The sequence below is a fragment of the Microchirus variegatus genome (genome assembly GCF_963457635.1).
Source record: "Microchirus variegatus genome assembly, chromosome: 12".
Taxonomy (NCBI): domain Eukaryota; kingdom Metazoa; phylum Chordata; class Actinopteri; order Pleuronectiformes; family Soleidae; genus Microchirus; species Microchirus variegatus.
The window spans coordinates 7,368,150-7,440,238 of NC_139813.1; the positions used below are offsets into that span (position 1 = coordinate 7,368,150).

General features: G+C 39.8%; 5 protein-coding genes across 8 annotated transcripts; 2 read left to right on the forward strand and 3 right to left on the reverse strand.

Annotated features, from left to right (window-relative positions):
- Window positions 1-335: 335 nt before the first annotated feature.
- On the forward strand, window positions 336-7,313 carry pnocb (prepronociceptin b; the record flags this gene model as incomplete). Its single annotated transcript, XM_083898925.1, has 2 exons — window positions 336-482; window positions 6,660-7,313. 2 exons carry the CDS (start codon window positions 336-338, stop codon window positions 7,311-7,313), a joined length of 801 nt encoding a protein of 266 aa, XP_083755051.1.
- A 2,182-nt stretch (window positions 7,314-9,495) lies between these two features.
- Window positions 9,496-24,259, reverse strand: znf395b (zinc finger protein 395b). Of its 4 annotated transcripts, none has more exons than XM_083899167.1 (10): window positions 23,960-24,259; window positions 21,352-21,505; window positions 20,579-20,760; window positions 20,391-20,503; window positions 19,245-19,444; window positions 19,019-19,119; window positions 16,665-16,959; window positions 13,002-13,094; window positions 12,761-12,867; window positions 9,496-10,349 (listed from the first exon to the last, which is right to left on the reverse strand). In XM_083899167.1, the coding sequence occupies exons 2-10, from the start codon at window positions 21,460-21,462 to the stop codon at window positions 10,238-10,240; spliced, it is 1,314 nt and encodes a 437-aa protein (XP_083755293.1). In that variant the 5' UTR covers window positions 21,463-21,505; window positions 23,960-24,259; the 3' UTR covers window positions 9,496-10,237. The 4 variants fall into 4 exon arrangements, with proteins under 4 accessions (XP_083755293.1, XP_083755292.1, XP_083755291.1 ...); XM_083899166.1 differs by having other exon boundaries at window positions 9,496-10,352; XM_083899165.1 differs by having other exon boundaries at window positions 16,665-16,962.
- Window positions 24,260-43,258: 18,999 nt separating this feature from the next.
- On the reverse strand, window positions 43,259-44,326 carry paqr8 (progestin and adipoQ receptor family member VIII; the record flags this gene model as incomplete). The annotated part of the gene is made up of 1 exon (XM_083898501.1): window positions 43,259-44,326. The coding sequence occupies one exon, from the start codon at window positions 44,324-44,326 to the stop codon at window positions 43,259-43,261; it is 1,068 nt and encodes a 355-aa protein (XP_083754627.1).
- Window positions 44,327-48,871: 4,545 nt separating this feature from the next.
- On the forward strand, window positions 48,872-56,945 carry mcm3 (minichromosome maintenance complex component 3; the record flags this gene model as incomplete). Its single annotated transcript, XM_083898237.1, has 17 exons — window positions 48,872-48,946; window positions 49,189-49,301; window positions 50,432-50,640; window positions 52,036-52,166; window positions 52,249-52,487; window positions 52,577-52,685; window positions 52,773-52,926; window positions 53,018-53,149; window positions 53,753-53,961; window positions 54,048-54,222; window positions 54,311-54,437; window positions 54,525-54,675; window positions 55,386-55,526; window positions 55,619-55,737; window positions 55,854-55,927; window positions 56,468-56,564; window positions 56,747-56,945. The coding sequence occupies 17 exons, from the start codon at window positions 48,872-48,874 to the stop codon at window positions 56,943-56,945; spliced, it is 2,454 nt and encodes an 817-aa protein (XP_083754363.1).
- Window positions 56,946-65,843: 8,898 nt separating this feature from the next.
- On the reverse strand, window positions 65,844-69,188 carry stmn4 (stathmin-like 4; the record flags this gene model as incomplete). The annotated part of the gene is made up of 4 exons (XM_083899115.1): window positions 69,107-69,188; window positions 68,333-68,538; window positions 66,382-66,573; window positions 65,844-65,903 (listed from the first exon to the last, which is right to left on the reverse strand). Exons 2-4 carry the CDS (start codon window positions 68,510-68,512, stop codon window positions 65,844-65,846), a joined length of 432 nt encoding a protein of 143 aa, XP_083755241.1. The 5' UTR covers window positions 68,513-68,538; window positions 69,107-69,188.
- Between the last annotated feature and the right edge of the window lie 2,901 nt (window positions 69,189-72,089).

A 72,089-nucleotide genomic window follows, 5' to 3' on the forward strand; every position in this document is an offset into this window, starting at 1 on the left:
TACAGTGGCTGCTTCCTGCCCACTGGAAAATACCCATTTTCTCATTTATCGCCTCAGGTTGTGCTCTCGCTCCATCATCCCACCTACACTGACCATGTCCCAGTGTTGGCTGAACACTCTCCCACCACCAACGCTTTAACTGACCAGCTAACTCCAACTAATGATCCTTGTGTAATGGAATTGACGCAATATTCCTGTCACTCTCTTCTCTCTCTGTAGACTGGAGCCACATCCCGAAGGCATAAGTTCCCAGATTGTCCCACCGTTGAACTCTGACTCCTGTTTTCTTCCTGCTGGGCTCCTGTTTATCCCTGCCTGTCTGGGTGTGCCGAGCCATGAAGTTCCCTCTGTGGTGCCTGGTGGTGCTGCTGGCATGTCTCTTCACCCCTGGACGCAGTGACTGCCAGGGGCAATGTGCGGCCTGCGGTCTGCTCCTGCAGCAGCAGCAGAAGCAACAGCTGCTGCAAGCCTTTAACACCATGGTGAGTGTGTGTGTTTGTGTGTGTTCAAGGTATTATTCATGTTGTGAGGACCTAAATTTGTTTACATAGTCACATTATGGGGACAAAAAGCAAGTCACCGTAATTTAAACTATTGCATTTTAAGGTGAAGACAGTTGGGGTGAAGTTAGGGTTAAGCCAGTATTAGTTATGGTTAAGCATATGAGTAAGTCTCCAGGAAATTAATGTAAGTCAATTGTCCTGTGTGACTCTGTGTGTGTGTCACTATTGATTCAGCACCTTTACAAAGCTGTGTTTTTAATTGAAAAAGTCAGACAAAAAGCTAAAATAAAAAGGTGCTATTTGTGCCTAGACCTAATCACGTGGGTTAACATTAGCCTCATTTAAGAAAGTGCCACAAGTGGTTAAATCATGTTGGTCTGCATGATTGTAGACATGTGAATAAGTCATATCATTTATTTCAGAGATGTTACCGTGCATGTTTTTGCTTTGCAAAGTAATTGTACAACATATAATTCTGGCAACTGCGTGAGATGTAAAAAAAAATGTTTTGCCCTAATTTTTTGAGCTTCTTTAGCAAAGTGGCATTTTATTATGTTATTTGGTCAAAACCTGAAGGACAAATTCAAGCAAAGATTATTTCATGGTGCTGAGAGCAGCATGAAGGTCCATTTAAGAAGAATCAAGACATTTTACATCCAACAAATATTAGGAGAAAAGTCAAGGGGTCATTCTTCACTCCTTGTTTTGTTTTTTCACCCTTAAGCTTTTTCTGAATTCCTCAACAGTTGTCATTTTGGAGATAAATAGCTTCAAATTCTTAATGGGCCTATTCATTCTGTCTCATATTGAAGGAGTAATATAAGAGTCTTCAGGACATGACCAAACATGTGATCCAACCTGCATGGGAGCTTAGCTCGAGTAATTCAAAATGAATCTGCAGCACAGCACACAATCTCATTTCAAGACTACAGTCCAAGACACATCAGTGGGTAAAAAATAGTCTGTCGTCCTCCATGAATAACGGTGGGATGGCTAATTTAGCTGATAATGATGCAGAGAAAGACAGCTGGGACCTTTTTGGGAGTTGTAATAGAACTACGTAATTGACTGCTGCTCAGTATCATCAGCCCGGGCTTACATTGGTGACTGACACATTTTTATCAGCCCTTCATTGTGTTAGCCGCCTTCCCATTGAGCCACAGATGGAATCCTCTGAGCAATTCCATTGTTGCCACTCCAGACGGAAAGTGTGTGCATGTGTGTGAAATCACTGATGTTTGTTATTATGGCTGGACCCATTGATTTATTCATGCAGGGCTTCAGACTACAGATGCACACATGCATAAAGCAGACCATCCTCTGGATGAATTGACTACATAATTATTTTATTAATAGTCAATTACCTTTGTTTGCATTTGTGCTAATTATCTGTGCTGTTGTGGTCATTATTTACACATTTCTGTGATTCTCAACCATTTGGCCTGGTGTGTTGATTGTCAAGTTAATTTGCATTGTATATTACCAGAACAAGCAGAAGAAGCAGTTTAATGTGGTTTCCCCTAGGACATTTTTCTTAAGGAGCAGGTCTACACTGTCATTTTCATAGTAGTGGAGATGCCACATCTTCCTTTGTTTTTTTTGCAAATCCAATTGTGAAAATTCCCACTTGATACTACATTTTACACATCAACATGAATGTTTGAAATATTATTGTATTTTTACACCACATAAACGATGACACAACAGTAGTGTGTAAAATTCAGTGGTGGTGATTTGACTTCACCTCACAACAAGCTTCCTATCACTTTGTAAACTGTTCCCTCTCCCTGCATCAAAGCTCATAGAGAAAAATCAGTGATTTACCATCACAGCTCAGAGGAGTTGCTGATACAGGGTCTCTGCAGGTTTCAACAATTCAAATTTAAGACTTTTTAAGACTTTTTTTTAAGACCATAATGAATAAAATGTAAGACCCATTTCAAATCCATACTGGCAAAAAAGTAAAAAAAGACATGAAGGAAAATTGGAGCCATAAATCATTCGGCTTAGCTGTGGGCTTTCATTAAGTTTTCTCCGCTGCTATGCTAAGCTGTAACACACCTTGGCGCGTGCACAGCACACTAGCTAGTGGTGCTCGATAAATTCTCAGCGGTCAGCACAGGTGGCCTACTTTAGTTCCGTGTTGTAGTTATGTTATCGCAATCTCAAAAATAAAACATTTCAACGCTAGACTGAAGTTTATGCATGGTTTAAATAAAGGTAGGGTTAATAGATTTTTAAGACCTTTCAAAGTTGTATTTAAGACCTTTTATGAAATTTTAGAGAATTTTAGACATTTTAAGGCCTTAAATTGAAATGATTGGATTTAAGACGTTTTAAGACCCCGCGGATACCCTGTGATACTTTGCTGCCTCCATTACTAAGTTCCAGTGTGTTGTTTTATGACTTAGATCAGTGTTTTTCAACCAGTGTGCCGTGAGAGATCGTCAGGTGTGCCGTGGAAATTATCCAATTTCACCTAATTGGTCTAAAAACATTTTTTGAAAACAAATAATTAATTATCTGCAAATAATATGGATATAATTATTCAAGACACTTTGATAAGAATGACTAAATTGTTAATATAGGCTACAGAGTATCATTTTTAACATTTTTGTTTGGTGATGTGCCTCGTGATTTTTTTAAATGAAAAAAATTGTACCTTGGCTCAAAAAAGGTTGAAAAACACTGACTTAGATGTAGGTTTGAAGTCCTTTATCACTTAAGTGACTCAAACTTGCCAAACAAGGCAGTTGTAGACCAGCAACTCCTGTATCCCCACAAGTTTTACCAAACTTCAGTTGGTTATCAGAAAAGGCTGTCTCACACCAAGATAAAGTGGCAAACATGTTCTGAAATTTAAGGTTGTGTAGATTTTATTGAGTCTTTTGTTAAAAGGCTAAAATAAGTTTTACTTGTGTCCCTACTGCCAGCTTGTCTTTCGGTCTTTATGATGGTTCTCAGTGAAGAAGAGCACACAGCACAGTCAGCATATTATGTGTCATTACCTCACAGAACACAGACCTCTTTATTGTTATATTTAAAGGTCAACCCTGACTGACCTCACTCTAGAGGGTTTTGACAGTTTCCACAACCTTTTTCACCCTGTGGTCTTCACTAGTATATTACATGACTTTGTGCCCACACACACACACACACTCACTCATGAACTCCTTTAGATTGCACCATTGATCTAACGTGGTGAATTCCCCAATGTTCTCATTTCATTTACGATGGATAATTAATTTCCTTTGATAAATTTGCAGCAGAACCCCCTCTCCCCTCATTCCTTTGATGTGAGCAGGTTTTCCTGATAAAAACAGAAATTTATCTCGTTTGAGTGCATTTGACGCGTAAATGGGATTCGCTTTTTCCTCAAACTGAAATTCAGCTTAGAGGGCTCTGGAGTTCAAGCAAGGGGAGATGCCGATGCATAAATTTCTATAATGGGGCAGGTGTAGCCTAGTTTCAGACATATTTACTCTGTCAGGGGAAAAATAGAATGCTAGATGTTCTTCTGCAATTGATGGTATAAACTTTCCATATATTCCCCTATACTTTGTCGGGAGAAAATGAAGCCAAGCCCAGCTGATACTGAGTGAGAGGCATTTAACACACTGGGCAGGTTACCTGCCTTCCACAGAGCTAACACACAGAGACAAACGGCTATTCACATATTATCAGTTAAAATAAGATAATAAGACCCACACACACACACAGGGAGAGCATACCAACTCAACACATAAAACCTTTCATTTATTCTTAATTCTATCTGGTCACCGTAAAAATTATCTTCAGATAACTAAAATTATCCGTAATGAAAGAGGTTGGAAAATGTTGCAACAATAATAATGAACAATTGAAATGTTCTTATGTGTTTTCCTCCATAATCATAAAGTTGTGGTTCCATCATGAGTTCCATGATCGTTCATTTGCAAAGCCAAACTGTCTAGTGTGTGATGAGACGGGAAGCTCATGAGAGCGTCACAGCAAGTCAGTGATTCACCACAAAATTCATTCTATATGAAAATTTCAGTTCCAAAACACTAAATATATATATCAATCAATCAATGATATTAAAAAGTAAAAGCGTCATGAAGAATCAATCATGGAGAAAAATGTTAACATAATGTTGGCAAATGACATCATTTACCCACGAGTCCTCAAAATGACTTGCAATTTCTTCCAATTTGGTGCTGTCAGTCATCTGGCAGAAGTAGATGACACATTTATCAAATGATGGACGTCTCATATTGGCATGTTAACTTTCTAAATATGCTGAACACAGCACGAACAAGCTCCCATTAACTCCCATGACACACATGCCATTCAGGTTAAATTGACTTGGACTGGTTGTGCAGCATGGTAGTGGCGCTTGTTGGTATAAAAAAAGAAGTGCCATAAATTATGTCCTGACCATGAGTAATGTATACAATACATTTTGATATTAAGACATTGTGATTTATTAATAACTCAATTTAAATAAGTATGTACACCTGGAAGTAGTGTGTGACTTGTTTTGGACTGGAAACTAAAGTCAACAAAGTTACCTCGCGAATATGAGAGCTGCTAATCTACTCTTGCCTCTTTCTATAAGTTTGTGCCACTTTGATAAATTCAAATGAAGGATTTTAGCCAACAAAGTCACAAAATAACACATTTTAACCTAATGATGAAGGCAACAATGCAGTGACACCTCCTGTGTGCCCTTCAAGTGGCCCATATTCAATAGTGATGTTACCTGGCTGCTACCATACAACTGTTAGTCAACAGTCAATAAAATCAATATTTTGACTTCCATCATCTATCCAAGCATTCAACTAACCAATCATCACTTGAGACCATTTCTTTCTTGGCATCACATTGAGATTTTATCCATGCTTTTATCACGACTTGTTTAGACTACTGTAATGCACTATATTTTGGGCTTAGCCAAGCTTCACTTGCTCAGCTACAGTTGATTTAAAACACTGTTGCTTGGCTATTAACTGGTTCTTAAAAATGAGAGCACATTACTCCAGTTTTAGCATCCAAGCACTTTGGCCAACTGTGTTGTTTAAGTGCTTTATTAATAAAGATGAAATTAATTGGATCCATTCTTTCATCCATCTACAAATAAAAGTGCTAAGTAGAACCATATAAGGTTATTCGGCTTGTCCTCATAGGAGAACCCTTTTTGGCTCCAGGTAGAACCTTTTTATAAAGGTTCTACCTGGAACCCTTTTGGAGGCTTCCACCAAGAACCCTTTTAAAACCCTTTATTCAGGAAAGGGATTTTAAAGGGTTCCCTGGATCAAAATGGTTCTTACTGGAACCATTAGTGTTATTAACAGCCCTTGCAAAGCCCTTTCTTCGGGAAAGAGTTTTTCAGAAGCAAATGGTTCTAGGTAGAACCTCAGCCCTTGTAGAAGAACCCTTTTGGTACCCTTATTTCTAAGAGTATCCAAACATTTATCCCAAGTATTCAACCATCATCTATCCATCTATCCAAGCCATCCAACCAAGTATTCATTCATCCATCTGTCCAAGCATCCATCCAACCAGGAATTCATCTATCCACCAATTGAATCAAGTATTCTACCATCCATCTAAGCATTTCAACCAACCATCCATTTATCCAAGTAATTATCCAAGTAAGTATCCAATCATTCATCAATCCTTCCATGCATCCATCCAATCATGCATCCATCCATCAATCTGTCCAGGCATCGATCCATCCAGGAATTAATCTATCCAAACATTCAACCCACAACCATCCATCTATTCAAGCATCCAAATAATTATGATTCCTTTTAAATATTCAACCATCCACCTATCCAAGTATCCATCCATCCATTGATCCAAGCATTCATCTTTCCAGCCATCCATCTATCCAAGCATCCAAGTAATTATCCATCCATTCAAGTATTCAAACATCCATTCATCCATCTATTAAACCATCCATCTATCCAAACATTCATCCATTCAAGTATTCAGTCCGTCCATCTATACGTCCAAGCATCCATCTATTTTCGATCAGTTATCATCAGTTATCTGACAGTGTCATGTGTAGAACAACATCATCGCAAACAAACTATTAGACCTTGACCCAGAGTTAGAATTTTTGACGATCCTTATATGAACTGCATTAACTCGTCATTCTTTCTCCATCTACAGGTGTGTTTGTTGGAGTGTGAGGGTCACATCTCTAACTCACTCACATGGGAGGTGTGTAAAAGTGCTATCACTCTGTCCCAGCATCCTTTCATTGCTGAGGGGGGAGCTCTGTTCAAGAGAAAGGCAGAGGAGCTTGAGTTGACCTCTCTTGACCTGAACTCTGACAGCAGACTGCTGCAGTCGGCAGCCGCAGAGCGTTTCCAGGAGGGGGATCAGGATGAGATACCAGTGGAGCAGCGCAGTGTCCACTATGACTCATCACTGCTGGACTCCTCTGAGGAAGGGGAGGACCTGCAGGGTTTAGATCTCAGTCTGGTGGATGAAGAGATGAAGCTGAGGGGGGAGAGGAACGCGGAGAGCGACAACCACATAGAAGAGGATGAGGATGACAGCTCAGAGGCCGTCATCCTGTCCAAGCGGTTCGGTGGCTTTCAGAGAGGTCGTCATGGGTACCGGAAGCTGATCAGCTCACCCATTAGGCCCCTTCAGAAGCGCTACGGTGGGTTCATAGGCGTCCGCAAATCTGCCCGCAAATGGAACAGTCAGAAACGTGTGAACCAGCTGCTCAGACAGTATCTGGGCATGAGGAGCAGCCGCAGTGGCAGGTTCAACAACGTCCCTGTAACTCGTGTCTGGAGGCAAAACAAACTGTGATGTATTTCCACTGCTCTCCCCATTACCTCAACCAATCATCACGTTTTCAGCAGCTCACTCCAGTTTGAACTGTGACATCATCATCACCATCATCACCCTCATCATCAGACTCACTCACAGAACACACTTCGCCGTCTTGCTGCCTCTCTCCGTGTCTCTAAGTAACAAGGAATGTTTTGACCGTTCTGTCCTTCTTATCCAGCATATTAACATGCCATTCTGTGAAATAAAAGAATTAGAGAAGTGCAATTGAATATATTTTTGTGTGTTGGTATAATAAAAGGGCCCAAATGAAATTTGGAAAACTGGTTCACTGCAAGGTTTTTCAGACCTGAAGGTAGGATGTTTGAAATCCTGTTGAATGCACTTTCATGTATGTGTGGATGTGACTGTGGATGTGATTTTTTTTTTACACTCTGTAAAAGAGATATAACCGATGACCAGCTCTCATTAAAAGGATGTCAGTATAAGCATAATATATATATACGTGGAATAAATAATTTTTCCAGGTCCATAACTGCTAAACTTCCCACATGCTGCAAATTGTTGAGTAGAAGTGGAAGCAGCACTTTTAAGGTTCAGTCAGATGTGACTGGTTGCGCTGTGGGATTGCTGAAGCACAAGCTGTTAATTACTGGTAGGAGAATCCAATTTTCTGCTTAAGGAACTAAATTGGACAGTGGAACGTCTGTCTGAACTCTCAAACTCACTTAAATGCTGCATTTCCTTTGAGTGTTGACTCAAAAAGTGTCCCTCTTTTATGTGATAAAGTTTCTCTTGAGATGAGTAGGTCTTCAGGCTTGACTGGACTTCATCAGTGTAACAACACTGCCCTCTAGTGTATGAGGAGCAAACATATTGATTTGTGTCAAGTCCTTGGTGATAATTGATAAATGTTTCTGCTTTTAGGATCAAATAAAATTATAACAAAAGTACAACTAAGGAAATAAATGCAAGATATTTTCCTGTCAATCATATTTAAGCTAATTATCAGAATTTTTTGGACCATTTCAACAGTTGTGCAGAAATGATTCAGGTGATCCTTAAGTTTAACTTAAATTAAGAAATAGAAACTGGTAAAACTAATTTGACTATTTTGATGGTAGTGGCTAGTGCTGTTGTCTCTCAGCAAGTAAGTCATCGGTTTGAATCCTGGCTTGAACTGACTTTGCCTACAACCTATACAGGCAGTGTACATTATTAAGGGAATTTCAATGCTATTATTTTTGATATGATGGCAAAAAATTGGTGAGAAAATATATTTTCTTTAAATCTTCTGAACAGGAGTGACAGAACTGGACACAGACAATATCCAAATGCTAAGATTAGAATTAAAAGATGAGAATATAGAGGAAAGGATAAATTAACAATTTCATGACAAAAATAATAGTAACCCTCGTTAAATTGTTCTTCCACTTACAATCATTTCCCCAGTTCTTGACTATGGACATGAGGGGAGCAATAGTTAGAGGTGTTGTTCAAGCAACATGTTGGTATACATATATTAAAAAAAAAAAAAAGAACACACACACACCATACCACTTTGAATTAAACATGACTCAACCTGGGTTTTTCTTTTGAGGAGCAGCTCATGTCACTTTATGCTTTGGAAACTTCAAGGGCCATTAGCTGTTACAGCAAATGATCTAATTGACAAACCACCATCTTAATGTACCATTTACCAACAAAGGAATGAAGGATGAAGTGTGCATGTCAAATATGCTCATCATTATACAGTGTAGGATGTTTCTGCTTGGGTTTAAAAATAAGTTCAGTAATTAGTTCTGACATCGAGATATTTTCCCACACAAGCAGGTCACATCCATACTTTTGCATCTTAATAGTGTTTACGAGTGTTTGATAAGGAGATGTAATAAAGTGTGCATATGTGTTTGTGTGTGTTAGTGAGAGTGTGTATGAGCGTGTGTGTGTGTATGTGCACGTGCATGTGTGTCTGGAGGGGTTTTTCTCTCCAACAGTGAATACAGTGTATATTTCCGATCACATTATACCATTGTTCTGAGTCTTCATACAAAATGTGTATAGAGAAAAGTATAATAAAATAGTTTGCTATTTATTTTGTGGACTGTCATGCAAAACAAAAACTAAAAAAAACAAAAACCATCTCAAATTCTCAGTGCTTTTTAATGTGTTTGACAATATATTTCCTGTTGGTTTTTTTTTGTTTGTTTTGTTATGTTTTTTTATTGCTATTACAAAGGCATTCTCCTAATGCTAATCCCATAAACTCCATAGCTTCACAGGTAAAACATTACAACACTGGTCATGGGCCAACAACATGGGCAGGAAGGAAATCTGTTTCATGATTTCATGGAAGGAACTTGGTTAAGTCGAACCAAATGTAGCTTATTCCTGTGAGTTTGTATACTGACAAAGTGCCAAAAGACATGAAAATTAAAAAAAAGAAACATCATCTGCCCCAGTACATGGACTGAACATGACAATTAAAAAAAAGAAAAGAAAAAAAAAAGGTATAAAATACTCATATGTAACTCAGAGCATACATACAATATCATGGACATCATAACCACTGTGTAACCACTGGAAGAAAGGGTTGGAATAAAGAGAACAGCCAAGCTGCAGTCTAATAATGTGGAGCTACAGGTGCAGTAATACCACATTTGGATAAAGTATTGTACGCTTAGCACACGTCACATATTCAAAGTCAGTCAACAGTTGGCACCATCGCAGACTTCAGTTTTCGGGATCAAGTTACAAAGATACAGAAAAGTCAATTTGCATTCTTTAAGATAGAAACAAAACAGGCTCAAAGTAAAAATAAAAGAAGAAGAAAAGGACATCAACAGTTGTTTTTCTTGACGGCTCTTGGGCCCTGATTTATATCCTCTTTTTTGATAAAAGTCTCTCTGTCACTCATCCGTCTCTTCCACACATGGGTATTTTCAGTCGAGGAAGCGCTGGCAGGCTTTTTTCCAGCGACAGGCTGTGCACCACTGATCCTTGCGCTCCACTCCGTAAACCTTGCGGCACTTTTTGGCCTCGCCGCGACTTTTCCTGCTAATGGAGAGACGTGAAATTGTGAGGCTGAGCTGTGCATCGTATTCGCTTAATACGACGAGGAGAACAAAGTAGAACTGAACAACTTGGAGGAAATATATATTTGTATATACATCCATTCATACATTTTCTAACACAATATCTCCCGACATGAGGGTCGCGGGGCTGCTGGTTCCAATCCCAACTGACAAGGGTGAAAGGCGGGGTTTGTTCACACACCTACAGGCAAGTGCTCAATTAATCTCTGCATGTTTTGGAGGAAACTGGAGAACTTGGAGCTTTTTAAGTCAAGAAACATCAGTATGTACAGTACGTTTTGAAAATACTGAATTAAATCACTTTTAAATCTTTTATAGGCTGAATATCTCCAAAATGCTGTGTCAGTACTGGAGTGCAGCCTTTAACCAATCACAGCTCAGGATGCAGCAACAGTGTCCTGCAAAATATTGTTTAAATGGAACATTTGTGAGGAGCCCTGTCATTAAAAAGGCTAATTCCCCTAATAAAACCTCACAAAACAGGCAAGACGATTGATGAGTTGATTTGAGGTTTTTAGCTCTGAGGTTGTTGTTGCTCTGAGTGTATTCCACAGCAAAGAGGAGAGATTTTGAAATAGTTGTAATTAAATTTTTATAAGTCGCTTTGGACAAAAGCGTCTGCCAAATGCCCTAAATGTAAATGTAAATGTAAATGTAGTTCATGTGTTAGAAGTGTAAGGAGAGGAGAGGAGAAAACTGCCTAATGGCAGGAATTTCACATCCAGTCCACATTTAGGGAGTGGGACTAATAATGCATGAATGAGTATATTAAATTCTAATGATGCAAAGCTGCGCTATATGATCATTAGCTTTTAACTCGCAATGATGGATTTCCATCATCATCATCATCAGAACTCGAGTTGCTTCCTAAATCGCTGAACGAAGAAGAAAAGTGAAGCACAAATGTATTGGTTTGTTGAGATTGTTGAAGGTGCAGATGGGGTCACCATTTCCAAGATGAAATAAATATGTATACACATGTGAACAATGATGTTATAATGTTGATCATATATCACAATAAAAGTCAATGAATGAGATGATTATAGTGAGAGGTCATGGTCGATATAATTGTAAATTGGGAAAATATTTAATATTTCATGTGAGCTCAACAACATACAGTCCTAGCTGTTTATTTTGAGGTGCCACTCGGGGGGGGGGGGGGGGGGGGGTCAATAGCGCAGTATTTACTTCATTAACCAGTGCATTTGATGCGTTGACATAGGCAGGTTAACAATCGACTTGTTACACATAGTAATGATGATCTGCCATGCTATTAATTCACAAATATACCAATGATAATATGACTAAGTTGACTACTTCTTACCTAAATGTTTGATAAACGCATTTCAGTTTGTTTTAGCGCAATTTAAAGAGCTCAAATTACATATATTTCTTCCCACATGGGTTATACTTACAAACATAGTGCCATTGTCGGGTCAACAAGTGTGTGGAACCTCTATCGCACCCTGTTGATTTCTGAGTAAATACCAACACAGTCTCTCTGCACACCTACTTTTATCTCCCATGCCTTCTGATGTTGTTCATATGGTTCTTCAGTAAGTTATGTGTCTTTTTAACGTGACATTACAGACCACGTCCAGGAAACTGGAGCTGTGTGGTGAAAGAAACAGCAGCAGCTGTGATTGAACAGGCAGGCACGTAGTCAGGCAGCTGTTCAGGGAGCACTTGATCGCAAGAAGCCAAAAATCGGTATTAAAATACAACTGTGACGTTCTGCTGAATGTCTAGGGTTATCTTTAGCAGTAGAAACCACTTTAGGTTGCTTCTTGATTTTTTCAGCCATCGTGCTTTACTGTAAGTAACTGTAGGTAATTTGTATTCACTTTAATGCTGATGATAATGACTGAGACTAATTGTAAATAATAAAGTAACCTTTCTTGTTTTCCTTTTATGTGTTGTTTAATCAATCCTGATTTTGAAACATTAATGTATTATATTTGATCAATTTAACCTCGTGTAACACTGAATTTTGCTTGAACAATTTTAGAACCATGACACTCATCATCTAAACCTTTGTGAGCTATAAACATCCAGAGAGAATTAAACTGAAAGTTAAAAGTACAATGTTTGTGTGTTTCCTGTGGCTCCAGTCAACCGTGTGTGCAGAGCAGGAGTGTCGCCACAGACATGAAAACAAAAAAAACTGCTCTGCTTCTCTCCGTGAACTCATTTGACAATAGTTTGAATGTAACAGACATTCCTTCATAATTGAAAGCTATGCAGTACATCTGTAACATCTTATTTTTACGAGCACATGCCTACAGAATGGTATAATGACAGCCCTGTCACCCTCGTGTACTTTGTGTTTACTGTTCTAACAAACAAACAGAACTCTGTGTGTTGTCCCACCTGAAGGAGCCGTGACTGCGGGACGGCGACGCGCTCATGGGCTGCAACCTGTTCTGTTGCAGCCACTGTTCTCCAACACTGACCGACCGGCAGCGGGGTTTCACCATCTGAGCACAGCAGAGAAGAAACGGTGAGCGTGAGCCTCATTTACTGTATGTCAGTGACATCAAATTAAAGACTAAAGGCAGATTCATGTCAGTGATAAGCAGCTGTTACACAGGGAGACAGGAAGTGGACATACTGGAGTGTTGCTGGGACCGGAGGCTGAGGTGGTGGTGGTGGTGGTGGTGGGCGTCCAGCTGGGGGCCACAGGTACCTGGACGGGGCTACAGGCCTGAGAGAAGCACAGAACAGGAGACAACACATCAGTGAGTGAATCTGCAGCTCTTTAAACCAGTTGTTTATTTCATGCAAACATTACATAGGTTTTAATTTTGGTCCTGAATTTAAACCAGATTTATTGGCAGAAAAAAAACTAAATTCATTCTCCATTACCAGTTTCTTCAGCTGCTAAATGCTTTAACTATGTTCCCCAGCTGGTTGTTAAAGGTACAGCAGGCAGGATTACTGATTTATAATTCAATAATAACCTCAGCGAAATGTAGATGAAGTGATTTTGGAAAGGGAGTGACACTTCACCTTTGTTGTGCTCTGTTTACTGTCTTTGCTCATTCTGTCCTGACCAATCACAGGGCAGTGCAGAGGAAGAGGGCACTCCTATTGGGTGTTTTTACTACAGCTACTCTCTGCATACAGGTCACTTTGTTGGAATGGTTGCTACTCCATCAAAGTGTTGTGCTGCAAAGAACCGCTAAGAGTCTCAATATGCAATAAAACACATGTTTTTGAGATCAAGTCACGTGTGAGAGACCTATGATCTCAAAATCTTAGTATTTAAATCACCCGCAGACGAAACAATCAACCACTTTTTGTAAGGAATTTGCTGACTACAGCTTTATCTGTGCCTGAGCAGGAAGTGAAACACAATACAGAAAATATATGTAAATAAAGGCAAAACGATGAACTAAAAGATGATGGAGTGAAGGTTAAAGCTCATATTGCCTGTTCTGCAGGATTAACGTATATGAAAATTAGCTAATTTACCAGAATAAAATATTTTTAGGAGGATAAAATGTACAGAATATTTTCAATGGACGCTAAATGCAGCTCAAAACTACAGGACTGTTGTTTATCCATCACAAGCACCAAGTGCTATAAGATTATGCTGCTTACACTGACCATCTGTTACTCCCCACAGAAAAAGTCCTGAACATAAATTTCATCACGTCAGCCCACAGGCAGCAGTTCCACACGATCCATTCATTTTTTTTGGGTTTGTGAGCCCAACATTTTGCCTTAAGAAATATGAGGCATAAAAACGCCTCACATATTTCATGGTTTTCCTGTTCCCTCTGCCCTATTTCTTCTCCCAGCGCAATGCTGCTCCGTCTGCACACATCACCAAAGTGCACATGCCCACATTCCTCACACCCCGCCCCACTGCGTCCACAGAAAGACAGACAGAAGTGTAGTGTAATATCCACAAAACAGCACAGGATGAGTTTTAAGAATGTAACCCTAAGTTTTAACCCTAACCCATGTAACAAGCCCGAGTCTAAAAACTGCCAGAGAGAAAAATTATATGCCTAAATTATAAAAGCAAACATTTTAAACCAAGATTTGCATCAAGCAGATGTGACGCACACACAAAAGAAACACTGCTCAACCTGAAACACTGACCCACACTAGATTTCTGCATCCACAAGGAAATGACAGACCAATGTGGGACAAAAAGAGACATTTTCCAACATGTGCATCATTAGGGAAAAATATAAATAACAATACATAATAATATTATTGTCTTTTAGTATGTGTATTGAATACATTAGCCCACATTTAGACAGCATTCATACAGGTGCTTGAAATCCTTGAAAGTGTCTGAATTTCAATGTTGTGTTTTCAAATGTTAACCAATTCAATATAGAGACATTCATTTACACAGTAATGTGAACAGTTTCCTACAGTGATCTCAGTGATCTCAGTGATCAACCTATCCTTGTGAGTGTAGACACAGGCAAGGAAAGTCAAAATTAATGGGCAGCCCATGGCCAAGTGGAAGGGAATTGGGCTTGTAACTGCAGGGTCACCGATTCAAATCCTGGACAGGTCAAGGACTGGGGTGCTCCTGAGCAAGTTACCCAACCCCCATTGCTCCCAAATTCACGACTGAATTAGTACATTTTACTGAAAAACCTAGAAAATGGACATTAAAAGCGCTTATGTTTGACTTTAGAAAATGTGTATGTCCCTGGTGACACGGACACATGTACATTGTGTCCCAGCTGCTGTAAACGACACTGGCAGAGTCCATGTTAGTGTTTCTCTGCCTTTCACAGCCTGCTTTGAGTCTGCTCTCCTTGGGGGAGCGAGTGAGCCGCCGCATCGTCTCCTACTGTCACAAAGTATCCTTTTACACACTCAGTTTTACAAGGTAAATGCAGGTCACCAGTAAAATGTACTGCTTTGTGATGCATAAACAAAGTTGTAGGTCTTTGGCGTATTCAAGTGGCATCTGCATGGGTAACCATGGCCATGTTGAAACATGAAACTCCTGCATAGAAACACCATTAAAATGGAAATAAAATCCCTTTTTGTCTAGTTTTTTCTGTTTTGTTTTTGTTTTCAATTGCGCCCTGGTTGCATGGAAAATATGATTAAATTGGGGAGATGTGAAACAGTGATGTTTGGAGGATTACATTCCTGTAGTCACACGCTCAAATCTACGCCGGACATTCAATAATTCATGCGGACAAGAACTGTGCTGTCTCTTTGCATCACTCTCCAAAAAACTCACATGTTCCACAGAACTCAGATTCTGGGAAGTGAACATTTATTTGTTTTTAAATGCTCAGTGACAGACTGAGGGTCTTTGGCTGTAATATTTATACAGTGGCAAAGTAACGTGAAAAAGAAAAATAACACCTTAAAATTAGGACAAATGAGTTTGTTTTAGGAGAGAATGTTTTATAGCCGGTTAATCAGATCCACCCACACAACACTAATCATCTGGTCACACATTTGAAACCAAAAATTAATAATAATAATAATAATAATAATAAAACCACCATAATAAAAATATAATAATGAATCAGGAGTTAGGGGGAAAGATTGACATAATTCTCATTTCTGTTCATTAAAATGATTATTTTGACACAGATAAACCTTATCTTATGTAAGTACATAAATAAGTCTATACAAAGTAAATGATTTATTTCATAAACGGCTAAAAAACTAAAAACATTAGAACTTAACAAAGCTCTCCATAAATAATACTAAAGCTGCATTATGTTTTTGTTATTGTTTTTTTGTTATTGTTGATGTTATTATCCTGCCTCTGTTTGGTCTCAATGAACAGAAACGATATGACTGAATATAACTTGCATGTTGTCTTTCATCTTAATCTCATCAGACCTGACTGAGGGAGTGTTTGTGTGTATACAGTGGCAGCACACGGGCGGGTGGAGATGAAACTGTGAGCAGTAGAATTCACCTGTGAAACTTCACTGGCTCTTCATGGGGTTTTGGTCGTACTCCAAACTTATTGCACTTGTCTCACTTTATGAGAACCTAGTTGCTGTTGCCTCTGTCTGCCTTAATATGAAATGCAGCAGATGTTAGTTTATATTTAAATTGCAGTTTCACAGGTTTTCCAGACCCCTAGTTAGAAAATCACTACACTGAGATACTAAGCTATTAGCCTCCTGGCTCCTGGCTTCACATGCAGCTTCCAGATGTATAAATCCTCACATCTAATCCTTTTTAAGGAACTGAAGAAGCACATTTTCCAAATATTATAAGACGCCATGTACTTAAATCACCATGTGTGAACAGCTGCTGCACTCACCTGATAGAGATGCTCTGTGTGGATCTGCCAGAAGCTGCTCGGGGCCGACTGGCTGAGTGGACTGGGTCTGCTCAAACCCAGTCCAGAGCTTGAGTTGGACCTGGGCCTGTGAGCCAGTGGGATCTGGAGCCCAGAGCCCGTAGGAGAACCACATGGGGCCCAGCTGAGATGAGGGGACGACGCTTGGCCCAGAGCCTGCTGGGAAGCAGCAGCTGGAGTGGAGCTGGTATCCACGCTGTCACAGGAGACCTTGGTGAAGTAGAAGTCCTCTTCTCTCTGAGACTGATCTGATCCACTGCTGTACATGTGTGTGTGTGTGTGTGTGTTGAGTAGGGACACACAGACAGAAAGAGTGTTATTTGTCCAGCTGAAAGCAGCACTCACTGAGATAAAAAATATCTCATCATTTCACCAAAAGTAAAACAGAGTGAGTGAGTAAACATTTCATTCCCTCTTCTGTTTTTAAAGGCAGAATTCCAGCTTCAAATATTTCCACTGTAGTAAAAATGTCTGTTTTTCACTGGACCATTTAGAAGACACAAAACACAGTAGACATAAAGTTGCTGAGAGCAAACGGCAAATGTACTTCCATCTCATCAATACTACAAAGGTTATTATTATAGATAAATTATAAAGTGTGACTTTTAATGGAAAACACAAAAAAAATGTAAAGGTGACCCCAAACTTTTAAATGGTAGTGTATATGTTGCAAATAATGGTTGAACTTCAGTAAATGAGGATTGTGTTTGTTTTGTTTGGCTAGAATCTTAACATAAAAGGTAGATTTTTTTTTATTTTTCATTTCACAATAAATTCCCCAGATACTGCATTACCATCATACTTCAACAACTTGGTTTATAGTAGGCCTGGGTGAAATATCGATTTTATCGATTAATTCGACTTTTTTGTTCCGACGATTTTAAAAATAAAAATATTGTTTATTTTCTCCTCTTACTACGGCGCTTTTTTTAATGTTCGCACTGGGGAAATGTTCCGGGGACCGCTCATTCGTGGCACCACCCGTGCGTCTCCTCACAAACACTCACCTGCTGCCCGCATGTAACCGGCGAGCGTCCCCTTGTCCAGGTGCCGATTGAAACTCAAGTCACACTATCAAATACGCATTATTACGGTTATATTGTTATTGTCGATAAATATGTTATACTTAGGAATGCACCTATAATTCGGCGGCCGAAACACAGCTAGTAAACTGTGGAACAGCAACTATTAAATGCTGGAAAGTCTCTTTGCGCAAAAGTGAAACTTATGAACTCCCCGCGACATTCACTTCACAGCAGAGAACATTCTCTCTCTTTGAGCAGTTAGCTAAAGAGATCATCATCTGATGCATCTGTTAATTCCCTTAATTGCAGCGTTGAAAGCGTAAAATTGCGTGTAGAGAAACGATCCAGTCGGATATGGAGAAGCGCACGACGCAGGAGAGGGAGAACAGTACAGTGCAGGGGCGGTGCGCAGAAATCTGTCTGCACCAGATGAGGGGGCACTACCACTTTTTAATCTATGTTAATTATTTTACTTTTAAATGTGACCAGCATAAAACAGATTTCATAGGGCCCTAGATCAGTCAGAGTCTGTGCTACGGTCATGGAGGATGTATTTAAAATATTTTAATTAACTGACACTGAAACACTGTGTAAGTGTGTGTAAAACGTCCTGCATTTACACATAGTATATCATATGAATAATTATTTTGTGTTTACATTTATTTAAGCTTGTGATCTCAGATTTTTTTGTTTTTATTTCAACAATCCAAGGGAGTATGGGGTGTTTTTGTTTCTTGGAGCAGAAAATATTTTAAGTTGGCCATTAATTCAACTGTTTCATTAAAAATGAAGATAAAGCATTTCATCTATAAATGTTTTCAGTGACTGCGTAGGACACTCACTGCCTGGTTCTATGTTAGCAGCAAGGCAGAAAGACATTAATATTGTATACTTGCATGTATGTAGTATTTCTTTATTTATGGCAAGTCAAATCGTCATTGCAATATTTAATAATATTATTACATGTTTTCCTGTTTATTTGACCTAACGAATTCATCGAATTTCATTTAAATTGGTATTACATATATTACATTATATTGTTGAAGAGGAAGTTCATTTGGCACACTACATACAAACACAGTATTTTTACATTTAATAAACTGGACTGGCCAATGACAATGATTTAAAAACAAAAAGAGGCAAATATTGGCCCGATTAATTGGCTATCTGTGTCTAGGAAGCAATATTCTTCATTGAGTGGTTGTGGTACTGTTTTCCTGATCGATTGATTAATTAAATACATTGTCTTTTTTTCGTGGTACTAAACTATATAATATATAATTAGCTCACCCTAGATGCAGCACACGGATGTGTCGCTTTATTCCGACTGAAGATGTGAGGACCTTGCCACAACTGGGCCACAGACACCTGTACACTCCTCGAGAAAAGCTCTGTATAAGACAGACAGAGAGGGGCAAAAAGAGCAGAGCAAAGCAAAGTGAGAACATTTCCCACCTGATGTGCTATAGAGTTGTCGGTCAAAGCTTACATTAAGGCAAGATATACTTCTCTCTACCTTTGGCTTTTTGGAATTGAGCTCCTCTCCTTGCTCCAGCTCCATGTGTAGACCTTCATCGGGGCTGCTGTCCATCTCGGTGACAGACGGCGAGGGCGTGGGGCTCGCGTTGCCATGGTCCCAGCTCCAGTAGCCGCTGCTGCCGCTGTCAGAGAGCTCACCACCGCCACACTCCATGTCAGCTGATGATGACGAGCCAGCTGGGAAACAGAAGGAGTCACAGTAAGTTTTGATCAACTGCTTCATCTCCTCCTCGTCTTCTCCTCTCAGATTTAGAGTCACCTGTTTCCTTGAAGGTAGTAAATGACAATCAGGGATGAGGCAACAAAATACTGACAATTCATTATTGTGAAAAATATGCTTTTAACTTTAAAATGGCTTCAAAATGCAATGAAATTGCTCCATCTTACACTGTATAAAACAAATGGTATTTTTAGGTTTTATGAAAATCAATCATTTTAAATAAATAAAATGTTAATAAATCCTGACATCCTGGGACGTCCAAACAGTAGTTGGTGAGCTCTGTGGCATTTTTCATCACTTTTGTGAAATATTAAAGATTTTCTCCCTGTTATGGAAATTCACCCCATACGTCTCATATTGATCGTTTATTTTCACGATTCACGATAAAAATGCCCCATCCCTATGAGTGATACTGGTTCAAACCAGCACAGACACCCCACAAACATTTGACCTGAGAAAATATACCGTATTCTACGACATTCTAATCATTCTGTGTACTCTATTGTGTGTTCTAGTGATGCAAATTCCTGTATTATTTGCTCTACAATGCTGCAATGTGCGTGTTACTAGCGCCTTTAAATCATTCACTCGCCGTTGAGATTGAACGAGGGACTGAAGTAAAAGATAGAAAATGCTAACTGCTGTAAATGTGTCCCTGAGCTCCCTAGTGTTGTTGTTGTTTTTGACACAAATCACTCATTTGTGACACGGGAGTAGAACAAACACCACAGGGCAGAACAACCACTGGCAATGGGAATAGTGCTAATTGTTTTTTTTAAGAAGATTCAAACAGATTTTTTTTTTAAATCCGTAATATGATCATTTTAGTGTGAATGAGGCTTTAATCACATGAACCGCAGAGACAAGGATGAGGCTGTAGTATGTTGGTGAGTTGAGACAGACCTGGTCCAGGATCTGTCTGTGGAAGACTCTGGACCACAGGGCTGCAGGACAGGCTGGTGAGAACCATGGCGGCCATGATCTCGTCCATCTCCACTGACTCTGGGCTGCGGAAGCTGGAGACAAGTAAAAACATCAGACTAGTGTGTTGACACTCACACTCTCCCTCTTCCTGTTAGTTACCCACTCACCTAAATGGAGCGTCTCTATTGGCTGACATGGTTTTCAGGTGCGTTGTGGCTCCAACAGTTTGCATGGGAGCGGTCGGGTTATTCCAGCCTCGCTCCGACTCCCTCTGAAGGTGAGCTGGAGTCTTGTTTTTGTGGTTCTCTGTCAAGGTTTTCTCAGCCTGGACATGGTTCTGTGTATTAACCTTCAAACAGAAGTGGTACAACAGTGAGATTAGAGGAGAAAGTCGGCAAAAGTCAGGTCACTTCAGCAGCGTCCTTCAAGAAAGTAAATCAGTGGAAGTTGCCAGACATGCTTTGCTGAAGTCTTGTTTACCACAATCAGGTAAAGTGCAGGTAAAGTGATAAAAACAAATCTCTTCTACTAAGTTTTTAAAAAGTTGTACTTTTTAACATTCTCTGCTCTGAAATAATGAGAGAATAACTGCTAGAAGAGCCAAACACAGACTTATACACATTAGTGTGGACCAAGGTCACTCTGATGTGTGATGTAGCTTTTGTTGTTGAAGTGTTTGAGTAACATGGGGAGACTTCAGTGTTAATGAAAAAGAAATAAACCTACAAAGCAGGGTTTTATGGTTTATAGGAGAACAAATGGCAGGACGCATAGGCTTAATTGGTGTTGGGATAACAAGAAGGGTCCTTGGATACCGAGTCCTGACCCTAAAAAGTTGTGAGAAGCCCAGTTTTAAATAACTGACTCAGCGCATTAAGATGGAGAGTGGTTACAGCTCCCAAAAATGAACAAATCCTAAATGTTAGTTTCCTTCCCTCACCAGAGTCTGCTGTGTGTCAGGCCCACTGCTGATGTGCACTGTTGTAGAGACGCAGGCCTGTAGTCCAGACGACCCTGCTCCAGCTTCATACTCGCGTCTCATAGCTGCCATGGTGCTGCTGTGTGCAGTGAGGAGACTCAGCACGGTGTCTCACCTACATTTGGTCGACACAACAGAGGTATTATGATAATAATAATTCAAATTGCACAACTTTTAACATTTATTGGCGAAGTTGCAGGTGAATATTCCTAACCCTTCCCTTCAAAGTGTTGTTGAAGCTATGCAGCCTGATGCATCAAAACTCAATAGATGTTTAGTCATTGTGGACTACTGTAAAAACATTAGGGTCCAAAATGGTCGACTCCACAGATCCTGAGGTCATGAAAAACAACACTTTGTACAACCAGGTGATTGAACACTTTTGAACATTTCATGTTCAGAAAACATTTTATGCAATGGACCTTTAAAGGGGAACCTCAGTGAATTAGTATTTAAGTTTGATAAACTTGGAGAACTCAAAATAAGATTTTAAAAAACACTAAAGCTCAAAGTAGCTGATGAGAATCCCACAATGCATCATAAATATTTATTGATTAATCTTGAATATGTTTCATCTGATCCTGCCGACAACCTAAACAACCAATTAAAGCAAACTTCATGCGTCCCACAATTCAAGCTTTCTGTCAAAACTTTAAAAGTTCAAGTTAAACTTCATGATGTCATCAAGTTGAAAAAAGAAGTTAACCCAGTTACTTACTGAGCTGTTTTCACAACAAACTCAGTATCCTTTCTGGATATTTCCCTGCTGCTTCATGTGATGAATACATATATTTGAAAACAGGTAAACACTCAGTTCAAGGCACATCAGTGCACACACAGCAACACCACCACGAGATGTTTGGAAATTAATACAGGAATTTGAATACACACACACACACACACACACACACACACACGCACACATGCACGCTCGCACACACACTGGAGTGGATTTAGACTGAGGCTGAACCCAAATCTTGCTGTACAACTCTTGTCCACTCTGCTGACACTGATAACGTGTTCAGCAGACATAATCTGACGTCTTGGTGCCTTCACTGTGGCCTGACGCACACAGAGGTAAAATGGGGGCACTGCTGCCTTCATGAGATGTGGGAATAATCCTGATGAAATGATCGAAAAACATCCAACCACTCATTATCTTTTCAATTTCTCGATTTTTCATAGTAACTGTCAGCTGTCGGACCGGAAGTGAGTTTCTGGAAGAGTCTTGCAGGTCAGATGAGCTACTTTATACACGCCACACACATGATATAGAATTATGTAATTTGAAAAAACATGAAATAAGGATATTGATCTTAAAATGACGGCATCTATTTATCTGTTCAGTAAAAATACTCGATAGTGCTTCATATTTTCAGTTCTGGTGACTTGCTGCTTTAAAGTTTAACATTGTTGTGAATGGAGTATCTTTATTTTAAAGTTTAGTTTTGGGGGGGAAAATAATTTTGAAGGAAATATTTACAATTTTGTGATTGATGGGTGGCTCAACAACTGAAAAAAAAATTCTTTTATTTTTATATATAACTGTAAATTAAGCAAAATAGCCCTTTACATTATGAACTGTCAATGCTACACAAATACAGCTGTGCTCTAAAACAATTATGTGATGAGAGAAAAAGAAACGCTGTATATTAAAAGCTTCTGTTGGTTCATCTTTGTTAAGCTTCTTGTGAGAGGACTTGAGCTTCCTCACTGAGGTAAAATGGAAGTCCACTGCCATGTTCAAGGGTTGTTTACCACTCCGAAGCCTTCGCCTTATGTTCTTTTCAACCGAAAAGCTGTAATCTCCGACACTTTCTTTCGCATGTGAACGCAGCATAGAGCCTTCTTTTCAGCCGCCTCTCCGCCAATCAGCGGCGAGTGTGGGTAGTAAACAAGAACCCCGAGTGGGCGAAGCGCCGCCGCTGATTGGTCGGGCTCTCCCGTTCAAGTACACACCTCCCTTCTGACAACGTGTTCGGGCACGAGTTTCGCCGGGAGGGACGGAGATGGACGAGGAGCACAGTGGTGGAAAATAAACCATATATATTCTTAAAAAAAAAACAAAAACGCATTAAACACGTCAAATCACACACGACGCGAGGGTGACGTCACTGTAGCGTGCATAAACACAGAGGAGACAACGATTAAAAGTCATTATAATGATAATATATATTATATTTACTAAAGTAAGAGATTAATGCACATATGGATCGAATGCATTGGTTGAAAATAGCATCGGTTTTTAATATAAGGCAATAAAAATACGTTTCGTTCGCTTACTGTGCATTTACTGCAAGCTACACACAACATGTGTGTGTTATAAAATAAGCATGTAATTAGCATGTTGTTGTGACGTGTTTTAGCCTTCATGTGACACGTTTATCATGTTTTAACGACATCGCTGCTCTGAGTTCTCCACCCGGCAACACTGTGAGAAACACCCCTCTCCTCCTCCTCCTCCACCGCTCACTGGAGGAAAACAACATTTTTTTCCCCTGCTGTCCTCAGACGCCAAACATAACAACAACAACAACAACACGGAATGGTGCGTGTTTCGTGTACTCACTCGGCGTCGTCCGTCCCGTCAGAGAAGTGCAGCGACCGGGTTTTAAAATGTTGAAGCTGCCGGGCTTGACCGTCCCACCGGCTCTTCACTCTCTCCGTGTGTGCCGGGGGAAGAAGGGGGTTGGTCGGATACGCGCCTACGTGTGTCTGCACGGCGGAGCAATGCCGGGGGTGACAGCTGGGCAGAGCGCAGCGCAGAGAGCAGAGATAACAGCGGGCTGCAGCGCCGCCGCCGCCGCCGAGCACAACTGAGAGGATGATGTAGGTGAGAGGTTACTGACAGCAGCAGCAGCAGCAGCAGCAGGATCCTCTTAGTCACATCAACATCACGTCATCAATGTTTTGTTTTGTACGTTGTCCCGAATAAAACATATACACAAAACTAACAAAAATGCACTTTTATTTTAGTAATACAACAAATTACATAGGCTGTACTTTAAATGTCATGGAGCCGATATTTGTTCGATACTGGTCAAAATCACTGGATCAGATATCAGACAGATAAATATCAGACTGTCATGTTATGTGGGCTACTTATTTCACTATGTAATAACTTCCTCTCGTACAGTCGCGAGTTAAACCTGCACAATCCTGCACATGGTCTGACTATGACCGTACTTAGAAAGTGTAATTCTTTCTTCCAAAAAGATGAAGAGGTATCACATCCTGTCATGCAAAGGCCACCTCGGTTTCCTGAAGAGGGAGGATTGAACAGAAGAGTCTGATATTTGCTGGATATTCGTTTTCGAAAAACATTTTCTCAATCAACAAATATATATTTTCCCATTCTGATTGCTGTAGTAGTTGCCAATGGTAGACAGCTACTTACTACAGGTGAAGTTTTGTTGATATCTGCCATTATTGTGAAACAGTATGAAATTAAATATTAAAAAAATTCACCACAAATCAACAAAAATATATTTTCTCATTCTAATGGCAGATATCAACAAAACTTTACCTGTAGTAAGTAGCTGTCTACCATTGCAACTACTACAGCAATGAGAATGTGTCAGACAGAGTCTGTGCTCCAGTCATGCAGGAAGCACTGAACGGTTCTCAGATTTTGTGTCCAATTCTTTGCTGTGCATCATGTTGGTTCTTGGTTGCTTTTATCAAATGACTTGTGTTGAAGGAGCTACTTTTCTCCTCCTGACAGTCTAGCAGAGCACATGTTACAGTCTGCTCTACTTTTGTCACTTATCTTAAAGTATTTCCAAACTGCTGACATTGTGACACTTCCACTTAATGCCGCACACCTGCTCAGCTCAGTTGAAGATACGTAAAGCGGTATCGGGTGCAGCAGTATCATAGTTTTAAAAATACAGTGCATGAGTACATGAGGGCAGCATTGGGCCCGATACCCGATACTGGTATCAGTATCGATGCATCTCTAATGTTCCCTTCACATTTTAAATATCTAGATTACAATAATCTTCTGTAGTTAGCTGGAGGCGATTGGACTTGCTTGACGATGACCTGGATGACTGAGAACCTTCACAGACATATTACACAATGAATATTGAACTGATCCTTGCAGTACATGCTGGTAAAATCATGAATCAAACATCTATTGGTGAGTCTGCAACAAATAAAAGCACTCCTCTGCTCACCCCCTGTGTTTGACACACATCATCAGGGGTGGACGGTGCTGTTCACATACCAGAGAGGATGTTGTTCTGCTGCGTTTCCGTCATCAGCTTCTGCTTCTAAATGCAAAACACACTCTCTGGCTGATGTGTCTGTTTAAGCTGTTGTAGAAACATGGCAGCACAAGATACCAATACAAGGCCCCTGCATAAAATACACATCCAAGGCTTATTGTAAGACTGTGGAAACTAAAGTATAATTATTTATTTTAAAGTGATTATACATTTAAATAAACATGCTTGTATATTATAAAGTTTATTTATGACTTGTATATCTCATTTCTGCTAATGAAGACAAAAACAGTCCAGGAAAAAATAACATAAGACTACTGTTTCAGAGTTAAAGCTGCACTGCGTAACTTTGATGTTATTCTATCTTCTTTGTGTTTTCAGTCATACGCCAAACTGTTTGCTGCCATCTCATGGCCCACACTTTGAGAATGGCTGCACCATACACTTTGTATTGTAGATGTAAGCCTGCAACTAAGGGCAACATTTTTTTTGTTTTTTAAAATAAAATGAATTGAATTAAAGGTTCAGGATTTAAGGATTAGTACCGTGGGCCCTGTGATGACCCTTTTGCCCTGTGTCAGCTGGGATTTGCCCCAGTGGCCCCCGCGACCCTCATGTGGAGGATAAAATGGTAGACAATGAACATAACATTTTAGTGACGTCTTATTGTGAAACTGTAGAAACAGGGTGGCACTCTATATACAAACCCTATATACATATAAAAAGCTTATTCCAAGTATATAAGAGCCAAACATTTTTATTTAAAGGTATTTTCATGGGTAGAATATTTAATGACTGCCACTTGACCCTCTTAAATATTACACACCAGATCTTTAACCTTATAGTAGCCTCAAGGCTAAATAGGCTAAATAACATTACACTTCTGTTACAAGGTTAAATGAACATGAACTAGAGTAAAGGCAAACGGCAAAAGAATCATAAACGTGGCACAGCAACAAATCTTTTTTGTATTTTTCAAAGACTTTCATTTAAAATCAGTAGGGGGTGGCACATAGAAGCAGTGATTTGCGACTCCCATCTCCACTCTGATTTGGTACAATAGTGCGATTTCGTGGTCACATTGATCTTGTGTAGTAATTGTGTTGTCCTCAGTGGTTTGCAGTTGATGCATAAAGCTTAAACAGAAAGGGCAGAAATACAACTGGTCTCTCTGGACCTGAAGCGGAAACTGTCTTTAGATTTTATTAGAGCTAATATGTCATTGGTGTCCTTCAAGCTCCATTAATTATTTTTAATCTCATGCAAATAACCATCAAAGCTTATGTATGTAGTATATCAATCCCTCCCATACTATACGTCACATGATATATTACCCTCACAGAGGTCTAATACTGTTTTAACGTGTGCTTCTGTGTGACAGGATTAGTGTTTACTGTCTGTATCTTTCCCCCAGACATTTAGTCAGCAGGGATTTTAGGGTCTGAGCATGAGGAAGTGGGACACACACACACACACATTCTTGTCCAGCTTCCTTAGTGAGGACACGTGTGGACATCGTGCATTCCATTCCCCCAGTCTTAACCCTTAACTTAACCCTGACTTAAACATAATTCTAACCTTAAAACCAAGTGTAAACCCTCAAAAAGCCATGTAAAGTTGTGAGGATCTGCTAAAATGTCCTCACAAATAAAGTTTTGAATCTAAATTTGTCCTCTCAGACAGCTACACACACACACGCACAAAAGTGAGAAATCCAATCCTTCCTCAGTCTTATTCCTCACCCTGTCAGGATTCCTCCCCTCTCCGTTTCCTTGTCAGACTCTCCTGCAGCAGCTGCTGCTGCGTCGACTAACCGGTTGGACAGATTGTGAATGATACCATGAGCAGATAACGGTTTAAGATAACACAAGCCTTTGTATATTTCTATAAAGAGTGCAGTGCAAGACATCGTTGAAGGTATAATGATTTTAACTATCATTTTCTGAGTGTAACTGTCAGAGGGCCAAAGTTACACGGGCAGTGCCTGAATGAGATATCATGTATTTGAAGTGAAGGACAAAGCTTTGAGTTTAACTACTATTTTCAGGCATTATATCAGCCAAGGATCCACTATTTCCCTTAGATTAATTTGACTGTCGTTCAAGGATTCAAAAGTATCTCTATCATCTAACTTGTTCTGATGTGTTGTATACTGGAGCGTTGTTTATTCTGATTATTCAGTTCAGAATCTAGAAACCTTTCAGGAAACCCCCTGGCAGAGTGTCACTGTGAGAACCACTGGTTAAGCAGGTCTAGTATTAACTGGGAACCATGGTAACCATCATGGCATGCTAACAATTTGTGTGGAATACAAAGATGGGAATTCTTAGTTAGACATTTCTAAGTTTAGCAAATGAAGACAAAAGATAAAAATGGCACTGATATCACATTTAAAAACAAAAGCATCAAGATTAAAGAAGCATCCACAAAAATAAACCTAAAAAGTCACTAACAGAAACAACAAAGGGTCTTCACAGTCCAAGAACTTCATTCTGTGGGGAACAATTATGTCTGGACAGTCTGTCCAATAGTCGCTTTGATACACTTCTTTAGTCTGGGCCAAATTAGCAGAAGAATTGCCCACGGATTAACATCACTCGGTTGATAAAAAAAAATAAAAAAGTGTAGACTTTGACTTCATGCTCTTTAAAACTGGTTGTCAATCATTTCTCTCTATAAAAATAAAAAATGTACTTCTCAAATATGCAAAAATCAAAGTTAAAGTAGAAATATTTGGTGTATTATTTATATTTAAACTCTGCTAAGACTGTGTGGTTATGGTTTGATTGACAGTAACTAAACAACTCATCAGACTGCATTTCATGTGTTGCTGAAACTTGTCTGGTTGTGCTGACGTGCAAGGCGTTAATCTGCTGAACCCCACCCACCTGAAAACAGCGAGAGTCAGATTAAACTAAAACAGAATAGTTCTTGCACGGGACTACATGGCTCTTTGTCAGGGGGGGGGGGGGCATTCAAAAGCAGCGGCAGAGGAAGCAGGCTTTAGTAACAATTCTGTTGTCACACATGGGAGTGTTTTATTTGGACAGTCCTGCAGAATAAAATGGCAATGCATGGTATGACAGCTGGTATTACAAGCATGACGGCTCCACCCTGCTTTCAGGTGACCTTTGCTCAGGTGCCACTCCCGTCCCATCACAATCAACCGGCAAGGCTTTGAAAGTGTCTTTGTTTCCTGCTCATGCATGTTTACAGCTACAGCTGAGAGGAGCTTATCTATGAACAGACGACACACTGTTCATCATCGGACTGAGACACAGAGGACAGATAGATGCATACGAATGAAAATACAAACAGAAAGATGATCCCTTCAATGATAAGCAAAGTGCAACAAAGGTAAAATCCCCCTCTTAGCACATCGAATCAGTGTGTTCATAATAAGAAATACCCTTCATTGTTTTCCAGTGTCTAATCCAGACCAGATTAAAAGCCCAAACGAGTGTTTTGTCCCAATATACTACACATTTCCATTTATACCATCAACTGTTGATTTTCATACAATTCAGAAATCACACACACACACACGTTCTTGTACTTGTTGCATACTGAGGACCGGGTATAAGTGCTGACAAAGTGAGGACCAGCATTTCCACTTTATAAATCAACACATTTACAAATATCTACTCCATGAATGACATCTATAAAGAACTACTGGGTGCAGTACCATAGAATGTCTGGAGGTGGAGCCCCAGAGCAAAAAAGTGTGTGAAACACCAGGGCTGGAAAACAGGTTTTTGTACCAAATTGAGGACCTCTGTTAAAAACAGAGTATAGCATGTTTACAACCAACAGAAGTGATTTGAATTAAAAGAAAGTGAGGACCGGCCAAAATGTCCTCACTTTGTAAAAATGACCTCACTTTGTTGGTTAAAAACCCTCACTGGTCCTCAGTATACCACAAGAACACACCCACACACGAGGGTAACTCAAATCAGTATTTTAACCTTAAATTAACAATTTGATGATTAGGAAATGTGTTCTTCTGCTTATTTGCCAAGACTTAAATGAGAATGTGGATAACTCTTCTTAAACATGAACTATAACCGTTAAGCATAAAAATCAGAAGAGCTGGCAGCACTGTAGCATCACCGAAGCACACAAATTAAAATGTAATTGATAATTTGCTGTAATCAATTTCATCTTATTTGTTGTCGTATAATGATCATGTATAGTTTTTTCTAAATTCAAAACATGGTGAAATTCCGGGATCAGACGATACCATATTTTTGTCTTTTTGACGATGGTCACCATGTCAGAGGCTCGGATACTTGCCGTGTCTTGGCGACTTGCAACACTACAGTCATCGTTCACAACACTGAGCAAGTTCATAGGTCATTAGGGAGGCGGGGCACGGAGTTGTCAATCATTACTCCCTGGGTTGCTTCAGTGCCTTATCTAGTATTTGTTTTAACTTTGTAGTCCCTTGAGGAGACTTCAAAAAGCTGAGTATACTGCTACCAAAGCTCAATGGAAAGTTTTTCTTTGTTACAATTCCACCTAAAAGCAGCTTCACTATGTATATGTCTGTATGTTACGCCACAGCACAGCACTCTGTTCTCCTATTGGTCAATGACCAGGAGCATGTCGAAGCAGATGGCAGACGAGGCAGGAAAATAGGAAAAAAACGAATATGCTAGACTTATCGTCAGGGTGCCCCATAGCTTCCAATCATCATCCAATCTTCATTCCCCCCCCCAGACAACTTTATTTACACATGGACATGGACTGAAACTTTAACTTTATGGACTGGTCAAGAAACTCTTTACAATACACATTCCTCCTGTAACACCAGCAGACGATGAAAAACTTTATTTCTTTGAAGATGAAACTCTTGAAACTGTTCTCTTCCACTATATTATACTCAGCAGTCAGCTTCATGATAACTAGATAGCATGAAAATCCCTGGTTGGCTTCACAGAGCAGACTGTCCCGTCTGCTTTTTGGCTCTTTACAATCAATAAAAATCATTAAAAATCAATATAATTCGGTGCAGATCAGAGGCAACAAGTCATAATCTCAATCTGTCAGGTTTAAAAATAGCACAGATAATTTCTGGTAAATTACAAAACTCTGAATCTGATTATTGCAATGTTTGGTTTTGGTATTTGGTAGAAATAAAGTTTTTACACTGGTAATAATATGAAACATTTATGATTGTACATATGTTATGTATGTATAGCTGCTGTGTGGGTAATGATGGAAAGAAACATACAGAATCTATACTCAAACATTCTTGAATCTAAAAATGTGAGATTATTTTGTTTAAAAAAGAAGATGACATGAGGCGGTGGCAGCTCCAGCTGGCTGCTCCTCTCTCTCTCTTTCTGTCCATAAGTCCATCTGAGACTCTGTCAAGTGTAGAAAACTGTAGATTTGTCCTTCTTCCCGAGTTTTGAAACTGAGTTTCTGTTTCCTGTGTGTGTGATTATGGGATGGAAGGTTAGTTGGTGTACGCTTTCGGTCTCTCTAATGTGTTGACAGGCATGTCTTTGTGGTTTCTCCATGTTGAGGATGTTGAAACCCCTGGGCCTGGAAATGTAGATCAGAAATGTAAGAAAATTGTTAATTTTGCCAGGTTGAATTATTTTATTTTATTTTATTTAATTTAGTTTTTTTGCTTAATGTACAGAGGACGTACCAGAGACTGTGGTGGCACTCTTGGTTCCTGCTCCATCAGTCTATTGTGGTGGAAGACAGAAGATTAACAAAACAGAACATCTCCACACTGAAAATAGGAAGCTACTGGTTAGCTTAGCTTAGCTTAGCTTAGCATAAAGACCAAGGAAATAGGAGACATTTTGGCTCGGATCAAAGGTCCACCAAGCACAATCTCACTGAAGCTTAAATAATAAGCAACTGATTAACACAAAAAACTTAATTGTAACATGATAGTGCTCGACTGTTTTGGCCCAGTGTAATTATTTCCTGAGATCTAATCTCGTGGCTTTCAGGAAGTAGTTTGCGAGGAAATGATTGCTCACATTTCTCAATTAAAAGGGTCACTCTCTAAATTATACCATGCAATAATGGTCTCACAGACCACGGACATTTGCTCAGTTTTCCACAGTGTCTGCACACACTAGTCATTTCTTCCTCGGGCACTAACGTACATCCAGCCGAATGTGTTCTTTATTTTGTGACTTATGCTGCTCACAGACAGATTTTTACATATGTCTACATGGGGCCCTAAAGTGAATTAGATTTGGAGGGGGCCCTTCCACCACCTCGGAGCAGCCGGTGCTCGACTATTATTGATACCTATGTAACACTTTAAATTGCATTATTTATATTTACACCAAAACAGTCTTGTAACCTAGTATTGATTTGCACGTTCATATTAAAAGTGCAGCACTAAGGGGTGGTGATACTGATAGAAGTAAACCAGTTTAATGACTTGGTTTTTTAATGTGCAAATGTGAACTAAATAAGAAAATCTTCAACTCCAAAGTAAAACCACATAACTTAATCTGAACACTATTTAGATATCTGAATATAGCTAAATATATCTAGATTTCTCCCCAAGCAGCATCTCAGTTTGCATTTGCCTCTGGCCTTGTTGTCTACATGTAAGAAATAATGCAATTATTTACTGAGTTCACTCTGAATTGTATCCAGCACCTATGATTTTACCCTGACAGAAATGGAATGACTTTGAAATGACTAAATATACACCGTTTCAAGAACATGTTGACACTACATCTTGCCATTAAAGAGCCTTTTCTGACAGGAAACTGAACATTGTGTTTCTCTGTGAACTGCACACTCTCGTCAATCCAAGCCCTTTGAGAAAATCTGTGTTTTTACCTCACCAGAACACATGAGCTGCTTTTTTTTGGTAGGTTTCTGTCACTTTGGTAAACCCAAAAAAGGATGGCAAACAATAAAGTCAGTAGTAATGATGTTGGCCCTTTATCTTTACATTTAAACACATACAACTCAAGCTAAACTGCATTTTCCCCTGTTTTGTTGTTGTTGTTGTTGTTTTTTACCTCAGCTGAGCCTAAAATAATTCAGTCATCTTTTGTTTTTCATTTTGATTATAATCATTTCATGTGAAAAGGACAATGCATGTATTTTGGAAAAATAACTGCACTTCCTGGTGTTTACATGCACCTACGTATTTGTTTAGAAAAGCTATGAGACACGTGCAAACCCTCACTACTGAATATGTTTCTAAGAAGAAAGGCTTCTCTGCCTGGAAACGTGTCCGTTAAATTGAAAAGGAATTCTTTTTGCCTCAAAATACACTTATATTAACATAGTGTAAATAATTATGTTTCCTTGAAACCTACTGTGACATCTGTGCTCACTGCTGCTCGCGGCTAAAGATGTGTTATGTTACAGATATGCGATGCTGAAAGAAGCGTGACAGGAATATTTAAAGCACTTTGGAACTTGCTTCATGTGCAACACCCATGTGTCTTTGCTTCTACGTGGAAGACATTGACATTGTTCTCATAGCAAAGTGGTTGTGACCTTAACTCCGTTGCTCTGGGCCACAGTTGCATAAATGTTTTTATTGAATGAATCATCTCCAGTTTGTTGTAATTGTTTTAGAATGTCTGAGTTAGTTAAGATTTCAGAGCGTTTTTAGTCCTCCAATTCTGTTAGTTTCACTCAGCGTGGAATCAAATGGTGTTTATTGCACGACTGAAGCTGAAATGCAGACGAGTTGGAGATGAAGTATTCATGTAATCGTTTATGACGACTTCAAAAAAAATGACTGTAGATTCAGGGATCATGAGGATTATGTACAACCCAGCCATGTTCCACTTCAGTGAGTGGAAGCTCTGGCAAAAAATGTTTGATGGGTTTTGTTTTTCTAGACATTAAATCAGCTTAACCACTCAGAAGGTTGTGGCATTAATTACAATGTCTGTCTAGAGGCCACTGATGCTCAGCACATGCTGCATTACAGTGTTTAATGTTTCCTGTTTTTACCTAAAAACCATACTGAAGAACTTTACTTTACATTACTTTTGTAGCAGATCTGATTAAAGTGCACACATACAGGATTTAGTTTCACCCCCATCTCTTTTAGCACGACAAGATGAGGCTTGTTTTGACATTTTGTGAATTTTTCAAGACATAATACAGCGATCATTATGATAAAAGTGAATTAAATTTGGTGTGAATCTGGAAAATAATTTAGATTTTAGTGCGAGATAACTTTCTAGTTTATAAAAGGCCTTTTAATGGCAGGCAGTCATAGTTTGATGCTTTCACACATCAAACTATGTTGTGTTAATGCTGCCCTCTTATCATCTAATAGTTTTCTTATTAGATATATTAGTGTTCCATAGATCAGAGTAAGCATTTTTTTTAAATTATCATACAAAATTAAAGAGTACATCAAAGATGATGCTACTCAAGCTGGTCTTAATCTAAATATAGTGATGTCATGATGCTCTAATAACATCCCAACAAAGTATTTATCAATTTCATGGTTTCACTCTAATCAGCAGTTACAGAACAACAGCTCCTGATGGTTACCGATCCTCAGACACTCATACACGACGCGCTACAAAGGAAATAAGTGGAAACAGAGGGTTCATACCGTAGAGCCGTTCACATCGTATGCATTGCCCGGATTCCTGTGGATGACGAGAAAGAAAACAAGTGGTTATAAAGAGTTATGAGGGTATTCTTTATCTGTGTATGCTCAGGGTGTATATGAGGAGAGAGGTGTTTATAGTTCGACGCACATGCAGGGTTTGATTTATGGCTCTATCTGTCTGCCACATGTTTTCTCTTTATACATACACACACAAACATAACTTTATTTCTCATATACAGAGTCAGGACACTCAAACATAGCACTAAGTTTTAAACCCTCAAAAAGACCTTGAAATTTGTCAGGGCTGGCTAAAATGTGAAAAAGTCCTCACAACTTTTGCACAATAATGTTAATCTGTCAACCAGAATTCTTGCTGAATTTCAAGAATGAAGCTATAGTAGCCTTGATTGTTATTAGAGCCATTCGATTGTAACCTTCCACAGAACTGGATTGATTTTGAAAATGGTAAACACAAATGCCCTCAAATGACAGAGCTGCCATTTTAATCACCAGCTGTCAGATTCCACATGAACACAGTAAAAGTGCCACATCGACGGATCACGGATGTGGAAATAAATGTGCTGTCAGTAAAGGCAGGTAAACAGTGGAATAGTCAGAAAGGGAGTGGCACACATCGCACTTTGAAGACTCATCTCTAACAATGCTTCAGGCTAAACAGAACCATGGTCTGTGACCACTTTTAAATTGACATTTTGACAATAAAGACAATTCTGATTTTGTCCATAGGCAGATAAAAAACAACAACAACAACAGTAACATTATGTGCACACGTCATACATAAATATACACATAAACAATACAGAATGTCTAAGTTTAAAACTGCCTTTGGACATAATATAATATAATGGACATAATCATAATTCTCTGTATTCTCATTGTTTATACAGCACAATTAAAATGGCCACTCTATGAGACCAATATAAAAACACCAGACAATGAATAAAACCTGTAACGTGAAATGGGACTAAAAGGAGAATGTGTGTAAAAAAAAAAAAAAAGTGTGAGGGTGTAGCAGCATGACTGGGTCACACCCTTCTTGTGAGTGGATGACTGCGGATGTAAATCAACATTCTTGCTCCAAATCACCTAATCCCGTTTACTCCAGTAGCTGAAAATGTGATGTACATTTGTACATGCTACTGTGAAAACATAGTGGTCCAATGTGACCACCTCCTTAGAGGTGATTCTGATATAAATATTAAAAAAAAGGCTAATTCTGGACTAACGAAAAGCAATAATTCATACAGAAATTATTATATTATATAACACACTGGACCTTTAAATTCTTCCCCTGTTTTATTCATCAAAGTCTTCCTTGAGACAACAGCTGTTTTTTGTCTTCGGCACACACAGCGCTTCCCTTTAAATGTTTTAAATGTTCATAGTAGTGGTTGATGATGACTATCTCTCACTACAGTCCTGTTCTGGCTTCATTCCTGTGAGTGAGTAACTGGTCCAGGAATGTACATACTCAGAGTGTAGAAGATAAGACTCTCTTCCTCTCTCGCTGGTATGATTAGTATGACACCCTCCCAATCTGAGAGCTGCAACACAAGCATGTCTGCATAGGTGTGTGTATCTATGCGTTTCTCATTGGGATCATCATGTTAATAAATCCTAATCAACCGAGCCCAACACATGTGACTACTTCCTCCTCAAAGAGGCAACACCCTTGATTTAACAAAACACCCATCGAGTCAAACAAGTCTGGGTTAGAGTGATGAATAGGAAATAAATTCTCACCAAACAGGGACATTTCTATTATACAGTTGGTCATAGTCACCAAATAAAACTCAATTTAAGTGACTTAAGTGACATTTTCAGGAGTGCAAATGGTCAATGGAGGCTTGTATTTTAGAAAACATGACTCAAATATATTTGAAAATGAACACGTTTTTTCTTGTTTCTCTCACCTGCGACACTGGGCACAAAGGGCCAGGAGAGCAACGCCGAGGATGAAGAAAGCAACGAGTGAGATGATGCCCACCTCTGGGGATGAAAACCAACCCAAAGTGTCAACCATACCCAGTGGAGCCATTGTCCTGGTTTTCTGGTAAACAATGACAAAAAAGCTGCGACACAGAAAGACGAGATAAACACATTGTATCAGCAACACAAGCTACAAGTGAACACTAAAATCATATAAATATGTCTCATAAATAAACAAAACGAAGAAATACAGCTTCTTCCATGATGAAATCCAGCACATTCACACCCCACTGAGCCACAATGATACACAATCTTGCGACAAATAGATGAAGAGGATGTGAAAACTTACGTAGTTAATGTTCGACTCAGCTGTAGCTCTGCTGCTAACTGCTGTCAGTCATTCCACTGCCTCTGCTTTATGTGGCTCTCGCAGCAGGAAGGTGATTTAGGGAGGGACCATTCACACTGCTCTCCTGTCTGTTGTGAAGACAGAGCTGACACAAGCCCATAAACATCCCATTGTGCTTGTTTTTCATGACTGAAACACATCCGCACCCGAGCGAATGCTGCAGCACCTGACATGCCCGAGGGAATAACTGCATGGTACAGTAACCTTTCAGAGATGCTGGGGCAGAGGCAAATTGAGGAGAGGAACAAGGAAGTGTTCAGACAGACATGTGCATGAGGGCGGCCTAATCTTTCCATTTTTCTCAGTCGCTTTGGTGCTTTTCTCAGATCTATTAGTTCAACCTCTACGACATTTAATCATGTGTGCACATCACAGCAGCAATTTCTCCTTCCTCTGAACAAACTGAAAATGCTTTTGGACATGTATATGTATCAGTTGCTTTCATACAATTCTCTGCTGTTTTATAGTATAGTTTATAGTCATTAATTTCATTGCTTGAGTCATTACATACAAAACTGTTGAACTAGTTATCAAATTCTGTCAAGCAAAATATTTACCTTTCTTTCCTGGAAAAATTTCCTCCTAAATTGAACAATTGCTCTCAGATGAACTTCAGCTTTCCCTCATGAGGAAGTGTGTGAAGTATTAGTTGTAACCAATGACCAAAGCCACTTGTTCACAGTCACTCAGGGATGAATCCCATGAACCCTCACTTGGCAAACATGTGAACCAAGCAGGACATAGTGTGAACCATTTTGACAATTCTGTGACACATGGAAGGTCAGCATCGTGGAAGAGGGGTGAGGATGTGGGGAGGAAGAGGAAGGGGACAAAACAGGGGAAGAGGGAGAAGAAACCAAACACAAAGGCAGATTCCTAATGAAATTAGAGCTACAGTCGTGGACCATGTTGTCAATCAGGGCCTCACAATGGCTGAGGCTGGTCATGGGGGTGCAACCAAATGTTGGAAGAACCACTATGAATTCAATCATTCAAACATTCCTTAGGGAGAACAGGTGTGTTTAGTATTGGACAGTAATCCAACATCTCATAATATTTCACTTACTCCACTAACTACAGCAATGTGTAACTTTAGTGTAGTTTTAAAATGGCTGCACAAGTAGTGTATAGTTGCTGTCTTGAGCAAAACTGAGAGAATAAAGTGTCATAATGAAAACATGACAAAGCCATTTGACGATCTTGTTCATAAACGATGGTGTCAAGACTTCTCATTTTGATGACACTGGCAGTTTCAATTGACATGAATACTTGCTTTTGAAGAATGGACGATCCATTTTGAGAAAGTGACATGCTTTTGCAGGTTATACACTAGGTTTTGCAGTTTGCACTAATTGTTTTGATACTAATTGTTTTTGAACTGCTGTGCAAATGTTAATAGTGATGTGAGAAAAGCACCAAAGCGACTGAGAAAAACTGTAAGTCTAAGTCTATCAAGTCTGTTTATGACATTTACATTTATTTTGCACCATGAATATGTTTTTATGGTGAATTATACATCCTTCCCTATCAAGACAAACACTTTTTTTTTGAAATTCTGTGAAATACTGTCACAGATTTTATTATTTCAATATTATGATGGCATATTGTGATATAATTTTAATCTCATATTGCGCACCCTGACTGTAAGATGTATATAGATAGATAGATAGATAGATAGATAGATAGATAGATAGATAGATAGATAGATAGATAGATAGATAGATAGATAGATAGATAGATAGATAGATAGATAGATAGATAGATAGATAGATAGATAGATAGATAGATAGATAGATTATATTCAGTTAAAAGGTCTGGTGACACAGTGTGGAATTTGCAATATTGCAACAACATGAAGGCATCAATTAAAAACGAATAGGGTTAATTTAGGGGTAAGAAACATTTAATAGTCTTTTATTGTCATATACTATATATATATATACTGCCTTATTTATGAGGTATAAATATGTCTGTATACAGTGTGTTAAATACAATATATATATATATATACACACTGCGATTCCTCTATAGACATTAAAATGTTATCTAATTTAAAACAGAGCTGCAAAATAAGCTGTAATTCACAGCGACTATAATTTGCTTGTTTAACTGATAAACTTATGAGTGTTGGGCACGTTTGTGAATGGAAACATAACATAAAGAATCTCAGTCAGTCATAAATAGTCTCTCCTTGATGATTTGCTAGAACAACTCACACAAGGGAGAGTAGAGTCATTGTTCTCGTGTGGAGTGAGGATTTGGCTGCAGATCAGATCAGTGTTTGAATTGCTGTGCTTCAGAGGTGCACTTTGAGTTTTGCACGTGGCCGTGTGGACATTTCAGTGGATCACTTTGTAAGAGACAGGTGGAGTCATGGGACATTTGGATAAATGAAAATGATAAACATTTGCCTTGTTGACAGAGCTGAGTTCTCAGGTTAGGATGAATGGCTGCACACAACAATGTCTACAGTATGTGCTGTGTGTATGTAGGAGGGTAACATACCAGTGAGTGGTGAAAAATGGCACTGTGCACGTTCCACACCACTCCTGCATCATCACTCCTCAAGTCTTTTTTTTTTTTAACATGGATGCTTTGTTGGTAAAATTAACTCATGAAGCACTGAAGTTACACTGAAGCAAAACTCCACCCTATAGATGATTCTGGCACCATTTGTATTGTGGTACATATGGTTACTCAATACTGTATATCCTAATCTATTTTTATACTCTTTATACTGGATATCTTTCTATATTGTACTTTCATATGTGAAAATGCATGTTTACTATTTATTACATTTACTGTATTTGCTGCTGTGACACCACTATACAGTATCAATCTTCCACTACATGTTAGACAGGCCCCTTCACTGTCGTTTAAAATGTACACGTTGGTTTTATCTTTTTTATAGTTTTATTGTATGACTTATTGTATGGCGTTTATTTGTGTCGTTTGTTATTATACTTTCTAGAGTATTCTATTGTTTTATTATTTGTTCGTCGGTCTATTAGGTCTTATGTTTTATATTTAATTTGTTTTATTTATCTCTGATGTACAGCACTTTGTTTCAGCTGTTGTTTTTAAAGTGCTTTTTACATAAAGTTAGATTGGATTGGATTATCTAACTCCTTAGGTAATTTGGTTTTTTGAACGTTATTCAAATGTTTTTCTTTTTGCAGAGTTTATGCAGAATTCCGAGCCTTTATCTGGGGGAAAAGAAAGTTTAACTTTGTCCAAGAGTGGTTTTAAGATGCTCGTAACATTCCGTGGCAAATTCACTTTTTTAGACCAAAACAGGTTCTGCCTGATGGAGGTATGTTTTGGCCCAGTCTTTATGGCTTAGAAGAATCTTGGCCCTGGCCCAGAACATGAAGCGTTCTAATAGACACAAAGTTATTTATTTAATACCATAACTGCGGTGGAACACACATACACACATACACACATACACACATACACAAATACACACATACACACATACACACATACACACACATCTCTTTGTTGGCAGCGTTATCAACACCAAATAACATCCACGCCCATCGCTTGTTAAACAGCCCCATTGTGTCATAATTGTGTTCAGAAGCCCCGCGGAACAGATAATGAGAGCATCTATAGGTCTCTGCTGTTTTAGAATTCTGACTGTTGCCCTTCGGCACAAAGCAAAAATGATCGTCGCTCTGTCACAGCAGAGGAACAGGAAGCCTGCAGGGACGGAAATGATTTCAGATATTGCTCCCATAATCGTGAAAGCACACTTTTGTTCGTAATAGGATGGAACATTTAGTGTCTGTCTGTGGGCAAATTAAAAAAAAAGTGATGAGGTGGTCTGACTGATTCAGAATCCAAAATGCTTTCTAACTTAAAAAAAACAAAACTATTTATTATTTCAAACAAGTGACCATACACATTTTTAAAGGTGCATTATGTAATAAATCTAAATCAACTGGCCATAAAATCCTCCTAATATGTCACAGAGACTCAGGAATAATGTTCATATATGATAAAGTGTCCATATAGAGGCCATAAATGTGTCAACATATTTCCTTTTTAAAGAAAAAAAGACAGTTTTGGAATACACAGCAATGATAATAAAGTACAGTTTCAATTCACATTTGAAGTGAAAGTGATTGTGGATGTGTGAATGGAATAAAACAAATGAAATGAAAATTTTAGGTAAACATACTTTGCATAATACACACAAGTTTAAAAAGTTACTGTCACATGACCCAACAACAAAGAGAGTGGAAAGACATGAGTGGATAAGTCCCTGAGTAAAACGTGTGCTCGAGCAATTTCATGTGAGTCAAGAGGGGAACAAACAAACACAGAGTTACAACCATACATGATTAGTGCATAATGTTTGTCTCAGAGAATAGCAGCTATACATGTCTGCATAAACAAGCCAGGCACAGGAATCAATTTAACATAGAATAAATCAATAAAAAGCATAATTTTCCAGAGGATTAAAAGTGCTTGTTCTTGCTGTGGTTTATTTGAGGCCTTGAGTGATACTGAGCCATCCTGAATGTCATCCTCTGGGAATTTAATCATTACACATTCAAATACGTCAAAAACAAAGGTGTGACCAGCATGTGACTGAATGAGCATCGCTGAACAAAGACAACAGGCGGCGTGAGCACTGAAACACCCTGACAACAGCCTAGTTTTTTCTGTGTGGACAAACAGGGTCAGCAAGTAGATGGTGTTTTACACCAGTGTCTTAACACTCTTGATTTATGCTCTACAAACACCTCAATCTGCTCAATTTGCTCTTTCCCGTTTCCTCCAGATTGTGTTGATGTAAACATCTCATAGATTTCATGTTGACTCCTTACACACAGGAAAATGAGATTCAAACCTCCAAATTATACATAATAAGATTTGTTGCGTTATATTAACATGAAGAACTTACTGAGGCACCAGTGAGTGAATCATCTAATCACCACATGTTGATTATTATGAAGTGAAGTCATGCAGTTGTCATTTGCTGCATTTGGCCACTGCAGGGCAGTGTTGTCTTCCATCACATACACACACACACTCACACTCACACAGTCTGGTTCCCAGGACATGACATTCATTTCCTGGAGACTTACTCTAACTGTGGAACCTGTAGGCAGGTTCAATTCCTGTTTCAATTCCTCAATCACCAAGGTAAGAAAGAGTCATGTAAAGGGTTTGCGCATTTACTTCTACTTGCTGTACACCAAGGTCACCAATTTCCATCTCCATATATCCAACCATAATTACTACTGGCCTAACCCTAACCTCATCCTAAATGGGGTCCCTTAAAATATAATCGTTTACATTATGGGGGCTTGCCTTTTGTCCCCATTATGAGATAATGTGACGTAGGTCCCCACATCATGAGTAATACTAGAACAGACACACACGCATGCACGCACACACACACACACACACACACACACACACACACACACACACACGCACCCTTCACTGTAACTTCACCCACCTGGAAGGCTGTTCTGCCAACTCGTAAGCATGTGCTCGATCCCCTGCTTTAGAGTTATACTGGCCTCATTGTTCACCAACTGTAAATCCCACTGTTTGTACACTGTAATCCAGAGCTGCTGCTTTCTCCTGACAGCAGAGACTGTTACTGCAAAAAACTGCCCAGTTTCTCCACCAAGGAAGTTGCACTGTCTATACTTTGGAGCAGCATAACTTAAAAAGTTATGGAGACATTTTCAGGGGATGTATGCCATGTTCCATTTTTTTTTTTTACAAAATGTTGTTTTGCTTTCAGCTTTTCCCTCTCTAGGGGTTGACCCAGTGGATGATCCGCATATTTGATTTGGCAGAGATTTTTTACATCTTCCTGATGTAACCCTCTCACTTAGTGCTTGTGGATGGGGTCAATTTAGAGTGTCCTACTAACAATGTCCAATGGGAATTTGGTACCCCCCAGTTACAACCCCAATTCCATTCTGGTCGACCATTGGCTGCCGAGGTCAGGGCCCAAGAAAATATTTAAAGGTGCATTATGTAATAAATCTAAAGCAACTGGCCATAAAATCCTCCTAATATGTCACAGAGACTCAGGAATAATGTTCATATAACAAACTGAACTCACCAACAACAACAGTACAGACCATATATTTGCATTAAATAAACATTTTGGAGACTGCAAATCATGTTTTGGCATGTGGCACCACCTACCGCCATCTACCAATCATTGCAGTCAGTAGAGTCTTAGCTGCCAAGCAACCACGGGTTGCCAGTTACGTCAAAAAACGAAACCTAAAAGACCTCTGTATTTTGAATTTGAATGTAGTAACCGTTTTTGGCCACATTCTTACATATGGCACCTTTAATTTTAGTGGAGATCCACAAACAGATTCTGCATTTGTTTTGTTTTTGCAAACAAATAATTGCAGAGCTCATCATACAGATCTATGTGGAATCTTGCAATCTGTAGATCATTTGAAAAAGCATAATTGCCAAGACACAGATGTTCATTATCTTCATGTATTTTAGAACATGAGGAACATGTATACATTATGACATCATCAGGCTTAGTCCTGGTATGTTTCACCACTTTCTCACTGCATCATCCCGTGGAGGAGCCAAAGTAAGAAAACTAAATCATTCACTGAGGTAAACATTTCTACACTGAATTTAAACATCTATTTATCATATTTATTTGATTTATTTAAATGTAGCCACTCATTCTTTTTACTGTCACTTGTCTTTCTCTTGTTTGCTCTGCAGCTTCTTGTTCATGTGCGTCATTGTGACGAGTGCTGTCAGGATGCAACACAGAAACAGGGTAGGGAAGAGCGCACATGCCCACCACAGCTGCCCTTCTCCGAACACCTCCGCCAACGTGTCCCTCCGTCTGGAGTAGTCCTGGAAAAAAGCCTCCAGCTGGAACACGGTGCAGAGGGACAGAAACACGTGGAAGATCTGATGACCCTGGCCCACAAAGTCACAGTGGCCTGCGAAGAAGCGTTCAGGGATGGGACAAGAGAAGAAGAGGGCAGACAGCAGGAAGAAGGCAATCTGGAGGGCATGGAAGGGCTGAGAGGGCTCTTGTGTCCAGGAGACAGTAAACAGACGGTGGACTACGGGGCTGATGGCCAGCACATATGCCAGGGACGTAGGGATTATCTGACATATTTTACGCTGCAGTGGATACGGTCGTCTATACCTGAATTTAGCGTAACAGCAACCAGTGCATGAGAGCCACGCTAAGAATGCAGTCCCAGGTATAAACAACAGCCCAATGTAGCTCTCCCTCCATGATGCCTCTGATATGTAGAAATAATGTGCAAGTGAGCAGCCATACTGGTACAAGGCAACACCCACATAGTCCAGAAAGAAGAAGAAGTAGTGTGCGCGTTCAGAGTGAGACTGCAGGAGGTGAGCTGTCACACTCAAGAACAGGTAGGTGAACGAAGACACCAAGAAGAGGGTCAGAGGCAGAGACACTGCATCCAAGGTGTACCCCAGGGTGTCTTTGTTGGCCCACCAGCGGAGCAGCAGCACAGGGCCCACAAGCAAGTGAGTCCACACGTTCAAGGATTCGTTGTGTCTCTGGAAGAGGCTGAGGAGGTAGCAGCGCCAATCCTGCTGAACGGGACGGTAGCCCGACAGGATGTAGGGCTCTCGGAACAAGCTGGGGACTTGGGAGGCCGAGACGGTGGGGCTGGGTGATGGCAGCGAGGAAGGGATGAGGTCTGACAGGCGGGGGAAGCGCTGGATATTCAAGGTGGAGGTGCTGAAACGTTGCAGAATTTCACCAGGCATAGTGATGGGTGTTGGATGTGAGGCACAAACACTGTGGTCGGATTAAAAAAGAAAGGTTAAGACAAACTGAGAAGGACAATCAACACGAGGGCTGTTTTTGTGAGTCTTGGCACATACTGCAGCTACAATTCTTCTGTTGTTCTTAAATTTGTCCAGAATGTCAAACATGCACAGAATGTTGGTCCACACTGAACTCTTTATTTTCACTGACACGCACACACACACATACATGTTTTTCTCTACAGTTGTGATAACACATGTAGTAATAATGCATTTCCTATGTCCATATGTTAAGGTCCAGTGTTTAAAGCTCCCATAGAGTGGTCCTGTTGCACATATATGTTTGTTATGGAGGTCTACTTACATACATTATCTTGTTTTTATGGTCAAAAACCTCCTAGTTGCTGTAAAAGAGGCAATAGAAATCCTCTTTTCTGACGCTGTTTCGTGAGATTTGAGACTCAACTCTCTCACCCAGAAGACAGAGTGTGTTGTGATTGGCCAGTACCTGGAAGTACACCTGCTCTCAGAAGCGCAGCTCCCCCCTCTGGCACAGTGGATGCACTGCTACTCATTATCAAAACATTGTTTTAACAATGTTTAAAAATAGTTTCAATCACGACTCCCCGCCGCAGTCCCTTTTATGACTTTGACCCGGAGTCAGACCCAGAGTCAGAAGACACTGTCGCTCGTGAAACACCTCCACAACGGACGTTATTCTTCTTCTGTGGTACAATGTACGCAACCGGATGTGCCCGGACTAGTGCCCGGAGCAGGACGATCTGCTGTTCAAGAGAACCAGTGTTTGCGTAACCGGACCGGGTTTTTCCAGAGATCTCGCTGAGCCCGAGATTACAATAAAACACAGTGTTCTCAGCAGTGGCTGAACTGTTTGTTTCGAAACTTCAAGGTAATGACGCAGATACACACTAAAAAACAGTGTTAATTGGAACTTCCGGTCTAGGTTCGCTTTAAACGCTGGACTTTTAAATGGATGCTTAAAAGTGTGCATGCAGACGCTTTGTCTTTGCTGTGTGTTGTCAGCATTGTTGAGAACTAGCCTGAGACACTAACTGAAAACATGGCAGCCACAATGAAAAACACTCCTTTATTCTTTCTTTTATCTCACTGTCGGATGCTTCTTCAACTGAAAACTAATGTTTGTTCCACTTTGCAAAAAGCTTGCACGCGGCACCAACGCCCTCAGAGAAAATGAGAGATTTAACATCACAGCACAGCACGCAGGAGCAGTTGATCCTCTGCTGGATCAACTGCTTTTTTTGCGACTTCATAGTTATTTCCTTTATTCGGATTTATCTACGTGACATAAACTAAAACTAAACCAAACAAGGCGGCAGTATCCAAACAGCTCATGTGTCTCTGTGAGCTAAACACATTTTCTCTATGGAGTTTGGTGTGGAAGCACAGGAGGTTTGCAAACTTCAGTTTCCATAGCAGCAAACATATGCCTGAGATATCTCAGACTTCAGCAGGTGTGTGTATTATTAGGTGAGCCTTTTGTTGAGACGCTAAACATCTGTTTTCCTAACTGGCTGTTTGTGCAGCACTGCTCACACCATGGCAGTGCACATGACAAAGTCACTGCTGACTGTGAGTCAGTATGTCATGCACCCACACTTAAAAAAACTGAGATAACAATCTACCCTTTAATCCTGAAAGGGCCCTTTAAATTTGAGAGGACCTGTTTGAATATCACAACATCACAATGTTTTTGAGTCCAAAAATTTCTAAGAAACTCAAGGATACACACACACACACACACACACACACACACACACACACACACACACACACACACACACACACACACACACACACACACACACACACACACACACACACACACACACACACACACACACATTCCTTTTAGTGGAAAAGCAGGTTATATCACCTAACATGTAATTTTCTTTTATGTCCGTAAAGAGGGAAATGTTTCTACTGAGTGGTTTTGTGCAAAGTCTATGTAAAAGAAAACTGACAAATTAGCTACAGTATAAAGACAAAACTACAATAAATAAAATCAGCCCTTTTGTTGTGTATAACATATATATATAAGACAGTAACACACAAAGCATGCAGACAACAACAGTCTTTATCTTATACTTATCTCATACAAACATCCTGGATGATTGACACAGTGCCTGTCAGACTAAAAGACAATCAGCTGTGTGATTGAAGAATAAATTAAGTGACATCATCATCATCATCTCACCTGTTGGTTTCTATCAACACACCTGTTGCTCCTCTGGAGTCGCTGGTCTCGTCAGCACTGAGGGAGAAAGAAAACACTTTGTAGTGTCTTCAACCTACAAACTCTCCTCCATTACAAAGTGCATGCTTACATTAAATACATGACACAGGCGATACTGAGGTAGAGAGCTTTTTCTGAGGCTGCACCGAGAAAACAAAGATAAACACACACACGCAGCCTGGAGAGCTGGAGGTGTGGGCGGGGTTAACAGAAGAGAAACGCCCCTGAGTGCTGTTAAAATCAGATACTCTCACTGTTGACTTACAACACATACTATGTCCTCTGATGGGTACAGTCAGAATGATGTTTGTGTTACTGTTTATGGTATGCTGTTGAATGAGATGATTTATTGCTAAAGGAGTAAATTGTGTCATTCACAATTTACTTTATTGATACTAAAATCTGGGAACTAATTGTACTGCAGCAGCAAATTGTCAGGCACTATGGAAGCCCATTATCACCACTTCAAAAATGCATGCATACCCAAGTCATGATTATGAGATGCTAAGTCATTATTATGATATACTAAGTCATTATTATGAGATACTAAGTCATTATTATGAGATACTAAGTCACGCTTATGAGATGCTAAGTCATTATTATGAGATACTAAGTCATTATTATGAGATGCTAAGTCACGCTTATGAGATGCTAAGTCATTATTATGAGATGCTACGTCACGTTATGAGATGCTAAGTCATTATTATGAGATACCAAGTCATTATTATGAGATACTAAGTCACGCTTATGAGATGCTAAGTCATTATTATGAGATGCTACGTCATGGTTATGAGATGCTAAGTCATTATTATGAGATACTAAGTCATTATTATGAGATACCAAGTCATTATTATGAGATACTAAGTCACGCTTATGAGATGCTAAGTCATTATTATGAGATGCTACGTCATGGTTATGAGATGCTAAGTCATTATTATGAGATACTAAGTCATGATTATGAGATACTAAGTCATTATGATATACTAAGTCATTATTATGAGATACTAAGTCATGATTATGAGATGCTAAGTCATTATTATGAGATACTAAGTCATGATTATGAGATACTAAGTCATTATGATATACTAAGTCATTATTATGAGATACTAAGTCATGATTATGAGATGCTAAGTCATTATTATGAGATACTAAGTCATGGTTATGAGATGCTAAGTCATTATTATGAGATACTAAGTCATTATTATGAGATACTAAGTTGTGATTATGAGATACTAAGCTGTGATTATGAGATACTAAGTCATTATTATGAGATACTAAGTCATTATTATGAGATACTAAGCTGTGATTATGAGATACTAAGTCATTATTATGAGATACTAAGTCATTATTATGAGATACTAAGTCATTATTATGAGATACTAAGTCATTATTATGAGATACTAAGTTGTGATTATGAGATACTAAGCTGTGATTATGAGATACTAAGTCATTATTATGAGATACTAAGTTGTGATTATGAGATACTAAGCTGTGATTATGAGATACTAAGTCATTATTATGAGATACTAAGTCATTATTATGAGATACTAAGCTGTGATTATGAGATACTAAGTCATTATTATGAGATACTTTATTATTTATACGTCATTAAAATGAATGTTTCATAGATAGATAGATGTGTTCATTTATCAAAGTGTTTTGTTTGATTTATTGTAAATACTATTGCATTTCATTATTATTTTATAGATTTTATTTTCGTGTTCTTAGGCAGTTTTTATGTATTTACATTACAGTTTTCTAATACATTTACTTTGTTTAGGCTGTATGGATGATGGTTAAAAATATACAAAATGTCTTTTTTTTAACATACTTTGTTTTTATATATATATAAAAAAAAGTCATTGTGTGTGTGTGTCGCCATCTCCTGGACAAATAGAAAATAAACAAAGCCTCCACAGATTGAAAAAAAAAAAAGAAAAAGAAAAAAATGTCTTCCTCCTTATTTTCCTCTGTTCTTTCTTCCTGCGCCATTTTCGCGGGAGATCTCAAAGGGGGCGGTGTCACGTGACGACACCAACTATTCTATTGGACAGCTGCACGTTCACCCGCCGACTATGCAAATGTAACGTGTCGAGCTGACCAATCACACGTTACGCTTTACTCGTGGCCGGTACGCAGTGGCGCGAAAACCTTTCAGTCGTGTGGTTTGGCTGCGGCGGTGAAGACAGCGACTCCGGAGTCTGTGCACTTTGAACTGTACTCTTTTATTTTTATTCAGACTTTTCAAGTGTAAGTGACTTTCAGACAACATGGCAACTGACGTGGTCGATGATCGTGAGATGAGGGAGGCTCAGAGGGATTATCTGGACTTCCTGGACGATGATGTGAGTCTCTACTTCAGCTCTGCACTTACAGAAACCATGCGGTCACAACAAAAGAAGTCACTTTTATTATTTAACCACTTTGTGATTGATCCGTGTTATTATTTGGTGCTAGAATTTGAGCCTGATTGATCGATTCAGTCTGCTTCTTTACTCTGACCTGAAGCGTCCATTTTCTTGAGATTGTTGTCAGAAAAGTTTTGGGTTTAAAATGTCTGACCGAACTTTTCCTGCCCAACATGCAGCAAGACCAGGGGATTTACCAGAGCAAAGTGCGGGACATGATCGGTGAGAATAAAGCTCGACTAACCGTCAACATCAACGACCTGAGGAGACGCAACGAGGCACGAGCTGCAAAGTGAGGATGCTGCTCATAATACTGTGTGTGTGCGAGCGCGTGCATAGGACCATTTTAGAGTTTCTCTTTGATTCAAATTGAGGCACAAATGTGTTGTCACACATAGTCACATTAACGTGACACTGTGTTATGTTACCTTTTAATTCTGTCACTTGTGTTGTGTAGTGGCTGCAGGGTGAGATGTTGTATCTTATTATATTTCAGAAAATAACAGAAATAAAACAAACGAAGTGTTGAATAAATTCAGTAAAATCAGAACAAAGTCTTCCTTAAGCATTTAAATGTACTGCAGCAGAAGTGATGTGTGTGTTTGTGTATGGTGGTGACCCACTTTTAAAGATGACAAAACCGCTGTGGCCCAAGTTGTAATAACAATTGTTCCAAGAGACCAATTTTGTACAATATCTAAGTTTCTTTTTGACAACTTTTCCTGTCATTTCTGTAACACTGAACATCATTTTTTTGGTCAGATAAACCAGGCAATTCCAAGAGATGGGTTTCTTAAATTGATCAACTGAGAAAATTCCGTTGATTAATCGCTTAGTTAAAGCCCTAATCACATCATTTTATTCATGTTATTTGAAACAAATCTTTCAACTTTGGGAAGAAATAGAAAGCTCTGTGACCCAGAGCTACGTGTCCTCTTGGAAAGAAAGTGTTGTGTGTATGTGTATGTAAATGTCTTTATTGTGCATGTCTGAATATGAGGAGAATTCTTTTCATAAATGACTCTGTTACACATTGAAGTGACCCATGTTCTTCTCATGTGTCCACAGTAGCAGCCACACTGCAAAAATGACATGATTTGAGTTCTAAATTTATGCCATAAAAATCTAAACTTGTGTAAAAATCCTAGACCAATGTGTTCTGTGGTTGAGTTTACCATAATGTAAACCTTATTTAAGAGCAGATTACTGTAAATAATCAAATGAACTGAACAAAGCCATCATTAATATTATCATTACTGCATATCAAGGCTCATCGATGCTATTATCACACATTTCTATGGTGGAGATTTACTGCAAATGTTTTACTGTGTTGATTATCTTCTTTGTGGCAACACAAACACCCAGTGGTAAAATCCATAATCAAGTCCATGACCTTGAATGTCCTTCATCTCTCTCTCTCAGACTGATGAGCAATGCCTTTGAGGAGCTGCTCGTGTTCCAGCGTGCACTGAAGGACGTGGTGGCCTCGGTGGACGCCACCTACGCCAAGCAGTACGAGGAGTTCTTCATCGCCCTGGAGGGCAGCTTCGGCTCCAAACACGTCACCCCTCGAACTCTGACCTCCCGTCTGCTGGGCAGCATGGTGTGTGTGGAGGGCATCATCACCAAGTGTAAGTCCACTTTTCTTTTTTCATGTGGTGATTCCCCCAGGAAGAACATGAAAATACTTATTTTTATACACCATTATCTTCTCCTTTGTCGTGTTTTGGAAAAAGTTGATAGCTGAAGGATTCACGATCACCATTTTGAAATCGGTTGATTATGATTGTTATGCTATATCTGTATATTAAAGACCCATTTTTGCTGTTGTGTGAACCATTACAATTAGCTGAGTCTTAATGAATAGAAAAAACGTTTGTTCTATGTAAAATATTAATAATGTATATGTGGTATATCTCAAAGTGTTTGTTCAATGTATGCAACAATGCTGTTTGAATACTTAAAGGTGCCATATGTAAGAATGTGGCCAAAAACGGTTACAACATTCAAATTCAAAATACTGAGGTCTTTTAGGTTTTGTTTTCTGACGTAACTGGCAACCCGTGGTTGCTCGGTAGCTGAGACTCTACTGACTGCAATGATTGGTAGATGGCGGTAGGTGGCGCCACATGCCAAAACATGATTTCAAACAAAAACATGATTTGCAGTCTGCAAAAATTTTTGTTTTAAGGCAAATATTTTGGCTGTACTGTTGTTGTTGTTGAGTTCAGTTTGTTGTATGAACATTATTCCTGAGTCTCTGTGACATTAGGAGGATTTTATGGCCAGTTGCTTTAGATTTATTACATAATGGACCTTTAAATATTCTAAATGAGTAAATTAGAACAAGTGTAATGTGTGCAGGGTTCAGCTACGAGGAGTAGCTAATGAGATGCATTCAAGGACCCTGTGAAATTTCATCATTTTTGTGCATACTTCAGTGTATTGAGCTGATTCAAGATGCGTTCAAGTAACCTCTGAAATGTCATCACTTTTGCAAAGTCACATGAAGGCCACCAACTAAAGGCTTGCTGCTGCTGCCTCCTTGTAATAAAAAAAAAGAAAAAATGTTGCATCTTTTTAATACAATTGAAAATGGTGATCAAGCAAGTGATAAAATGTTCATGCCCATCCCTCTAAACCATTGGTTCTCAAAGTGCGGCCTGGGGGCCAATGGCGGCCCACAAAAACATTTCTGGCGGCCCCCAATGAATTACAGTTGATAGTTTTAATCCAGGAGCTACTAAGCTTGTTAAATGTTTATTGGACATTACTGGATACAGACCAATATGTGTAAACTGTACAACTACAATCTGGTCATTAGAATTATTACAAATTTGGCGGCCCTTAGTCCAATGTTGGGTTCCTAAATTGGCCCTCAGGTATCAAAACTTTGAGAACCCCTGCTCTAAACGATATATAGCTATTAAACCCATGTTATATTGTGACTGTAGAAAGTGATATCGTCGGCGCTGCATGCATACTGACATTCTTGTACTAATTTCCTCCTTTTTATCGTTCTTCAGGTTCTCTGGTGCGCCCCAAAGTGGTGCGCAGCGTCCACTACTGCCCGGCCACCAAGAAGACGATGGAGAGGAAGTACACAGACATGACCTCTCTGGATGCTTTCCCTTCCAGTGCCGTCTACCCCACCAAGGTACTGATTTTTCCATTTAAGAACCTGTCCTGTGTTAAGTTACAAGAGCCGTACTCACTTTCATCCTCTCTCCTCCTGACAGGATGAGGAGAACAACCCTCTGGAGACAGAGTTTGGTCTGTCCATCTACAAGGACCACCAGACCATCACAGTGCAGGAGATGCCAGAGAAGGCACCGGCCGGCCAGCTTCCTCGCTCTGTGGACATCATCCTGGACAACGACCTCGTGGACGTGGTCAAACCGGGAGACAGAGTGCAGGTTATTGGGACATACCGCTGTTTACCTGGAAAGAAGGGAGGCTTCACGTCCGGCACGTTCCGGTGAGACATGAGCTTGTATGTTAAACTGACTGAGACGCTGAATTCATCCTCCTGCTCTGTTCTGAATCGTGTGCCTCTTTCCTCCTCAGGACCATCATGATCGCCTGTCACGTCAAGCAAATGAGCAAAGAGGTGGCCCCCAACTTCTCTACTGGAGACGTGGCCAAAATCAGGAACTTCAGCCAGTCTCGCTCCATTGTAAGGCTTTTGTAATAGACTGCATGTTTGCAAAAGTCAATCCTTTAAGTACACAAGAAAATAAAAAGCTTTCCTGTTTGCACCCAGGATGTGTTTGATCGGCTGGCTCACTCCCTGGCTCCCAGCATTCACGGACACGAGTACATCAAGAAGGCCATCCTCTGCATGCTGCTCGGTGGTGTGGAGAAGGTGCTGGAAAACGGCTCCCGCATCAGAGGAGACATCAACGTCCTGCTCATTGGTACCCGAGCGTTTCCTGCTTATTTCGTCAGTCAGCCAGGCAACTTGTGATTTATATGAGGGTAATCACCTCGTGTTATTTTGTTCTGCAGGTGATCCATCAGTGGCCAAGTCCCAGTTGCTGCGTTATGTGCTTCACACAGCACCCAGAGCCATCCCCACCACTGGACGAGGCTCCTCTGGAGTGGGTCTGACCGCTGCGGTCACTACTGACCAGGAGACTGGTATGACACACGCAAATAAATACACATACACTTATGATGCATATGAAAATCCTCTTTACTTTTCTGGCTCTTAATGCAGCTTAAAAGTACAGTACATGCACACATTTGTACTGGAAACACGACTGCCAGCAGAACGGCAAAGAACATATGGCTTAAGACTGTTGTAGTTTTGTAAAACATAAATCCCCTGCACATCAAGTCACACAGTTGTTGGTCCACTGCTGCCTCCATCACTAAGTTAACATGTCTCGTCTTGTGATTTCTGTGTTTGAAATCATTCTGTCAGATTTACCAAAGTGAGGCAAACTCATCAAATGAGGTAGAAATCGACCTAACATGCATAAAATGCTTGTTGTCTCCATGGACTGGTGTGGGAGAGTGACAGGGTACAAACATCTGTCCCAGTCCAAAAAGGCTGCATCATGACTAGATAAAACATCAAATATGTTTTTTGAATAGTGCAGAATATTATTGCATAGCTTTTATTAGGTGAGCCTTTTGATTAGTTGCTAAAAATCAGTTTTTCCCTTTTGTTTCCGACTATCACTCAACTGTTCATATTCTTCAAAGATTACAGCGGGTAAACACACGTCTTCTTTTCAGGTGAGCGTCGTCTGGAGGCGGGCGCCATGGTGCTGGCTGACCGGGGCGTGGTGTGCATCGACGAGTTCGACAAGATGTCCGACATGGACCGCACGGCCATCCATGAGGTGATGGAGCAGGGCCGCGTGACCATCGCCAAGGCAGGAATCCACGCCCGCCTCAACGCCCGCTGTTCTGTGCTGGCAGCTGCTAACCCAGTCTACGGCAGAGTGAGTAACCACACACGTGATCAGCAAACGTGTGGGAGTTTTCTATTTTACTTTCATCTTTTAAAAGATAAATGTCGTATTTGCAGTATGACCAGTACAAAACACCCATGGAAAACATCGGCCTTCAAGACTCCCTGCTGTCACGTTTCGACCTGCTCTTCATCGTGTTGGATCAGATGGATCCAGAGCAGGACCGCGAGATCTCGGACCACGTGCTGAGGATGCATCGCTACCGTGACCCGCGTGAGCAGGAGGGAGCAGGTACTGTGAACCAGGGGTTTTGTAAAGCACCGTTCTGCGTAGCTTTTAATATTCAGATATCTAAATAATTGTTGTTTTGCTGTTGTAGCCATGGCTCTGGGCGGCAGCGTAGACGTCCTGGCTACAGAGGATCCAGACGCAGTAGTAGAGGAGGATGAGGAGCTGCAGATCTATGAGAAGCACAACAACCTGCTGCATGGAAGCAAGAGGAAGAAGTACGCACACGCTCCTCTGATTTGACATGAGAGAGAAAGAAAAGGCATTAAGTTGAAAGGTTTAAATGACCTTTTGTTTGGTTTCAGGGATAAGATTGTGAGTAAGGAGTTCATGAGGAAGTACATCCACATCGCCAAGTCTGTGACACCTGTGCTGACAGAGGAGGCGGCCAATCACATCGCAGAGGAATACGCCAGACTTAGGGGTCAGGAGCAGCTGGCTGCTGATATCGCCAGGGTGAGTAGGAACACACGCACACACACACACCAGGGTATCCGCGGGGTCTTAAAAAGTCTTATATCCATCCATCCATCCATCCATCCATCCATCCATCCATCTTCTTCCGCTTATCCGGGGCCGGGTCGCGGGGGCAGCAGTCTGAGAAGGGACGCCCAGACCTCCCTCTCGCAGGACACTTCCTCCAGCTCTTCCTGGGGGACCCTAAGGCGTACCACTAGCTAGTATGCTGTGCGTGTGCCGCTGTGTGTTACAGCTTAGCATAGCAGCGGAGAAAACTTAATGAAAACCCACAGCTAAGCGGAATTGCAAGTTCAACGATTTTTGTGGCTCCGTTTTTCCTTCATGTCTTTTGTACTTTTTTGCCAGTATGGATTTTAAATGGGTCTTATATTGTATTCATTATTGTCTTTAAAAAGTCTTAAATTTGACTTGTTGAAACCTGCAGAGACCCACACACACACACACACACACACACACACACACACACACACACACACACACACACACACACACACACACACACACACACACACACACACACACACACACACACACACACACACACACACACACACACACTGTCACAGGTCCTTCACTTTCATTGAAGTCATAAAAATGTAAGCTTACACCTCCTGATAATTAGTGTTGCCTGATGTGCTCGATGAACAGTATGACTCAGTCCTGACCTCTGCCTCTCTCCTCCTCAGACCTCACCAGTGACGGCCCGAACACTGGAGACGATGATCCGTCTGTCCACAGCTCACGCCAAGTCCCGCATGAGCAAAGCGGTGGAGCTGGAGGACTCGGAGGTGGCCGTGGAGCTGGTCCAGTTTGCCTACTTTAAAAAGGTGTGCACCTGCAGAGCAGTAGGAGACTGAAGGTTTCTGCAGTAACGTGTTTAACTTAACTCCGTTGGTCTATGTTGTACGTCTGTGTCCAGGTTCTGGAGAAGGAGAAGAAGCGCTCGCGACCGGCGCGGGACTCCGGTTCAGAGGAGGAGGACGAAGAGACGTCCACTCAGCGTCCACAGTCACAGTCACAGAGACCCCAGAGAAAGAGGTGAACTGTCGAGCTTCACTCAGCTTAATTCTACATTGTGGCAGTGCGTCAGCTCTTCTGACTTTCCCTGCTGTTCACTGCTGTTTACCTTCTATTGTATCGTCTGTGTCCTGCAGGGGGCACCGTGGCTCTCAGGGCAGTGAGCCCCACAGCCCATATGATTTCAGTGAAGAGCAGGAAGTTCCTGAGAGTAAGAATTACTTTCTATCAAGGGGCACTTTTTTTTCCCTTTTCTGCCCTTTTTTGTTTTTAAAGTAAAACCTACTAAATAATTGATTTGCATATGATCATGTGACATGCTTTATATGTAAAAGTTCAACCACATACAAGCACATTTACTGCTGATTTAAGTCTTACTTTACTTTTCAGAGGTAAATATTGTACCTTTTTACTCTATTTGAGTTGGTTACTTTAATTCTGACTTAACATTATGTGCAGGTTTGATAAGCACAATACTTTTGTGCTTGTGTATTTAGATTTTATTTTTATGTTCGTATTATGTTGTTTTGCTACTTTTGAGTGAGAAGTTAAAGGGTTGAGTGTTTAACCAACTTAATATTAGCATTTAATTGTTTTAAAGTCATTTTTATTAACCGTTTCTGAGAAATATTTTAAGTTTTTAAGAGCTTTACACACTGTAAATAACTGTTTTTGTCATTTGTCATTGTGTTTTTTTTTGCCACTTTCTGTATAAAACATTGCCCTCGCATTGATGTATTACACTCTTTAGTTCAAGCAGGAATGCACAAACCAGGCAAGCAACCACAAGAGGAGGAGCCCATGGATGCATCATCACAGGCTGATGACTCTGAGCTCTCTGCAGAGAGGTACGTCACTGATTCCTGCTGAAATTGCGCCATCTGATGACTTTAAAACAAAATAATGAGTCAACTTAAATCATTTGTCATAATTTGTTGACAACTGTGCTTAAAATGACTTTGTCTTTTATCCTTTTGAGGCCATTGCATCGTTTTATAAGCTGCAACCCTAACATTAATCCCCTCTGCAGACTGAAAGACTTCAAGTCGTCGCTGTTCGCCGTGTTCCAGTCTGCTCACGCTCAGTCGGTGAAGATGAAGACGCTGATGGACGACATCAACAAAGAGAGTAAGGTCGGCTTCACGGAGACCGAGGTTCGCGCCGCTCTGACTCGCATGCAGGACGACAACCAGGTCATGGTGGCCGATGACATCATCTTCCTCATCTGAGGGAGGTGGAGGTGGCTGAGACTGTTTCAGAAACAAATACAGACTTTTAAAGAAACAGTGGTTTCTACCAAAATGTACATTAGTTTCATCTGTCATTGTTTTGTTCATGTGTCATTTTCCAAATATGTTGACACGAGCACTGTTCATGATGATGATTTGTGTCTGCGTAAGACCCAGATTAATAATCTACCCAGCCTTATTCCTCTGCACTTGTTGCTGTTCAGGTCATAATAATGACATTATTAAGTAATTTAACCAACATTGCTGTTATCTGGGTTTGTATATAGTTAAAGGTGAGTTTTGAAATTAATTAACTATGTGTTAATTAAAAAATAAATAAATACAGTATTCTTTGAAGCTGGCTTGTCTTTTTAATTGAAATGTGTTGCAGAAAAGTACATCTGTCTGAACACTGAGCTGGTTTCACTGCTCATTCTTAACCATCTGTCATGTCATTTATAGCTTATTTAATATTTAAATTTATTCCCCATGGTTTTACAAGGTTGTAAACGAATGCACCGATCCACAAAACCAGTCGTATGCTACACACAGAGGAAACAAATCACTGCTGTTCTGTGAGCCGAACCTCGTCTTTTTTTTAATGCGACGGTGATTTATCTGGGAACTGATGCTGCCGGGAATGTTTGCGTTCCCGTAAGAATCAGGTGATTTAAACCTTCCTGCATCAGTAACCAGTGCGTTTACGGGAAACATTTTATTTTAAAACCGCAATAAATCCAGACGCTGCCGTGTGTGGGAAACTCACGCCACAGTTCCATGGTTAGACACCAAGTAGAACACTGGTGGATCAGCTGCATCTTTGCACCCACATGGTACAGATGTACACTCCTGTGTCTGACTTCTGGCTTCATGACGTAACGCGACTGTGGCTCCGATCAGACCGGAGATAAGACCCACAATCGGTCCAGTCATACACCAAACCTCCTGTGTCATCCAGCCTCGGTCTCTTAACACCCACGTCTGACTCATATCAACTGTGTCGAAGACGACAGCTCGCACCTTCCTCGCAGTTTAGTTCACCTCACTTCAGTGTCATGGTAGCTATTTTAAGAAAAAAATAAATCTCAACCTCAAAAGGGTAAAATGCATTATAATAGTCTCTGCTGTTAAAATGTTCGAAAGTAAGCTCACATTTAAATATTTCTGTTTCATATTTATTCCATTATACGTGCATACTTAATATCTGGGGTTCTTTGTTTTTTTTGCACTGTTATCATAGGTTCAGTCATGCTGAAGAATGAGGTAATTCTCATTCAGTGTAAGGCAGGGCTGTCCTAACTTTAACAAGGGCCAGATTTTAAAAGTTACAAATGTGCTGTTTTATAATTATTTAATGTTATTGTCACAGTTATAATTTTTAAATGGAAATTTAACCATATCTAGGCCACACAGGAATGAACAAATGAAACAAAATTCTGCCTCTATGTTACGGCTTGGTTGCAAACCCCACACTCAAGGTTTCAAAGCACAACTCATTACCAACTTGAGCTAAAGGGGATGAAACGTGACCAGTGCCCATTTTCTGTCCCAGTCCATCCCTGGCTATAAATAATCCATTATAAAACCAAAGCTGCGGCTGTGCAAAATCTGACCGAGGGCCGTGTTTGGCACACGAGCTAGACTTTGGACATGCATGGTCTAAGGGTTCCGAGTGTGCATTGAATCTGTGTTGTGATTTTCTAACACAAGGACAGACACATTTAACTCTGTCACACATGCATTTCCTAATGCCACAGCCCATAGTCATCATTTTAGGCAATTTCTGAACAGAAAATATATACATTTTCATTCAAGTCTCAGGTCACCACCTGCTTTGTTGTTTTTATGTCTGTCAAATCCTGTGATCATTGTCATTTGGTTGATATGATGTGACTGAAAGTTTGTCTTATATATTTACAAGCTGTTAATGAGTTTAACTTGAGTACAGCATGAGTATGTGATGCTCAAACATGTCTTGAATGAACCAGAGTAACTTTTTCACAGCAGACATTTGCCCACAGGACAAACACAGGTTTTACAGTAACATTAAATAGGTTTAAGAGAGTGCTATTGTTCAAGTGTAAAGGCCAAGCCAGCATGTCCACGTGGACACCCCATAAGGATTATATCCAGGCTGATAATATGGGTCCCAAACTGGTTTATCTGTGCCCACACCCACTTGGAACCATTTTCAGGACAGTGGGCACAGGCTTGAAGTGGGCTAATTATACAGGTCCTATGCTTTCAGTAACATGGGCCTCCCGAACACATGTGGGGCCACCATGGAAACCACAGACAAACCAGCATTGGACCCGTACTGCCAGCGCAATAATAACCCTCATGTGGTATATTTAGATCACACTTAATACTTGACATTAACCAGTAGAAGCATCCATCCATCCATTTTATACCGCTTTATCCTCCACAAGAGGGTTGTGGGGGGGTGCTGTGCCAATCTCAGCTGACATGGGTGCGATAGGCGGGGGTCACACCCTGGACAGTGTGCCTGTAGAATCAGACGTTTGCATATGTATGAAATGCAGTTTTGCTTTATATTCATAGTTATGGGGGGAAAAAAATCATCAAATTGCAGCAAGCCTTGGAGGACCGTGATTATCTCTCCACAGTCGACCAGTGTCGCCATCTGTTTTGATGAGTCACTGTTTAATTATCGATCATGAGCTGCAGAACACCTCCACAAAGAAATACTCACAAAGACTGAAATAGTTTGTGCAGATCATAAAATGATGAACGGTTTCAGTCACTGAGGAGATAATCTGATCAGATATAACAATAAAACATATAAGATACTCATACTTCTTCTTTTATTTGAATTTAGTTTTTGCAATATGCAGATTTTTTGTTAACCTTGTGTGTGGTTATGGATGAGTTGAAAGGAAAAATCCTCAGTCATGCACGTAATGAGAGAATGAATCAATAAATGATAGTGAACTACTGGGAAATAAAGCTGATGAGGGTTATGTAACAGACTGTAAAGCTGATTTGGAGCTGAGGTGTGTTGTTGTTGGAGCGATTCACTGGGAATAGACGGAAAGACAGGATGAGCTATTAAGAGAGAGTGAGAAAGACAGAGTTTGCACATACTGGTGTGTTGTTGTGTGGGCTTCCTCTTGTGTCAGTGGGACTTGGCACCACCTTTTTTAAAAGAAGATTGCCAAAGTTTGAGAAATACATAATTTAATCATATAAAGTGTATGATCTCATGGAATAATTTAAATACAGTGACAGAGATCTTTTAAAAGCCTTTTAAAAACAAAACGTGTACTATTAATGTTAATATGTCACTAATAATTTATGATTTAAAACATTTTAATAACATTTTCCGATACTTTTTAAATGGTGAGTTGATTCCATTCATGCACGATTTCCTAAAACGCATGGTTCATAACAGTGCACCATTCCTCATGAACACATTTGCACACACGTGATTGTGTGTCTGTGTGTGTGAGAAATACATGAGATAACTGGTTTTTTTTTTTGCAGAGATATAAGTTTCACTTTAGGCTTCATCCAGTACAGCTGTGCTCCACTTTTTAAGCCCCTTACGCATATGATGCATGAGGAGACGAGATGTTATCACACGTATTTGTAGTTATGTTGATTCATTACCAGAACCTTCGTCAGCATTTCCTTGACCTACATTGTTAAGAGTGGGTTGGCTGTGTGACTGTGCACAACCTAATGTGTTTTATGTGATCTGTTTTGTTGGCTCGTTAACGGGATAATGGTGTGAAATGATGTTTGTTATCACCCCAATATATGCCTCTTTTAAAATTAGATGTCAGACCGATGACTTGCTGCTTGTTCTTATCTGGGCTGGCCAAAAAAAAAAAAAAAATCCAGTTGATGTTCCACTTTCTGAAAATCACTTATTTTTGCTATAAAAGTAAGACAAAGTGCAGTGTTTTCACAGCCACATCAAAAGGGCTATAGGTGAAGGATCATTGTTTGACAGGATGCAGCAGTAAAGGTGTTGCCTTCATCATCTCACAGGGGAATTACGACTTTTTCAATGCACTGTGACCTCTGAGTCGGGGGTTCAAGTAAAACAATGTGCAAGCAAGTGTCTTTAAATCTATCAAAGTGAAATGTTGGAACTGTTTGATTTTAGATGTTCTTTTTTGTCTGGGTTTCATCAGGGGTGTGATTTTGGGGGCCCTTGGCAGCAACAAGTGTAGTATTGGCTCGAGCCAATACTGCAGGGTGGCTCCTGGGGTTGTGAAACCCCGTTATTTCTGGGTATTTCGCACACTGAGTAAGCTGTTTGCCAAAGATGTTCTCCAGTCAGTTCCTGCACAAGTTACCAAGACCCAAAACTCTTCAGAGACAGATCACACACAGAGGGAAGCACCAGTGCACTGCTGCTGTCGCCTCACGATGCTGCAATTTAATTTCATTTTAGGCAGATCAGGCCATGTTGAATCCCTCAGAGCTAACAACTAAAATCTAAGCTAAACTAAGAACATAATGTAAAAATTTTGGATCGATATTGGAAGTTTTAATCACTAAGATTACCTTACAAAGAACATGTTTCCTCTTAAGGAGCTGGCTTGTACAGTAGCAGAAGTTGTAAGTGATGCCCTGTGCACATAGTCCATTGATTGCCTTGTTGCAATATCTCTGGGTTTCATGATGATCATAGCAGATAAATATAGCAGAGAAAAAGGTGATTAAGAAGCTAACATTTAAAGGTTTAATGTTTTTCTTATTGCACAAATGGTAAAATAGATGCTTCATAATCATATTTTGTTGTGATAATGGAGTCAGTAGCTATTTAAAAGTTATCTCAGCTGTACATAAAGATCACAAATGTCTTCCACTGTATTTGCAAACACAGAGCATCACATTTGGTTCATCTATGCCTTAAAGATGTAGTGTGAAAATCAATAAATGACCCTTTAATCCTGGCTCCATTTTACCTGGTGATATCGCAGCGGTGCACACAGGAAGTTATTTGTTTAATGTCAAGCCAGACAGAGTAAAACGAAGAAGGTTTCAGAAGTTAATTCTACTGCTCAAAAAACCCAGTCATTCAGTTGTAGCTACTTGTCCCCACCACCCCAGCACTGCCGGAGTACATACACACAAACTCTCCCTCAGTCAGGTCTGATAGTTTTGCTTGACACAGCATACACACAGTTTATCTGTTTACAAAGACCATAACAAGGTCAACAGCGTCAAATATTATGCACTGCACCTTTAAATGAACCATATTATAGGTTGTTGAAATGTATGTTGAAATTTTAGAATCGCTTTAAAGTCCAGGACGGTAAAAATACGATGGAGATTTTTTTTTTTATTGGACAAAAGAATCAATACCAGACACAAAATCTTTTACTGCTCTTGTTCAAAAGTCAACCTGTGCATCTTTAAGTTGGTGACAGTCATAGCGGAAATGCACCACACATCCTGTCCTGATGTCTTCTTACGCTGACATTATAAGGCAGCAAGAGGAGCACATCACAGTTAAAGCTGGGCAGGAACAGTGAAACAACACAACCATGCTGCTGGTGAGTTGCACTGCTTCACTTCATACTTCGGTTTATTTTCTGTCATTCTGGGCTACCTAAGTGTCCAAAAGTTTACAGATAAAGGCATTTGGTTATTTTATTAAATAAATAGATCACCTTTATCTTTCTTTGTCATCATCATACTTGCTCTCTTGTGTTTAGCTGCTGAGAGCTGTGTTGCTGCTGGGCCTGGTTGCATTGCTGCACGCCGACAGAAATGGAAAGGTTGTCTCAGTGAAGTTGGGAAAGGGAAGCAGACGGAGAGGCAAGACTGTGCGACTGGTGCTGGATCCCTCAGTGCATCTTCAGACCTCTCACTCAACCATCGCCAGCACGTCTCTGACACCGTGGACGTACAGGTGAGACCTCACGCTGCAAAACTGAGGAAACTTCATGGTTTTTTTATTGTTGACATTTTTAAAGTGTTGAATCTCAATATTTTCTCCCCTTTTCCCACGCTCCATGTCTCTGCAGAGACTCCTGTGTGGCATCCAGGTTGCCACAGAGGATTTCTCATGCCCAGTGCTTGACGTCTGGCTGTCTGAGCCTGCAGGGAGAGGGAGAGGATTCTGTCCTGGAGGCTAAACCCATCCAATATCAGGCCCTGGTCCTTCACAAGTGAGTTGGTTTTTAGTGCTACTTTCATTCTTGTGTGCAAGATTAAAACAAAATGAGGCTGAGCTTGGCTTCTGTATTAATCGGTTGCATCAATTTCATATTGACACATTTTGACTCATTTGGTATTTATCACTGATCAAAGCTGCAAATCGTTTTTTTTTTGTTGCTTGAACTAACGAAACCAAAAGCTTATTATCAAAACCGCATACATTTTTGTTCACAGACAACATCGCTCTCATATTAACCTTCCGCTGCTGAATAAAAACTGGAACCAGAGTGGTTTTCAATGCATTAATCAGCTGTGCATCATTTCATCGTCCCAATGCAGAGTCCCACGGAAGAAGCTAAACAAGAGGAAGGGGAGCAAAGCAAAGAGAAAGTATGACTTCAGACTGGGGACTGAGGTGATCACAGTGGGCTGCACCTGTGTGAGGCCCAGCGTCTTATCACAGTAACACACAGGACGCTCCTGATGCTGAAATGGGCTTTTTCACCAATGTCTTACTTAAATCAAGTCCTAAAGTTATGACTCAGTATGAACGAGGGCCACACAAGAGGTAAATGCATCAACACAAATGTGACACAACTTAGTGTTTTTGTTTAAAAGTGACTTGAACTGTATCAGGCGAATATCAGTATCTGTAGATAGTCAACATTGTGATATTGTATCAGTTAAGTTAGCATGTTAGCATTCATAGCACACAGACACAGCTGCATTTCTGCCTCCTACTGGTGAAAAATCACTTAATACAGCTTTAATTCAGCAGGAACAATTTTGTACTTTTTTTGTGAGTGTATGTTTTTATATTTTCATTACTTTGTCAATGCTTTGCAGTTGTTTTATTTTGTTGAAAAAACAATAAAATGTGTTTATCAACTGTAACGAGTCACGTTTCCTCTTTTAATTTCCAGTGGAAATTGATGCTCAATCAATGATGCTCTATGTGTGTGTGTGTTTTCTAGGTATTAATCATGTTGTGAGGACCGAAATCTGTTTGCACATTCACATCATGGGGACTTGTCTTAGAATGAGGTTAAGGTTGAAGTTAGGGTTCGAGTTTGGCCTGTAGTAGTATTGGTTAAGGTTAGAGTAAGTGTAGACTGTGTGTAGATGTATTTGTATCTTTGTGAGGACATTTTGACTTTGTGGGGACAATTTTAAAGGGCCTTTTCAGGCTTAAGACTTGGTTAAATGTTAAGGTTAGATCCTTAGTTGTGATGGTTAGTGTTAGTGTAAGAGGCAAGGCAATGCAAGAATGCATTTTGTTCTATGATATGTAAAAAATCTGTGTGTGTGTAAAAATGCATGCAGAAATTGTGAGAAAAAACAAGAACAAGAGCAAAGTGTGGCTTCAGTCAAGCTGTTTTTTACTGACCATGCCAGATAGATACAATCAATCCAGCCTCGTGGATATACAGCGACACACAGTTACAGTAAGTACAAACCCCTAAAGTCACGACTCCCCCGTTACAGCGCAAACACTTGAGACACTTCAATCAAGTCAGTATGACTCAACAACTCAAGCAAAAAATTTAATTTTGTTGTTCAACTCTTTTATGTTTCAAATTCCCTTGAACATCTTAAAGCAACTGTCAGAGCACAGTGACACATGCCGAAGCCAACTGATACTACTGCATACTCAGCCAGGAAAACAAACCTGTCCAAATCCTTCACTCCTCCTCTCTGTGATAGTGTTGTTTTCCCGTGTCCTCATTTCTATCCTTTCTATGCAAATGTGCTTTGGAGTTGTGCTTAATGAAATAAGAGTGCAATCAGTGCTCTAAATCTAAGAGACTCAAATGCACGTCACTGATCTACATTTACGCTGACGTTTCACAAAGTCCAGAAATGGCAGAATGGGAGAGAAAAGCCTGATGTTTATGGATATTTATGAGCTGTTTTTTTGTTTTTTTTAATGAGGTTCACTGAGTTTAGCACACACACGCGCACACACACTTGTCCTCAGAATGACTGAACAAGTCCAGAAATGCTGCAGCAAAGAATTAGTATCTGAACTGTGGAAACAAGGGAAATCTATTTGTATTTTTATTTCTAAGTGTGCATGATTGTGACTTCTGTTACTCCTCTCTAGTATTTGGCAGATGATACGACTTTTTAACTACATGTGTGTCCAGCACTACTCTAACACATCACTGAACAAGTTAGATTACTACTCCCTTCTTCTATGAGCAGTCTAATTGTAAAGAAGTTCATTGTTATTGGGACTTTGTCTTGTCTATCTATTTTTGGTTCTTTTTTTCTTTTTTTTAACCCTATGTTGATTTGAAAAGCAGTTGCTTTAGTTGCTTTAAAAGTAAACATGACTTCGTCTTCAGTGTTGGTGCCAAAATTGCTTTTTTTGATATAAAACGTCACCACTTAACACAACGATGAAGCTGCATTTTAATGTTGTTTTGATGCAGCTTTCATTCCCAACCAAACAAGCACAACAGACCCTCTGTCAAATGAGTGAAATGTTTGTTTAGATGCCCCCCCCCCCCTCCCCCACCCACTTTTCTTTAGAAAAAAAAAAAGGCGCAAGAATTCTTTGTGAATGTCAACATCAAACGTTGGCTAAACTTTGTACAGCTTTTTAAGAATCATTACAGCATACATCAAATATGAACATTTTTCTCTTTCTTGGAGTTGTTTTTGAGTTCTTTTTTCTTTCTTTCCTGCACTGTTTTCAATTTTTTTTTACCCCATTAGTCCCAGCTCTCTGTCGCTTCACAGCCGTGTTCCTCTCATCTACCGGCAAGCTTCCTCCTTCATCTCCTTGTTCTTCCTCACTTCTTCAGCGTGTTTGTCCTGGCAGACGAACACACAGACACAGAGACACACAGCAGCGTTAGAGTCATTAGCATTTATGAATATGTTTGCATTTTAATCTGAGGTGTCAGCAGAACAAGGGAACAACACTAAAAACACTTTCCCACCTCGTGGAATATTCATGATTACAGAAAGATTTGAGCACAGTGTTAAAATACTTAGGGCTCAACAAATAAATGTCACAGTTTTAGTTTATAAAGCAGCAGTAAAGAAAGCGTTTACATGAGTTCAACCACAGCAAGCACACATTTTTTAAATACAAATACATTAGTATTTATCATTTACATCACTGCAATACTTCACATACTTACTGTAAATTCACTGTGTATATAATATATACATGATATATATATAATATACAGTATATACACACAAACATAAATTAAATTCTTTGTATTTTTACTTCTATTTGTCCATTATAGTCATGACATGAGAGAATTCCATTTCGAGACCGTACCTTCTCCTGCAGCCTCTCCAGCATGGCAGCCAGCAGAGCCTCCCTGTTCTCTTTATTAGCCTCCATCTTCTGCTCCAGCTTCTCCTTTGCGTTCTTGATGAAGTTGTTGTTTTCCTCGAAGGCCTTCTGGATCACTTCGCGCTCGTGCTCCCTCTTCTCTGCCAGATGCTTCAGCAGCTCAGCCTCCTGGATCTATAGGAACATCAGCGACAGATGACGAATCTCACCGACTTTAACTAACCTAACAAACTACAAAATATAGCCACTAAAACTCAAACACAATAAACAAGACTCATGTTGAATATATATTATATATACAGTATATGCAATACCTACAAAAGGCCACTAGATGATGCACTCAGATTGCAACTAATGCAGCTGTCTGTTTTGTAAAACCATAGATTGTGTAGAAAATGATGCAGTTTGTAAGTGTGGAAGCCAGCGTGGAAGTGCCTGAAACGTGTATTATCTTGAATAGCCATCAGGGGGCGACTCTTGTTAGATTTATGATGTCAGTAAATATTAATGGCCACAATCATTATTTTCATGTCTAACTTTAATATAGCCCACTAGCATATAGCGTGTTTATTTTGTAAATTATCATTATATTTAGTGTCAGATAGATGATATAGCAGGGTTTGCAAATCTCTACTCATACAGCGATACAGCTTTCACTTTAGTGACAGAATATTACCAAAGCTATCGAACCAAGGTCGATCTTAGTGTTAAAGCGGAAATAGACCGGAAGTTCCAATTAACGTTACATTAACTTGTTTCTTTGGTCAAAAACCTCCTAGTCGGTTTCAGCGTCAGATAGTTCAGCGTCAGAAAAGAGGGATTTCTATCGGCTCGTTTACAGCAACTAGGAGGTTTTTGACCATAAAAAGAAGTTAATGTATGTAAGTAGACCTCCATAACTAACATATATGTGCAACAGGACCACTCTATGTGAGCTTTAAGTGCACTGAAGTATTTCTTGTTTGTCAAGTTCAATGAGACACGAGACACTGACTGTTTCTATCTGAAACATAAGTTTTTTATGCTCCTTATAATGTAGTTATTGTTATATACTCCTTAATTGTGTCGCACTAAAAGTTAATTGTGAGGTTGCGTCAAAATTCACCTCTGAGTTATTCGCAATTTCATAAGAGCAAAGGTCTTTAGTCTTGGTCCTAAATATGTTTCCATTATTGCTCCTGGTGTACAGACTGACTGTATCTAAAAAAGTCTTCCAGTTGCAGAACCAACAAATTTCCCTTTTCATGCCTCGAGATTTGTCATTCGACAAGTGCGTTAACATTTTACATTACGATATAGTGAGAAGACAGTTAGAGGAACAGGCTCGTGTTTCATAGACTTTCATTTAAACTTGATTCACACTGGAGGACAGTGTCTGTTTTTATATACAGCCTATAACACAGGCACCTGTCATGCCTCAGAGAATGTGTTGCAAAGATTGAGACAGTGGTGACCTGATGATGGGTCGTTAGAGCCGATATCAGAAGAACAGATCTTTAGTTTGGTTCATGCTCTAAACTCTGGCTCAGCTTCATGTGATCTCTCCTCACCTTTGCCCTCTCCACTCCTCCTCCTCTCTCCACCTTCCTCTTTGCTTGATGAATACGAGCCATTGTGTGCGTGTCGTCGCATGATTTTCCTGGTACTTTCATGTCCCTCTTTTCATCCCTCCATCCTCCCTCTGCTTGTGTTTCCTCCCTTCATTTCCATCCACTAATGCTCCCTCCTTCTTTCCTTTCATCTATTCGCACTCTTTTCCTCCTCAGCTGATAAATCATGCTGCATACAAAGAGCGTTGGCAGACAATTGACAATTCCTCAACAAGCTGCAAATAGCTCGTGTTACAATTTAGGGTCAGAGCATTTGGGTTTGTGTCATGATGCACACATTTTTGGAAAAATCCACTCCCACGCCTTCCACTTCTCTCCCTCACCTTTCGCCTCTCCTCGGCGGCTTCCAGTTTCTTTTGGATTTCCTCCAGGGACGGGTCACGGCGCTGCGGCATGCCGGCGTTGAGCTCTGGCACACCGTCAAAGGAAGGGGGCTTGAGAATGACTTCGAAGGCCTGGCCTGATGCTCGCTTATTCAGTTCAATCACCTCCACTTCTTTCATGACGCACCAGCCCAGGTCCACTGCATCTGTGGTGTCGGGATCAGGCCGTGTTTACATGTGATTCATTTGTTTAGAAATAATACATGTGAATCTGTGGTTGAGAGAAATGTCAAATATACTAGGACAGTAGGGGTCGACTGATATGGGCTTTTATCTATGGCCGATAATGATGCTGATTTTTAGAAACTGATGATGGATTATTGATGCAGATGTTTTTGGCTCGGACATTAAGCTGATTTTCTTTTTTCCTCCATCTGATGAAATATAACTGTTTAAAGAGAACAAATAATATAATCAATTTGAACAGTCATGGTCTATATCTATAGTCATTTTAGGTCTTCACAGCAGCACAATTAGATTCTGTGTTTTCTATGAATGAATAATTGTATATATAACAAAATATTTAATAGAAGAAACGGGGCATTAACGAACTAAATAAATAACGTTTTGGATGAAAAAAATACTTTTGGTGACTCTATCGTGTTTAGATAGATACATTTATTAAGTTTTTGAGAACAAAAAATAGACTATTACCACTTTTAAATAATAGTAAAATAACAATAAACACGGAACAACATTTTATGTAGATTTTACCTTCTGCCTTATATGTTGGCTTATCTATGGTCCGTGGGTTCAGGCAGGCGCAGAACAGAGACACCAGGGGGAGCTCTTTGACCTTCTCTTTGTAGGCTGAGGACACACACACACACACACACACACACACACACACACACACACACACACACACACACACACACACACACACACACACACACACACACACAAACACACACACACACACACACACACACACACATTGTGTTGACTCAAACCAAGTGATGAACAAGCATTTTCAGGAGTGGTGATGTCATTCTCCTCAATGTCATAGTGACCAGTCATTTTCATCACAATCCTAAATAGTAATACTGATAATGATGTGATCTATGATCCAGATCATACATTTGTTCTGTTTTTTTTTTAGTATTATTATTATCTCTACAGGACCGTTATTATCAGTGGACTGTGCAGAGTAAAGGAGAGGGGGAGGTGTGCAGTGCAGTGCAGAGCAGGAGTTTGTGCTGTGGCTGCATTTACCTGCCAGAGTCATCTTCTCACTGCGTCTGTTTGTCTCCAGGGATGATCACTGTCCTTCTCACTCTGTCAGAGACACACACACAGACAGAGGGGAACGATTGAATGAAACAGCTTTGACAGGAGAGGCAACACAGAGAGAGAGAGAGAATTAGTGAGACAGAAAACTGCAGCACACTTGTGTAAGCTCCTCCCATTAAGGTCTATTTCAGCCAATGAGAGGCCGGCGCTTTACCTACAACTGCAAATCTGGGCTACAATAGAGGGACAGTCTTTTAAAGAATACAGTAGTTTCACTTTGCAGGGAAATACTGAGGGAATCTGTGTCAAATACAAATGGCATGAATTTTCACAGGATTTCCATAAATCTGCATAAGATGATGTTAGACTATGTCATTAACATTACTTGCTCGTGCTAATTGTGTGGAACACAATGAGGAAACTTTTCAATCTGTCACTGCATTTGCTGCATTTTTCTTTAATAGATGCTTTAATAATTTAATAGATGATCAGTTATGTTTGTGGGGACTCAAACAAACAGAGTTGAATAACGTGTGGGTATCTCCCAAGACGCTTCCTTCCTTTTTTACGATCAAGCATTTTAGCTCAACATCACCATTCATTTGCATATTCATTAATATTAGCCACTGTAGCTATGAACATTCATATTTCTCAATGTGCAAATTAAAAATGTGCATACAATAGCTGCTTGGGGACTCACTTTCATCATTGTATGAGCACTTTAGTGCTGTTTAGTTTCCACATTATGCATATATATGTATATATATATATGGCTATGCGGATGTCGTGTCAAACATTCCACACAGCGATGCCCAGAAATCCAAACAACACGAAGGGAAACGTTTTTCAGTGGAATGCGACTTTAAACCTATTTTGTTCTGGTGTTTCTGCCTCGGCCATCTGTGCTGCAATGAATCACAGCTGTGACACAAGTGGGAGGAGCAGCTGTAAATCTCTGAGAAGATGCAAGAGACGACGAGAAGATGTAAAAAAACTAAACAAAAAAAACAAAAAACAAAACAAACCAGGGCATCGGTGTCTCACCACCTGCTGAAAATTGCTCCCCAAATATTTAAAACAGAGCTGCAATATGTTGCAAAGATGACTGTGACACACAAAAACACATCCTGTTAATCACAATAACGATCACAACATAATAATGATGGAAACTCTCAGGGTTTGTTTTTTTATGTCTGCCAAATTCTGGGATCTTTGGCATTTTGGACTGGAATGTTTTGAATTGTATGTGAATGAATGTGTGTGTGTGTGTGTGTGTTCTTGTACTTGCAGCATCCAGAGGACCAGTGAGGGTTTTTAACCAACAAAGTGAGGTCATTTTTACAAAGTGGGGACATTTTGGCCGGTCCTCACTTTGTTTTCATTGAAATCACTTCCTCAGGTTGTGAACATGCTATACTCTGTTTTTAACAGAGGTCCTCAAAAACCCATTTTCCAGCCCTGGTGTTTTACACACTTTTTGCTCTGGGGCTCCACCTGCAAACCTTTTATTGTACTGCAGTCAGTAGTTCTTTATAGATGTCATTCATGAAGTGTATTTACTGTGTATTTTAAAGTGTATTTACTGTGTTTTTACAGTTTTTTTCCCCACAGTTTTTTTACCATGTATTTATCAGTGTATTTACAGTGTATTGTCACTCTCAAACCTCATGAGTCCAGTGAAGATATTTGTAAGATATTTGTAATTTTGTTGATTTACATAGTGGAAATGCTGGTCCTCATTTTGTCAGCACTACCCGGTCCTCAATATGCAGCAAGTACAAGAATGTGTGTGTGTGTGTGTGTGTGTAGGACATCATGGCTTTAATCAACTGCATCTCCATCATTTTTGAGACATCTGCTATGAGGAGACAGAAATACACGATTCCAATAAATGAGTTCAAGATGTCGATCTAAAAAGAAAAGCTGCGCGTGATAAAAATATTTTCAGAGATATTGGAATGTCGGTGTTGTTCCTGGGCTGTAACACCAAACATGGCCACAGGGGGATTGAGTGGGGATGCTCTCAGAATTTAAGATTTAAAACTTTAAACGGGTTTTCATAAAAACAGATCCCAGGAGCCCTGTCACGGCATGGGGGGCCAAGACGATTAATAGCTTTTTCAATCCTGTTGTGACGCCCCTGTTTCTTGTTGAAAGCTTAAAACAAAACAAAGTGGAAAAGCTATTAAGCTTTGTCATGAATAAATAAATCAAACCACAGTGATTTTTCCCTTTTAATTTGCCACACTTGTGGCCCTGTGATGGACTGGCCACACTCTTAGAAATAAGGTGTTCTAAAAGTGTTCTTCTAAAAGGGCTGAGATTCTACCTGGAACCATTTGTTTTTCAAGGGTTCTTGGTAACACTAATGGTTCCAGTAAGAACCATTTTGATCCAGAGAACCCTTTAAAAACAATTTCCTGAATAAAGGGTTTTAAAAGGGTACTTGGTGGAACCCTCCAAA

Coding starts and splice junctions, on each gene's coding strand:
- znf395b (XM_083899164.1), bottom strand. CDS start 21,462: ATGGCAGCTATGAGACGCGAGTATGAAGCTGGAGCAGGGTCGTCTGGA. Junction 20,761..21,351: donor CTGACACACAGCAGACTCTG/GTGAGGGAAGGA, acceptor TTCTGTTTGAAG/GTTAATACACAGAACCATGT. Junction 16,963..19,018: donor ATCCGTGTGCTGCATCTAGG/GTGAGCTAATTA, acceptor ACACATGTACAG/CAGTGGATCAGATCAGTCTC.